A 57306-nucleotide genomic window follows, 5' to 3' on the forward strand; every position below is an offset into this window, starting at 1 on the left:
ATATATTTTTTTAGTTTTAATCAAAATCAAAATTTCATAAAAAAAACACCGTTCATAATTTTCAAACGTTATCGCAATAAAAAAGCGGAAAGACGGGCACGTGAGTGCCCGTCTTTTCGCTAGTATAAATAATAAATACTAGGAAATAATATTTATATTATAAAAATAGTATATCATAAAAATATGATTAAACTTTAATTACATTTTATTACCTTTTACTATTTTATAATATTATTCAAAAAGCTTGACCCGAAAAAAATTCTAAAAATATTAAAATCACATTCAATATAGTCAAATACTTTTGTTGACTAAAGTCAATTTTTTTTTTTTTGAAAGAGACTAAAGTCAAATACTTATTATCTACATTATATGTTTCAATATGTAATTAAAATATTACTATGTATTAAAACTAATTAAAGAATCCTTCAAAAAAAACTAATTAAAGAAATTACCTATTGTTTATTTTTTGTCAAGAAAGTATCTTTTTTTGAAAGGTAAAGAAAATACCTATATATACCCATTCATGCATCTGTACAATTTTTTTTGAGGAATTGCATTAAACTAGTCAAAGATGAATATATAGTCAAAATTAAATTAACTTTGAATTGAAAGTTTTTGTAAAATCATACTCCCTCCGTTTCAAAATACATGTCCAATTTTTGCAATGTGCACTATTCACTTGACTTACTTTGACCATACTTTTTAACTAATGTATAAATACAAATATTAGCATGTAAGATGTTGTTTGATTTGTCTCAACAAATATTTTTAAAATATTAAATTTTTATAATTTTTTACTTTAGATAATTAAAGATATTAACGGTCAAAATTGTGCATTGGCATGTGTGAAGTGGTTGACTTGGACATGTATTTTGAAACGGAGGGAGTATTTTTTTATTCATTCATGCACCTGTACATAAGTTTATCGGTATTTCCTTTACAATTTAAAGATTTTTTCCTGATATAAAAACATATTTAAGAAAGAAAATTTTAAAAATAAAATAAAATTAAAGAGCTTATCATATAATATAAATAAGAGCTATTAGAACAAATAAATGTTTAATAAAAATTAAATACGGTATAATAATATGATAAATAAGTTTAAGAAAATTTTATTTCCTTTTAATAATTTTAAGAGACTTCTTAAAAAACATAAATGAATACTGAAAATAAATAAAGAAAACCTAAAAAAATTATTTTTTTTAAAACTTTTTAGTAAAGTCTAATATATAAGCAAACAATAAAAGAATAAAAAAGGAAAAGAAAATTAGAAATATTTTATTCTTGCATCTTCAAAAAAATAATATTTTATTCTATTATTTGAATATTTTCCTCAAGCTCAGATGTTTCTAAAAAATAATAAATTTTATTTTTGAGCATGGGAAAAAAAATAGATAAACAATACAAATTGTATTGTATAAAATAGAAATATTTAATGAAACCACCCTTGATTATTTTATAATTTTTGTGTCAACAAATATTTCTCAACATATTTTCTATTTTTAAACCGTAAAAGTTTTTATATATTTTTTCAAACATTTGTCTTTTTTTTTTCAAAAAAAAGTCTTTTTTTTAGAGGTCCAAATAATTAGTCTGTACAAGTACTATAATTCTAAAGTATATAAATTTTTTGAGTAACACGAGTAGAAATCCTTTCCTTTTATTAAGAAATGGAGGTAAATTACTAAAAAGTTTTAGAGTATAAATGTTTGATATATATATATATATATATATATATATATATATATATATATATATCATTATTTATGCATGTCATTTGTAAATATCATTTATATACTAAAATTTTTTAATAATGGAAATTTTCATTTTTAAAAAAATAAAGGAAGATTGTCTCTACTCATTTAACACTCAAATACCATACTAGTTTTTGTTTTGTTAACGATATCCATTTTTCTTTGTTGCCCATGTGGTTTTGGCTCTTGACAAGTTTGACTTTGTAATATAAGTTGTTGGAATTCAAATTTCATATATAACTGATAATATAATATAGAGTCTACCATAACTGATAATATAATATAGAGACTACCATACATTTATTAAACAAAATTTGTATCTTGATATTTTAATTTGTATATGATTTTTATAAGAAATATGTTTGTATGGTTGGCCTCTATAATGTGAAAAACATAGACATGTATTATTACCAATTTCCTTGGTTGAGAAAATAGTAATGAAGTGATTTGGTGGTTTAAAAAGAGAAATATAAGGGTTGAAGAAATAATGGATTATACTACAATTTTCCTAGTAACTTTTCTAACAATTAATTGCTAATATTTGCCATTAGAAAAAAATACCTGAGCTGCATTTTTTACCCTAGCCATGGAAGTATCAGCTCTAGCATTAATAAATCTCCATTGCAAAAGTCTGTTATGCAAAATCTTGAACTTATGATACACTTCTTCTTGCATGGATGACACTTTCCTTTGTTTGAAGTAATTCAACACTTTATTGACACTATTACCAACTCTACCGCCACCATTGCCACCATTGCTTCCGACTGCTTTAGGCGGCGACTCTGACCAAATAGGAGAGCCGAGAGATTGCCTTCCCGGTGAAAGCGCCCACGCCGAAGGCAATGTGGTCCTCTTTGAAGATCCATTACGATCAGGGCTAACCCCGTATTGTAATAACTTGCTACTTTTCTTATTATCAAGAAACTTTGCATTCCCTTCGTTGTTTTCAGTTCTTATTTTCGATGTTGACTTTGAACGGTGACTATTGGTTAATTTTTCACCAGAGCTGAACCTCCGTGAGGTTCTTTCTGGGGTGGTTATACTTGCAAGGCTCCCGCTGCTTTGAGTACGGACAAGCCGTGGTGATGGCAGCACCACCCTGAGTTGGCTGCGGCCGGAAAGAGCGCGAGCATTTTTCTCGCTGGAGAGAGTGCGAGCATTTTTCTCCATGAAATGATAAGTGTGTATGGTTTAGATAGGATATGGTATACATATACATGAAGAGAGGAGGTAGGGTTAGTTTTTTTTTTTTTTTTCCTTTCTAATTTTGACAATAAGAGGTAGGGGTTTAGAAGTTGAAAGCACGTAGCATATACTAAGGAAATGGAATAATTGACCCCACGCCATATATACATGCAAGAAGTGTAAGCACGTATTTGTTGAAAGTTCAACGGGACATGTCTTTTCTTATTTGCTGAAAATATTTATATGTATGTGGCCTGTTGTCATGACAATTAACGGTTGACCAATTTCTAACTAACTCCCTCTACCTATTAAAGTCAAGTTTGAATACATACAATATTAACAACTTTAGTCATAACTAGACTCTAACCCGTGCGATGCACGGGTTTTGTAGAATTTCGTATATAAATATCATATTGATTATACATTCAATACTATGTTATGAAACGACTGCAAAAAGCAACAAAAAATTGCAAAAATTACATCAATTTAAACTATTAATAGGAGAAACAAAGAGACCGACAAAATTACAGAAAAAAGTGAAGTTTCTAATTATAAAATTATCATCTAGATCAGTCAAATTATCTACAATTTTAAAGATGCAACTTTAATAACGTATAACGTAGTAAGCGTACACCAAAAAAAATGAAAAAGAACTACTATCAATAAAGGTACCGCTAATAATAAAAAATAACTACTATGAGAGAGGAAACCGCTAAGGCGGTTGGGGATTTAAAAAAAATGATTTAGTCATGTATTTCAATTTTGGAAGCAACAATATTTCAACAAAAATAGAAGTGGCATAGTGGTTATAGTTGTAAAGTGTACACATAAGGTACCTGGTTCGATTCCTTGCAAACTTTTTTTTCTTCATAAAAGTTACTCAGATCCACCAAAAAAGGCGGAATTAATTAGGGCAAACTTATCAGAACTGTTTAACATTTATATATATTAAGATTAAGATGTGTATAATTTAATATTAGAGACCCCGTCCGTAAGGGCTACTTGCAATGCCGATATTTTTAGATTGGACATCTTTAATTGAGTTTGAATTTGAGATCTTATGTTGTCTACAATTAAGTTTTGAGTAATGATATTTTGACAACCATTTGATGACAACTTTTGTGACAACCTTACTTTCCTTTCTTCTCATTGGTCAAAAACAATAGAGAGAGAAAAAGGAAGAGAGAGGATAAGTACATCATGTGAGTATGAGAGATAAAGTTGTACAAAAGTTGTCATAAAATGGTTGTACAAATATCATTTCTCCTAAGTTTTAGGTGATATTTTTCACTTGGTTATAGACTGACCTACAAGTATATATAATGTGTAGCGAAAAGGACTACAATATGACAAGGTTTGAATGCCGACTGAGAGAGTCTATGGGAAATTAAAAAATAAAAACTTGTTATTGCAATATTTATAGTAATAATGTGGTTATTAGCAACAATTTAGAAAGGGTGATTTGGTTTTTGAACACCCGTACACCATTTCAACATCTTGAAATGGAGTCAATGAATGTTGGTTCAATTGATAAGTGGTTGACTCGTACTCTGTAATGGAGACCAGTTCAGCTTCTCTTTGGTTGATGATTTGTAAGTATCTTTGTAAGTGTTCTCTTAGCCTTGAGGATCTTTTTGGTCGATGATTTGTAAGTACATTTGTAAATGTTCTCTTAGCCTCGAGGCTAGACTTGATTAGTTCTCGAAATCCAACTCACTTAAACTTTTCATACATTATATAATTAACAACTTAGGTAAAAAATAGACAAACTCGTGTGGTAGATATGATAGATTGGCGATGGGATATGAATGCAGAGATGTGTACACAATAGTTGTCCTGGGGAGTAGTGGGGTAGTACTTAGTAGTACTGCTGGGCTATAAATTTTTTTGAGGCCCAAACCTTGGGTAAGTCCACCTGCATTGAACGGTTTGCACACCCCAAGGCCTGACCCTGAGTCCTAGCCTAGCTATTAGACTTCAGTCCTACATGAAAAGTCCTAGCAAATTGATTGGAAAAAAAGAAGTTGATTGATACACCATCGGTTTGGATAAGACTTATTTTGAGCTTATCTAAAACCGTTTATGCAAATAAATGACCACTACTAGAAAAAGCTGGCGGAATTTAGAGATGGAATTATTTTCGTCTCTAACAGAGACGGAATTAGAGACGGAAAAAAGCAATGGGAGATAGAGTTATAATTTACGTATTTGTGACGGTTTTAGAAACGGAAAATCCCGTCTCAATTATTTTCCGTCTCTACATAACTAGCTTTATAATTATTGCTACAAAAGGACATTTAGAGACAGAATTTGAAGAAGATTTTTTCCGTGCCCAGTGTATTTTGTCGCTATTTCCTTCTCTAAGTGGTCAAGCAGTTATTGAAATAGTCAAACTTTTGGTAGAGACGGAAATAATTCGTCTATGACTATGTCCGTCTCTATATTCTGTCTCTAATGAAGTTTTTTTTTTTATTTTTCTACCATTCTCTTTCATTACCCGTCCAGAATTGTTTTAAAGAGTCCGCCCACTTCAAGCCTTTTGGTTTACACTTTTTTTTCCTTTAATAATAATTGATCGTACCTAATCAGAAGGTGATTACCGTGCATTTTCTGTACGGTGGTTATACGGTGGTGGAATGCTTCAGTGATAACTGGAACAGCGGAGGGTGTGTACTTGCAGACACTCCAATGCTCAAGTCAGTATTATATCAAAATGGGGGGGTTTAGAGAGAGAGAGAGATTAGATCCTACCTTGGGGACTGCAAGAGTCCCCTTTATATAGAGGTGAGTGTTTGCAGAGTTGTTGTAAGACACACGTGTGCTCGGCGGTTACGAATTTGTAGAAAGTGTAACCGTCGAGGAGAGATTCGCGAGAGCCATGATGGTGACCGTTACAGTTCGTTTGAACTGGTCATTGTTGATCTGGGAACCCCCTCGATTTACTGGAAACACTTTTCACCATTTTCGTATCCCTGCAACTCAGAAGTTTCAGAATTCCTTACCAATTTTCAATGCATTTTGGTCGTTCAACCCTTCACTTCCGGAATCAGTTTATCCTCAACACATAATGTAACGACCCAAAATTTATATAAGTCATTTTTAATATATTTCAATATTCATCTTTTATTTATTTCAAGATGTTATTAGTGAGAAAATTAATTTTTTTAAATGGTTAATTATGTATGGTTGACGTGTCACTACCTTAGTTTTTATTTTAGGGAAATGCTAACCGGTGCCCGGGGCACTGGTTAAGCATACTAAAAAGGAAATTATATAGTAATTAATTCATTGAAATTGTGTAATTAATTCATAAAACGTCAAAAATAGTTTTCTTTTATGATAACAATTTCCTTTTTTTGGTATGCTTAACCAGTGTCTCGGAGACACGGGTTAGCATGACCCTTTATTTTATTTATGATGATTATCGTAATGGCCTATAGGGTATGAATTTTAGTTAGCCTTATCAAAATGAAAATCCTTTTTTCATTTGTTTACATGATCAGTACGACAGTACCCATGCCTTCTCTCCTTCAATACTTGGCTTTTATTTATTTTTGTATATAGTCAATACTTGGCATTTAAATGCTAATCAATTGTTCTAATTTTAGAAGCATTTCAATTCATTTCTATTTTATTTTCTACCTTTGTGTTCTGGGTGTATTTACTAGAAGAGGCAATTATAATTATTCTCCTTTATTTTTGCACGTTGGAGTACCTCTCCATAGCCTCTTTTCAAACAGTTGCCTTACCTGCCTTTCCTTATTTGGTTCCTCTACGACGGTACGACCCATAATTTCAGATAAATAGGTTGACTAAATTAATAACTCTTTAAAACTGCATTTCATTTTTGTCCTCCACAATAATCACCACTTTAATTTCCTAGTAATTCCACTTTATTTCCTTTAGTGTGTGTAATACGGTTTTACTTCTCCTAGTGTTGTTCTCATCTCCTTTAAAACCCTTCTTCTTGTTCAAAAAGTTATAAGTCTTGTTCCAAACTTGTGTAGCTTTAAAGGTTGAACCCAACATTTAGTGCGGCTTTGTAGGGTACTATTAGAAAGGAAAGCGTCCAAGGTAAGGGATTTTTCCCATACGCCCATAATATATTTGAAAAGAAAAATAATTAAAATATGATTAAATTGCATTATTTTTAGTCCCTTAACTATTTAGGTAGTATCGCTTTGCTCCCTTAATTAAAATTTGATTTATTTTGGTCTCTTAACTTCTCTCCTCTCTGTTACATATTTTGGTCCTTTCCGTTAGTTTTAATTCAAAAACGTTAGGTTTTCTTCATCTTATTCTCCTCTTTTTCATCTTCATATCATCTCCATCAACCTTCAACAACAAGAATCCCAGAAAAATTCCATAAGCAAATGAAGAAAATCTAACGTTTTTTAATTAAAACTAACGGAAAGGACCAAAATGTGTAACAGAGAGAAGTTAAGGGACCAAAATAAATCAAATTTTAATTAAGGGACCAAAGTGATACTACCTTAATAGTTAAGGGACCAAAAATGAAATTTAGCCTTAAAATATTTAATTAAGACTTTTATCATGACTCATGATATTTTTGTATAAGATTGTGATATTTGATATTTATTATGTTTTATATGCTTTGTGATGTTTAAGAATAAAAAGATGTAATTGGTTTTATGAGTTAATTGTGTGGTTGCCTTAGTGGCTGAGTTTTATTTTGCATTTGCCTAAGTGGCTAGAATATATATTTTGAAATTCATTATATTGGCATGGAATATGCATAGCATGTGTGGCTGGTTTCATTATCATGACATTTGCATAGCATGTGTGGCTTGTTTAGCCTTTGTGGCTCGTTTTAGACTGTGTGGCTTGTTTAACCTCTGTGACTCGTTTTAGCCTTTGTGGCTCATTTAGCCTGTTTGGCTTGTTTATATCCAGATCATGTAGTACTTAAGAGCATACATCTTATGCATAATTTTATTTAAGTTCTTTTCTTATAATATGGCTTGTTTATATCCAGATCATGTAGTATTTAAGAGCATACATCTTATGCATTAATGTATTTTTATTTCTTTTTAATCGAGAGGTTTTTTTATTATCTATTTTATGGCATTGTTTCTTGTGCTTTGAGTATAAACTAATTTGGATAAGGAAATTGACCCCTACATTAATATGATGTAGGTACCAAAGATGAAATATGAAGCTTGATGTGTGATGAAACATCGAGTTTTTCAATGAAAAAGAATACTAGTTTTATTTAGTTGTAATTGTAATTTAAATATTTTAAAAATTTACTATAGAGTTTATATTTATTCCATTAAGAATTTGAGTAAACAAATATTTTTTTAAAAAGCCTCATTTTTCAAAAGAGTACATATTTTTAAGTAATGTCTTTGATAAAATTTGGGGCGTTAAACATAGCAGGTTTGCTTTTCTCATCATTCTTGTTTATTTCCAGCGTTTTGATCGTTTTTGTTTTGTTGAAAACTGTAAACTGCATGCTATGGTTATGGTCACCCCGGTTGCGGTGGTTTCCGCCTTTAGTGGTGACGGTTTCCGCCGTACATGAGTAGTTTTAGGACTTAGAGTCTATGTTTTGTTGTTTTTGGGAAACCACCGGTGATGGATTGTGACTTGTCAATAAGTTCACCCTATTGCCACCGTAAAGATGTTGCGCCGCCGTAGAAGGGGTGGTTTTTACCATTTTTTTTCTTTTTCTCTAGAAAGCTGCCAACTTTTATTATTTTTCTCCGATCTGTTTCATTAGTGACGATGCTCGATCCCTTCCTTGTCACGATCAATTTGACAGGTAAACGAAGGGTGGATCTAAATGTTAGATTCATTTTATTCTCTTCCTTCAATTTCAGGTTCGATATGGCTAACAATCCCAATGGAGATGAGGTCGTGGAGTTCGACCATTCCTAGATAGGAGATTAGCCCCTGGAGTCAGTATTGTCGTTTGCGTCGGACGGAATGGCATAGATTCCTTTTAGCTCTGTGGGGCAGAGTGAGGACGGGGAATTTGTTCTCCCGAGCACTTCGAATCAAGTGTGTTCGCCTTATCCATAAAATATGTTTCCCATGTACGAAGTGGTTTTCAAAGATATGGAGTTCAGACTCCCTTTTCCGACTTTCATCGGAGTGTGCTCCGATGGACGAAATTGTCCCCTTCCCAACTACATCAGAACTTTTATGCCTTTATGAAGGCTTTGAGCTAGTCTGCCAACTCCTCCAAATCGCCCCCTCTAAAAACGTATTTTTCACCCTCTTTACTGTACATCGAGGAATGGAGAAGGGTGGAGGGCAAGGTTTGGTATCCCTTCGCCAGAACAAGAAGATATTGAAGTCTTTTAGAAAGCATAGCCATCTCCCCAGCTTCTGGATCTTCTTCAAAACCTCCAGAAGAAGACTCGTCTTCAGATTCATCAGATTTGAGAGCTTTTGACGACTTTCCCTTTGACTTCAATGCTATAGATTTGGATTTCTTCATAGGTTCTTCTTCATTGAGCCCTATCTCATGACATTTAAGAGAGCTTATAAGATCTTTAAGACTGGGTGTATTTAGATCTCTAGCTTCCTCAATACCTGTCACTTTAGGTTTCCACTTAGCAGGTAAGCTCCTTAGAATTTTCTTCACATGATCAGCAGCTACATAACTTTTCTTCAGAATCTTAAGTCCAGATACTAGAGTCTGAAACCTTGAGTACATAGCCTCAATGCTTTCATTTTGAACATTTCATATTGCTGAACAAGCATAATATCTTTAGCTTCTTGAACCTTCTTGTTGCCTTCATAGTTAGAACATAAGGACTTGAACATAACTTTAGCAGTAGATTTGTCACTCATCTTTAAGTATTCTTTGTGAGGTAAGGCAGCAACAAGAATTCCTCTGATCTTGTGATGTTTCTTGTAAAGCTTCTTCTGAGCAGCAGTGTGTTTCTTTCTATCAACAGCTATACCTTCTTCATCCAAAGTAAGATCAACATGATCTTCAAGAATATCCCATAACTCTTCATCTATGCCAATAATGTGACTGTACATTTTGCTTTTTCACCAAGAGAATGTATTAGGATCACCATTGAACATAGGTGGTTTGTGGGAACTATATGACTTATCATCAGTACCATAATCATATGATACAGCAACTCCAGGAATTTCAGAATTACCACTAGCACACATGTTTTTCTCATATCTTTTCTGTTTCACTGCTAAGTACTAGAATAACAGAACCAAGCGCTCTGGTACCAACTGAAGGTGAGAAAAATACAAGAAGGGGGGTTCAATTGTGTTAGCTTTTTCTTCAATATTAATTAAGTCCAAAGTTCAGAATCCGATAGATTTCATAGTCTGAAACAATGTTCAGAGTCAAATGCAGCGGATGTAAGAGAGAGAGAGAGAGAGAGAGAGAGAGAGAGAGAGAGAGAGAGAGAGAGAGAGAGACAAAGAGAGAGAGAGAGAGAGAGAGAAGAAAAAAGCACAAGCAATTATAATGGTTCCTTCCACAATCAGGAAGTAGTCTAGTCCCCCTTGCACTTCCAAGGAGATTTTTCACTATGATCACATAAGATTACAATTTCTCAAGCACACAAGCAAGAAACTTCAAATACTCAAGCACACAAGCAAGAGATTTCCTATGCTCAAGCACAAAAGCAAAAGACTTTCTAAACAAACAAATTACAAAGAATAAGTTTGGTTGAACACTTGATATACAATCAGTGATATTCACAATACAAAACAGTTCAGACTCTAAGACTTAAGAATTTCTAAGATATGAGAGTTGATAAGAAATTCTAAGTGATTTGAAGAACAATGATTTTGACAGCATTTTGGCACTTGTAAAATATTTCAGAGTCTCACTATGTCTTCAATCTTTTATATAGAGGTATGAAAGAGACGTTGTAGAGGTGCCAACACATCAAAGAGTTGTTGTAGAAGCTTGATCAATCAACATTGATTTGGTTAATGTCCTAGAAGGGAATAATTTGAAAACCATTCCTTGATAGGGAATTAACCGTTCCAATCTAGCAGAGACACTGATGTAGCTTGTACCATGTGCAGGAAATGTTGGAATAATGGAGGTAGTGGTTGTACAATTGTATTATGTCCTTCATTGTCCTTTCTATGTGAATAAGCATCCAAAGCATTCCTAATCTTCAAAATATATGTTGCTTCAGTCTTATATTCCTTCTAAGTATTTGTGTCTTCAAATATCCTTAATAACTAACTTCAGATTCTTCATTCCAGCTTCTGATGAATTTTCAGACTTTGACAGTCAGCTTCGGGATAAACTTCAGACTCCGACTTCTTCAGTTTCCGACTAGGAACTAAGCTTCTCTTTTATTTTCCTTTACTCTAATTTGTTCTTCCAAAACCAATGATTTGCTTTACGACATATAAATTTTAGTCTATGGTCCTGCACACTTGAACAAATATTAGCATATCCAATTGAACTTTTAATACCTTGTTATCATCAAAACTTAAGAGGCATTGTTAAACTCATTTTGTTCCAACAATATCTTGTTGTGTAGTGTTGAGATAATAAATTGAATGAAGGGGTCTTTTGTCAGTAGGAATATTACCAATGGGTGTATTATCATCATTATGTAACTTGATGGAAGTATTAGAAGGTCTTGGTGTAGGTTTAGATCCAAGTAATCTTCAGTTACCAAGTAAACCTAAGTAGTATTGTCCCATAAATTTATGTTCATGTTAGGTCTAATTCTATCCCGTCTAGTCTTACAACACTCTCAACACAACTTCCTTATCGCTACTATGCTTAATTTATGTTTGTGTTGGTTGTTTACCACGTTGGTTTTACTAATGTTCGATAAAAAAATCTTTCAATGTGAGCGGTACTTTTGCATCACATAAAACACACGAGACATTCCTCCATTTCAACCACCCAACTAGGGTTTGATGATTTACATTTCCTTCTATTCATTTGTTGTTTTTCACTATAAACCAAAAATATTTAAACCATACAACTTTTGGTATGATATGATCTCCAACTTGTACCTCTAAGCTAGAAATGATTCACCTCTTACTAAAATTTTATTTCATATACTCTGTCTTTCTTCTACTCATGCAAAACCTAAACGTTTTTAAGGATTTTCAAAAAGTATCTAACCTCACTAGTAATTCTTCTCCATACTCTCCAAGTAGGACTATATCTTCTGGGAAAAGCATGCAACTTTGTGCTCGCTCTTGGATGTGTTCCGTAAGTAATTCCAAAACTCAAATGAAAACATGAGGTCTTAATGTTGAAACTTAATGCCATCCTATTATTATGAAAAAATCTTCGGGGTCTCCACTTTTTACGATATCACTTGATATGCATATTGAAAATTAAAATTTATAAAGATATAGTAAAGAAATGAAGAAAATTAACAAAAACATAAAATACATTGTATTATGTCAAGTTAAAAAAAAACTATATACATGTATAATCTAATGCCTTAAAAAATAAATAAAACTATTTACCATATAAAAATATCGTCAATTGGTAAATGTAAAATAATATTTTAGAGAAGGAAAGTTTCAAATATGCTAAAGTAATAACGCGATACCATTTTTTTAATTTTTTGTCCAAGCTTTTCTTCTTTTTAGTCAAAGAAGACACATGACCTAATCCAACGGATTGTATTCAATTATATTAAAAAGTTAGATGCAAAGGATCCATGTTGTCTTTATAAAGGTCCAAGATGTTACAACTTCACCACACAAACAAAAAACACAGAGAGAGAGAGCAAAGGGGGTGGAAGTGTAGGATTTTCTCCAACTATGGAGAACAATGGTAGAGTGTGTCTCATTTGTAACAGGTCATTTTCCAATGGAAAAGCTTTGGGAGGACATATGAAATCCAACTATGCCAAACTACCAATCCATCCAAAACCCCCAATCAACAACCAAGTACCTGAATACTCAGCTGAGTTGGCCAAACATCCAACTCACTCTATCTCTACATCTTCACCATCAATTGTTAATCCAAGAAGTAACCCACCAAACAATCCTCAATCTTTGAAAGTGAAATTCAAATGTACCCCGTCAAACTTTGGTAGGAATAGTGTGTTTCAGTCTTATCCAACAAACCCAACTGGAAAAAGATCAAAACGCAAACCAAGACAGTTTCATATGGCTGAAGAAAGAGAAGAGAATATAGAATTTAACATGGCTGAAGAAAAAGAAGATAATACACAATTACAATCAGCGTATAGCGATTTGGATATAGAAGCTGCTGAAACACTAGGTGTTATTCTTAAGAATGAATGGAAACAAATTGAGGACAAATACTACACTGAGAAGAAAAAAGCAAGTGAAAATGGAAACACCGTGTTTGAGTGTGATATTTGTCATGAAGTGTTTCAATCTAGCAAAGATCTTTTCGGACATGAAGATATCCATAGGAAAACTAACAATCTAGCAGGAGAGATTGGTAGAAGTGGAAACATATATGATGTCGTAAATGAAAAAGTGCATAAGTGCGAATATTGCTTTGACATCTTTGAATCTGGTCACGTATTGGAGGAACACATGAAGGTGCACCTATACAATTATTATGATTCTAACCCATAGAAACATGATTTCAAATTGGGGTTGCAGTCGTTGGTTTAGTTTCAAATTTTGTTGCATTTCTTAGTTTTGAATAATGTTAAACATTTGGGTTTACTTCATTTGATTATCATGTAAGAACTTTGGTTGGTAATTTTTATATTTATGAGTATTACTTATCGTTGTTTTCTACAAGAATTTCATATTGAGCTTGACATCTTAATTTTCAACCTTAATTTCTTATTATAAAATTATCACGCATTTACAAGCAGTAATCAATCTCACTCATTGATTTGATATGGGATGGTGTCGGTTACACCACTCGTAAATAGGTGTTATACAATCTCGAATATTGATTTTAGATCAAACGACCGGGATCTATTTCTTTTTGACACAGTTACAGCTCAAAATCCAAATTTCTTAATTTTTAACAAACCTTTTATTATTCAACACAAAAAAAATTGTAGTTATTGATTAGTATAGCTTAAATTAATTTTGAATTTGTGTTTAGGTGTATCAATGTTCATGTATATTCAAGTATACATGTCAATTAAGTGACCAAGTGAAGATAAACAATATATATTTTTGGGTTAATAGGTCTTTACCCACTTGTAACATAGGTCATTTCCGGTTTTCCTCCTGTAATTTTTTTTTTATCTACCCCCTGTAAAAAAAATTGTTTTGATTTACCCCCTAATAGGCCAAACAAAAGCCAATTTTATTTTTTTTTTCAAGAAATTTTCGTTTTTGTTTGGCCTATTAGGGGAGTAAATCAAAACAATTTTTTTACAGGGGGTAAATAAAAAAAAATTTACAGGGGGAAAACCGGAAATGACCTTTATTACAGGGGGGTAAAGACCTATTAACCCTATATTTTTTTCATAATAAAAATTTAGGGTCAGGAATGTCTCGTTGCAAGGTAAAAAAGATATTAAAACTTCGAGAGTACTCATAAAATATTACTGTTTCTTTCCTGTGATGAGAATATTAGGCCTGAAACGAGTTGGAAAATGTCATTTTCATACACATGTGATGACTTAAACTGTTAATATAAAAATTTGTTGGTGCAATCTCAAGTCAAAATTAAACATTAGCATAACAAAAAAACATTGAAATTTATGGATCATAGTCCAACTTAAGTTGGTCATATGTTCAAGTATTTTGATAAAATATTGTTTTCTATTCTCTAAATAGATCATTCATATTTTTTTAAAATGAGAATTATGTGAGGAGGATGAATGTTGTCAAAATCACGTGTTAAAACGTAAAATTACCCGATATTATTTTTTTTAGATGTGAATTTCACGCTAAATCGGTAGTAAAACCATTTTTAAGTATAATCAAAACTCGACCTGATTTCAAGAGATTTAAATTGTGGTGAAATTGAGTTAATTTATTTCAATTTTTACTATTTAGAAATATTCTAATCTTTTTCTTTAGTTTATTTTAAATTTTAATAACTTCGGAAACTTATTAAACTCTTGTTTTTTCGATAGTTTTTTTGCAATTTTTTTATGATTTGGTGGGATAATTTATGATGTTTGATACAAGTTTATGATCATGAAATTTTTTTGATCAAATAATCTATTGACTGAGGCTCACACATTTTAAATGCGGAGAAATAGGGAGTCTAGGGCCCTGCATATCATTGTCCTTGCGGCTACCAAACTAAGTTATACTTATATGACAAAAACATGACACTTTATTATGGCTATTTGTTATGTTTTTTTTTATATATAATTAAGTTATAATTTTGGATTATTGATGCATTTGTAGTATTATATAAGTATATATGTCATGTTTGTACCCAAAAAAAAAGTATATATGTCATGTGTATAATAATTTTAAATTTATTTTAACATGAGTTAATCTCGTACAAGTTTATGAGTCGATTCCACTTAGGCAAGACGAGTTTATGTAAAAAATAAAGTTTAAAAACCTTTGTATAAACATTTTGCTGGATTTAGAATCACAATTGAGTAGAAATTTATCACATGGTAACACACATCTAATACATGTGTGATGTTATATGTTTGGATGTTACCAATTACAAGTTTTTTTCTTTTATAATTGATTCTAATTTGAAGTAAGGATCTACATATTTTATGCATTGTCCATACCAACTGAGCTAAGCTCGAGGACATATAATAATTTTTGATAACAAAATCATGAGAGCTCATAAAAATAGTTATAAAAAAAAAAAAAAAACTACATCATACAAGACTTAAAAGATATGAATAAGGAAACTAAAATATTATGGTTGATGCCCAACCATGTGGTTAGAATCTAATATTGATATTGTTTCAAATTGTAGGGTATAACCAACATAGTAATGGGAGTATTGGTAATACGACTTTTCTTCGGGATAAGAACTTGAGTTCGATTTTGAGACTCGTCCATGTGGGAGGCAACCCAACTTTGTATAAAAAAACAATTTTTTAGTTGTCAACTAGGATATTAGTTTAATGACAAAACCAAAGTGTCTACGTCGTGAATGTACTTTCATAAGAAATTCATTATTATTTACACCTATAACAAGGTCAAGTATCAGGCCAAGTGTTTAGTCTTATAATGAGATGCATTGTTAGCTCCATGTAGAAGTAAGAAAGAGAAGCAACTCTCGATGTTGATCGAAAACCATCTCCAGATCTATGGAGTATTTCAAGTATGTCACATCAATACATGTGTCACTCTTGTCATTGAAGAGCATAATATCCACAAAGTAGAGTAGATAGATGCAGACAACTTGATCCCACTCCAGCCACATCTTAGCAACATCACCATCTTCCTCAACTTCTGCTGCCTCCTGAAGACGCTTTTTAAAATTCTCTCTCAATCAGCCAAAACATGCATAAGTACTGATGGACTAAATTGGCAATGCACCAAATCACAACAAGTAATAAAGTAGTAAGTTATATTGTAACACCCTATTTCCCGTGAGAATATTATAAATATTAATAGTAAGAATGGTTACATTTTTATTAGCAAGGATGTTACACAACTCGAACACATTAACACTAAGTTAGCATACCAAATCCTTCCTTAATAAAAATTGCACCTTCATAGAATAAGTTGTTAAAATGATTCATAATAATAATAATAATAATAATAATAATAATAATAATAATAATAATAATAATAATAATAATAATAATAATAATATCTCATACTAGTTCTTCGATATTCATAAATAAAATAATCAAGGTTCTCATAAGTAATTCAAATTTGCAATCCAAGCCATATAGTCGTTTTCCCCAACCTTAGTGTTACAGGAATCAGAGCACGCAACGTCTACATTTTTATTTTCAACTACTAAAAGAAAAGAAATTGATGTGCATCTCTCTTCGCCACCTTCTAAACTTCCCAAAGCTACTCTTCGTCGACCTGAGTGTCTGTGCTCACTGTACAATCACCATAAAGAAAACAAATACAACAAAAATAAGGGGTGAGAAATCCTGCCATAACATAATAATAAGGAAAAGCACACATTTTAATTAAATAACATAAGAATACAATCTCTATTATCTCCTCAATTTTCAACAGTTATTAAGTATAATCTCTCCTCTTCACAAATCACGGCAACACACCATTTCCACATTTTCAAACACAAGCACAAACATCGTCATATACAATGCATATGGATACTCCTAATGACCTATATGAATGTGGTACCACACCTACTCTCCATTTTGCCAGAATTATGTTACTGGACTTTTCTCTACATAATTTGCCAGAGGTATGTTACTGGACTTTCACTGCATAAAAATGCAAGACATCATGCCCTAGACTCTATATGAATACAAGGAAATAAATTCGACAAGTATTACACGTATACACTTAATCACATAAGCCACATAATTATGCATGTATCCCTTTAAATACACGACTCTGATGCAAGCACGCAAAAGATTATCATCACTCTCACCATCATTATAATTTAGGGTTATATATGTTTTTAGTCCTTACATTTAGCGCCCCTTTGAAGAATAGTCCCTACATTTCATTAAATGTTTTTAAAATCCTCACATTTTATCTCCGTTATCAAAATTTGTCTCTGCTGTTAATTCTCTAACGGAATGTTGATGTGGCAGTTAGTGGGTCCCAATCATTTTAAGGTTAAATATGTTTTTGGTCCTTACATTTTGCGTGACTTTGAAAAATAGTCCTTGCATTTCAATAAATGTTTTTAAAATCCATAACCATCGTCATATACAATGAAGTACGGAAGCAAGGGTTAGCAAGCGCTAAACCTAAAAGATAAATTGACAGGTTGCAAGTGACAAACCTATCAAAATAAGGGTTCCCGGAATCCACCGGAATTGAGAGAAATCTCGAATAATTTTATTGAATCAAAAAGTGCATCTTAAGCTACATAATGTTCTGTTTAAATAGGAAAAGAAATAACAAACCCGTGGGCCGAAATAAAACGAAACGAAATAATAAAATAAAGTTCTAAACCGAAATAAAACGAAGCGAAGTAATAAAAGAAAGTTCTAGACCGAAATAAAATGAAACGAAATAATAAAATACTACTAAATTACTAATAAAACCCACCTGCATCAAAAATTAAAGTGATTTTGACACTTAATTATAGAGGTCTCTGGCGTCCTGGACCACAGAAATTGTCGGTGCAATGTGGACCACAAAAAAAAAATCATGTTTCGGATTATATAATCTGACATGTCCCTCACCCCACAGAGGTGCGCAACTTCCTTCAATTTTGCCCAATATCGTATAAATTCGGATTACATAATTCGGAATCCATGAGAGGAATCCGGATTATATAATCCGAACTGAGTCAGTTGTTTTTAGACGGTGTCCTGCACCACAAGAAACACGTTTTCAATGGTTTTCACCAGCATTAATGACTGGTAAAACCCCTTTGAACACGTTTTTTGACCAACATAATGGGGGGGGGGGGGGGGGGTTATAATCTAGGAATTTTTTTTTCCTATAAATAGCCTCTAAACCTTCACATTTCTCACACCATCATCTCACACTCTCTCATCCCTCTCATCTTTTTCCTTCTATGCATAATGTGTTTCCATCGTTGGCCTTTCATAAAAAATGGCTCCTTTGGAAACTCAGGGATTGTATGAACGGTCAACGGGGATGACACCGTGCTGCAAAGAAGCACGGTTTGTCTGGGTGTCAAGTTGATCTGTCTGGGTGCAAGGTTGACCATCAAGGTCTCTTTTGCCCCGGAAACAAACCTTACCCCAGTACTCTCCCCCCTCCTTCCCCCTCCCCCTTTCCTCCTCATCAGCTTGCGCCACTAGTTTAGCTTCCCCCCATTCAAGTTCTTGTGCTGTAGATTTAGTTTTAAGCTTTATGTGTTTTAATAATTCTATGTAATAAGCTTTAAGCTTCAGCTTTATTGTAAATGTATCAATTATATTAATCAAATGAGATTTTGTGTATTATTTTTGTTCCTTTATTTTTGTTTATATTTTCATTTATTTTATGATTATGATTTGGGCATCAAAATAATATAAAACAAAACAAAATGTATTCAAAATCTGGAAAAAGGTATTTTTGAATTACATAATTCGAAGGGTAGTTTTGGAAATTTGCAGGACGCGTGAGAATTCAATAGGGTGGAAAAAGTAATATTTTTTTTTCACCTGATTTGCTGAAGACCAAATTTTATTCTTGACAGTTTCAAAATCAATCAATGAATGACATATGATGATATCACTTGGTTTCACGGCTACAACATGGTAAATAGCATATTTCCAAACCCTTGTATATTATATCATAGATGCAACCTTTGCCAAACAATGAAACAAGGGCAAAGGCTACGGTGGGAGACCTCTTTAGGTCTCCTACCGTAGGAGACTTGAATTTTTTTTTTTTTTTTGTTTTTGCAAAATTGATGTCAACCATTGGATGTAATTGTAATTTTTTTTAATGGTTGAGATTTACATGTTATATGACCCACTAAGATTGTACTATTTAAACATCTATATTCATTTAAAAATGGTGTTTTTGGCATCGTAAAATTGGAAGCCGCAAGCTCATACAAGACTGTTTGTTATCACTGTTGGAAAACATTGTTGTATGCATAGTGGAATTTCCAGTACCATTTTAAAAAGGGTTATTTTGTAATTGAACTGAAAAATATTTGAGCAGCCCAGGAAAAGGTTAATCCAATGGAAAAACAAAGAACATATCTGTATCCCACCACCGCCACCATGTCGGAGTTTCGACTTCGTTTGTTCTTGACTTCACACAACAAGTTCCTGTCATTTGTCACAAAATCTAATCCCCTCATAATTTTAATTTCGGAAGTCTCTTTCTTCCTCACACCAACACGTGATGTTTTTTTCTACTTTTCTTCTTCTTCCTCCTCTTTCTTCTTATTCATGTTCATATCATCTTCGAGGAGATTCATAGAAATCCAAAAAAAAAGTAAAGCTCCTCTAAAAACCTCAATCACAATAGATTGTAACATAATTGGTCTAAAAAACAAAATAAATATCTGAATGGAGTAGAAATCTTTAAACTTTAATCTTTATGTCGTTTGTAATTGTGGTTTTTTTTTTTCCACCAACACTAAATTCATTATGTGGTGCAAATACTGCTGAAGTGAAATCGCTTTTGAATCATGTATTTCTTCTCTCAATATTGCGGAAGTAAATTCACAAGGGATTTAGTCATGCTTTTGAATCTCCCGTTCCTTTGTGTTGGTTTTAAATCTAATTGTATTCATCACTTATGAGCAACATGACTTTATCTTGAGATATTAATTACTTATTTTGGAGGTTTGGAAAATACATTGGTGATTGAATTTGGATAAAAATGGTGATTAAACCAATTTTTTAAATTCGTTGAAAAATAGTTAATTGATTGATTTTAGATCTGGATGTCTAGAAAAACATGTTGGTGAAGATGAATTTTTTTTTGGGAAGAACATCGATTATTATTCTCTTTCTGGGTTTAAAAACTCAAGTGGTTAATAAGGAAACCCTTGTAAGAGAGAAAAGCTTCACCCAAAGATTATGTTGGTGGACTCAAATAGTTGTGTAAAAAAATGTTTTTTTTTTTATGTTAGAAACCCATAAAACCCAGATTTTTTTAGAGGTTGAAGATGAAGATGCAAAGAGAAAAGTGTGAAGATATTAATGCCACGGAAAAATAATATTAAAATCATAGTTTTTTTTTATAAAAAAATAAAAAGTGAAGGGAAATACTAATTTTTAACTAAAATACTAGTTGACTATCAGACTCATAGTTATAAATCGGTCCAATATATTATCTCTTCAATAACTTAGTCAAGTTGGAAGGACATTCTTTCGACGACCAAAATAAATCCAACTGATAACGATATCAAATATAATCAATCTGATTGTTGAATATGATCTAATTGGACCAAGAACATAGTAGGAACTAGAATTTCGGCAATACAATTTTTTGGTATAAGTCAATCTGACAAACTATCCATTCATAAACCTAGTCAACATGGAGTGAAATTCCTCCGACATTCAAAGCAAATTCAATCGTCAAATGGTATCAAATATAATTAATATGACCGTTGAATGAAATCTAATTGAACTAACAACAAAGTAGGAACTGAAATTTTGATATATAATCGGAATTTTTGGTATAAGTCAGTCCGACAAATCATCCCCTCAAAAACCTAATCAACATGGAAGGACATTCCTTCGACGATCAAAACGAGGCCAACCGACTAACGATATCAAATATAATTAATCCAACTGTTGAATATGACCTAATTGGACTAAGAACGAAGTATCATTTAAAATTTCGGCGATCAAAATCTTCGGTGTAATTCAACTCGACAATCTTTTAAAATACTAACTTCTTATCTATAAGAATATTTCAAAAGACTAACACACTATTTATGAGAATCTTCCAAAGACTAACTTCTTATCTATGACAATTGATGACATCTCGTCATTACGTAATTTTTATGTATTTTTTATCACAATTTGGAGTTCACAAGGCAACTTATGCAGCAAGAAAAGAAGAAAACTGAAGAAATATGCAAAGAAGCAAAACATGTCACTATTGGAAGAAAATGTGACACGATCTGATAAGACCAAAACATGCTTTCGACATTATGAAAAACGTGTCACGATGGCTAAAACGTGACACGATTTGGTGAATCCCTAATTCAGTTTCTTGCTACACAAGGTGAAAACGTGTCACAATTTACTTAAAACGTGAGACGATTTTAGGCGAATTTCTGTGCCTATTTAAGATGAAGTCTATTCCAAAGAAAAGGGTTACGATTTAAAGAGATCAAAATGCGATTTTGAGACTACGTGACGGCTAGGAGGGCGATTTATTCATCCTTTTACCAGTTCATGTATGTATTGATTCCTCTAATGATTATGTTATTTGTAATCACCATTATGAGTAGCTAAATCCGTTAGGGGTTAGGTCTGAGATGATTCTTTGTAACCCTAATTGAAACATGTTGCTGTGAAACTCTATTTATTGTGAATGACAATCTTCCAAAGACTAACTTCCTATCTTTAATAATCTTTCAAAAGACTAACACCCGTTCTATGAGAATCTCCCAAAGATTAACTTCTTATCTATAAGGGGTCGTTTGGTGCACAGGATAGGAAGACAGGATAAGATAAAACTATCATATCCTGGTTCAATTTGTTGTTTGGTGCGCCAATAAGAAAGGATAACTTAAACCCACTTCTAATCATATCTTACTCAGTCTTTGTTATTTTTATCCTTAGTTTTTGTTGGGTTAGAATTATCTCATCATGATTAGCACTAAAATCCTTATTTTGCCCTCTCTTTCAATTCATCGCTTGTGTTCTCTATGCTCTCCATCCATCTACATGTACCTCTTCCTCCATATTTCTTCAACGCCATATCTTCTATTGTTACAGATCTGATGTAACACCCCGTTTTACCAACATAAAAATTTCATAATAAATCAGAGTATTTAAATCTTAAACGGAATGTCACATACTACTTGAAAGTCATAAAATAGATAATAATAATAATTATCCTTCCAGGTTCAACATCATAAAAGTCTGAAAATACGCAGCGGAAATAGTTCAACATGAATAAAGTCTTGGCACGCAGGCCTTATCAGAAAATCTCATAATTTGGTTCAATACTTATTCATAAAAAGTTCATAAAAGACACGTAAGGAATAGAAGTAAAGCAAGTCTCATCCCGTTATGTATCAGAGCACCTAGACACAATGTGAGGAGTCCACTCACGAACGCCTCTAGTCTTTATTACCTGCAAGTTACCCATACGAAGGGCAACATTTTCAAGCAGAAGGGGTGAGATTTCACAGTCAATAAATTAAACCTATAATTCATCAAAATGCATTTAACAACATAAAACATCAGTAACATATCAAACATTTATTACTTAGCATCATATCAATCATAATCAAATATCATCATCAAATATCATCATTAAATATCATCATTAAATCATAATCAAACATCATCTTTTAAATCATCATCAGACATCATATTCAACTTAACACTTGACTTGACAATGCGACTTAACTTGACAATGCAACTCTTAACAACTTAAATCATCGTGAAACTTCTTGATATGCAAATGAGCATAAAGCTGTCGGGCCTCAACCCCCCAACGTCGTTTGAGCATTAAGCTGCCGGGCCTCAAGCCCCCATCTTTAATGAGTATGCAATGGACTCAATCTTCCTACAACTTAGACAACATCGTGAACATCTTTTACAATTCCATAAACATGGACAACTTCTTTAATCTTTACAACTTAGACTGACTCATGCAACTTCAACACATTACTGCCAACATCATCGAATAACAGCAAGATTACAACATATAACAGTGCTTGAATGTATTAACATCATTGGAGGAATGAATTACATCAACATATACATCAAAAAACATCATAATATTGCTCATGCTTCATCATTAATAATTTCAGTCACCTAAACAGACTTCTGGAACTTCTGAAACATCCTAAACAACCCTCATTCTCACTTCTAAGATCAACTCATGACTATACGCGCGAAAGGATCGCATGGGGAACAAATTGGGCAACTAACAGCTTAACTCGCAACGGCGAGTGATTTTACTCGCAATGGCGAGTGTTTGGGTTGAGCTCGCAATGGCGAGTGATCCTGCTCGCAGTTGCGAGCGTCTGGGGTAGCTCGCAGTTGCGAGTGTTACTGCTCGCAGTTGCGAGCGATAAATGTCAGTACGGCCAGAAACCTAAAAATCACAACTTTTCATCTATCCTCATGGTTCTTTCATCCAAATAGCATCTAATTATCACCCTAGGTAATATCTAAGGTCTGTACACAAGTTTTGCATCATTCTAACATCTTTTCATGGTTCAATCATCAAAATCGATCATAAACCTAAATTCCCAATTCTCACAAAATCTCAACCTAATCATGTTAAATTCATTCTACAGAATTATACCCTTAATAATATTAAAAGTTAGTCTCACCCTTACCTGGTTATTGCAGAAATCGCAGCTCTCTCTCTCTCTCTCTTGTTCTCCTCTTTCTGACTTTTCTCCCTTTTTCTCCAAAAACGTACGTTCTGTCTAAAACTATTTCTCAACCTAACTTCTTATTTATAACACTCCTCTATTCTTTTCTCACTACTAAAATTACTCATCTCACATCACGGCCCCACTTCTTAATATTTTTATTTTATTTTCATATCTTATTTTATTTAATAATAAAATAAGTCACACCAACATAATAACTTCACAAAATCGTATACTTCACATCAATCTTGAAAATCACATAATTTATCTATAAATCATGTAAACTACTTAAATTCTTAAATCATATAAATCACACATATAAATCACATAATATATATATATATATATATATATATATATGTTAAACTCATCAAATAATTAAATAATTACGACAGGCGTTACATCTGACCCCAATTCCACCCTATAATCAGTTTTTCCTCAATTTGTTTAATTTTTTTATCTTTCTTTCTTGATTGTCTATTTTGTATTCAAGTCAAATTTAAAAAGAGATAAAAAGAGAGTTTAGGAATTTAGTATTATCTTCGACAGAGACAACAATTAGTTGCGTTAAGAGATTGGACTGTAATTGTAATTTTTTTATAGGTTTCTGCTCGTGTATGAATTATTTTACAAGTTGGAGTTATACAAAGAGGTTTTGATAGAACTTTGTAATTGAAGAAGGAAGAAGACAATATACAATTTTTTTTAATTGAAGAAGCCATGAATTGTTTTTAATTGAACATTAAGAATGAAGATTCGGCACCCCTAAAAATAGGAAGAAGATGATTGACAATTTTGTTTTACAACTTTGTATAATTAATAATATCTTAATTATATTTAATTATAATTAATTGCAAGGATAATAATGTCATTTAATTGAGATATATATGATATTTTGTTTGTTTCCATGTGTGCACCAAACATGTGATAGGATAAATGTTTATCATGTTTATATCATTTCCTATCCTTATCCAGTTTCATATCATATCATATCTCTATCATATCATGTGCATCAAACGGGCCCTAAGAGTCTTTCAAAAGACTAACATTCGTTCTATGAGAATCATCAGACGACTAACTTCCTGTCTATGAGAATCTTTCCAAATTTTTATTACTTTAATCTTAAAACTTTGTTGTTTAGAAATATTCTAATTTAATTCATTGTATGTTAAAAAAAAAATTTATAAAAGAGTTCCTTTTGATGTTCCCAACATTTATGTAAAAAAAGTGTTCAAAAATTAAAATGTTTAAGCATAATTAAACAAATTTTAATTTAATAGAGACTAAAATTGGGTGTTGAATTTTTTTTGACTTAGACATTAACATGTCAAATTGTTTTTAATTCAGTATATTTATCGAGACTAAAAATTTATTTAACTCTTTTTGTCTAATGACCATTCAACTAATAATATTCAATTATTAAAAAAAAACTCATAATATTCAATCTAAATAAAAACGTAAATATATTTTCAACTACCTCATTATATGAAGTCATTATATTTCTCAAAAGAAAAATTGCATCAATTATATTAATGGGTGTTCAAGGAATAGCAACGATTCTGCAATCATTGCAGATCTTGGTGGAAAAAACAATTTTTTTTATTCAGGAGGAAATTCCATGATTGCCCAACAGTTAAATAAATAATTTAAATAGAATTTACCTGTAATAACAGGTTACCAATGTACCACAACCTACAAACACATGTCACTTTGGTAATAAAAAAAAAAAGAAGTCTTTTATATAGTCTCCTACCGTAGGGGGGAATAGATTGTCTCCTGTGAGAATGTCTCCAGTTTTCTCCAGTGTCAAATCTAAGTCATTAAACATCTTCTCTCTCTTGATTTTAACATTTATTAACATTCAATTTAAGAAATGCATTTAATTTTCAATGGGTAGGATTTCACTGGACCCTCCAGTCACTGGAGAGGATCCATTCCCCCGTAGGGGACCTATTCACGTCTCCTACCTTAAATGGCACCATAAACAAGACACAACTTCCGTATTCAAACGTTAGAAGGTAATAGTGAAAATCAATTTCCAAATAAGCTAACTTAAAAGAGAAAGAATTCTCTACACTCATATAAACTCATTCTTCTATATAATTTTTTTTAAGAGCTTTTCCAATTAATCTCATGCCAACAACTCTTCCAAGACTCAAATGCATTTCACTCTTAAATTCTTTTCCCAAACAAACCCTAACAAACAACAACATAAAGCAAATTCATGCTCAACTAATCACCAACAACCTCAATTCCCCCAAACTCTTCTCCAAACTAACAGACTATTACTCTTCCACTTCATCAAACCCTAACATTCTCAATTCCATCATTTACTACTTTCACCCCCCACATTTACTCCTCTTCAACACTATCATAAAATGCACCCCCCTTAACCACTCTATTCACATTTTCAAAACCCACTTCTCAAAACAACTCATTCCTTTTGATCATAACACTTTCAATTTTATCCTTGGAGCTTGTGCTCGTTCGCCTTCATTTCCAACGTTAAAATTAGGAACACAGTTACATTCCTTAATTATAAAACAAGGGTTTGGTTCCAATGTTTTAGTTCCAACTACATTAATTCATTTTTACTAGACTCTTGACCCGTGCATCGCACGGGTCCTATCGACCGTAATAGAAATTGATAAATGATCTTTGACACGTAAGATACGCATACATCTATCAATAAACACAAATTAAATTATTAGAGATCAAATATCGCAATCAAATTCGTCTCAACATGTCCTTAATGTCATTTGATAGAGAAAACATTAATATATTAAAGACTATTTATTTATTTAATCACAATATAAGTATTGGGACAATTATTCTCTTTTTTTCTTCATAATTAAAAAAGAACACTCTCATTTTCTTAATTATAAAGAAAAAAGAATATAGTATTACGTTGTTGCACAGGTCAATTTAATTTACTGCGTTAACGGTGGAATATCACAATTTAACTTGTAATAATTGTTTTAAATTTCTACTACCATGAAAAAGAAAAACAAAGTACAAAGTCACTTCAATTAATAGAGTTTCTAAAGAACACATACGACATCAAAAGAATATATACTTTAATATTTACAAATGTTTCCAACCAAAATACTTGCTTATCAAGCCTGCATATATCATAGAATATAATAAAAGAAGAGATATTGTACAATGTATTATTTTGGTAAATATTAGGTTATCTACGAATATGGTACAAAAGGGTCAACATCTAAAGATCAAAAACTAAAAACACCAAATCATGCATGCATCCCAACAACAAAACAAATAAATATTCAATAATGGAAGATATTCCAAACATAAAGCTGCTCAAATAAAAACTGCACATAAGGACCACCAAATGTTTCAAATTACATAGAATTGATGTTTCTATGTGACTTAGCTTTCCGGGTTGGTTATTTAGGTGTTTTTTTCTTCTGGTATAACCCTCTGTGTAACCTTGGCTAGTTTCTTGGTTTTTTGTTCCTCAGTTGGCTGTTCAGCACTTTTGCCTACATGCTAGTGCTTTTGTTTGCTTTGCTGCTGATCCTTCTCGCCTTGAGTAGGTTAGGCAGTGTGTTAATAAAGTTTGGCTGTTAAAAAAAAAAGAAAGATGTAAGAAATGGAAGTTCTCTATGAATATGAAAAAGTATATTATTCATGATGTAAGTTATTTCTTAATGACATTTGAAACACAACATTCTGAGGGGGAAATATATGGATTCCATCATCTCCGTGTCACCGGATCTCCTTAATTATCAAAGTGTTTAAAGCAATTGAATAAAAATAGTCCAAAAGATTCAGCAAAATTTTGAATTGCAAGGCTATTTTCCCATTTACATTTTATATCTACATATTTGATGGTTCATATTATTTTGTTTCACGAAACAGTCAATAAAATATTTTACATAAGAAGAAGCATGTACATTACTAATACCTTATACATGATGCGTATATAAACCCAATTTGTATCAACAAAATATAGAATGAAGTTTTAACAGCTCCTGTCTCTGTAATCAATAAACGGAAGGACTAATAAAATTTTGAAACAATTGGTGCAAAATAAATAAAATTAAGAACGAACAAAAGTTCAGTGTATACACAGCCCAAAAACAGGTTGCTAACTCACCAATAACATGAACCTTAAAAGAAACATGGACACCAAGGAACTTAAACAAACAACATAGCAGCAAATCAAAACTTTCTTCTGCATCCAAAACACACTAAAAGCATAAAATTAGCAGCATAACAGAAGTTTGCTTCAACAAAACCAGAAAATAACTCTACAAAATAATCTAAAGGCCTGCTCATAGCCAAGGGAAGAAAAACCAACATATATATACAGGCTACAAAAAACTGAAAACGCACAAACCTACTCCTGCCAGCATTCCTGGTTATCCGAAATAGACGACATGAAGCAACAACCTGAAAACCTCCTGCAAACGTGCAAACGGGTTTAGGGAAAATCATGGATGAACCGTGGGAGAAGAACAAATTATCAGGAAAGAGAATTGAGATAGAAATATGAGAAATATGAGAGAGGCAAAAAATGGGGAGAAAAAGAAATCAGAGTAATTTATAGCAGAACACACAGTATATATAACACATGGTGTACATGGGCATGGGAAAGAGAGTAGAATAATAAGTGCATTGAGAACAATAACAATCACGTTGGAAACATAGAAATGAGGTCAAGGTATATTAAATGTCATCCTTCAGCCTCTTGAGATACATGCATCGGTTGTGGGTGGGAAATTACTAAAAATTGAACTTAGATTGCCGAGGTGGAAAGCAGTAACAAATGGCAAGGCAAAATTTGAAATTCAAATTTTTAGGGTTAAAGTGATTAGCAATTAGCAATTAATGACATGTATTTAGAGGGAAAAAATTAGGTTAAGTGATTAGCTAGACCTAATAAGCTTTAAGAGTAAGTGATGCTAACAATAGAGATGTTAAATCTGCACGTAAGGTGTTTGATGAAATGCCTGAGAGAAATGTTGTCACGTGGAATGCGATGATAACCGGTTATTGTTCGTTGAAAGATGGAAATGAAAAGAATGCAGTGAATGGGTTGTGTTTGTTTAAGGAAATGCTGATGGTTGGTGGGAGTGAAGTTAGACCGAATGATACTACCGTGGTTTGTTTGCTTTCTGCGGCTTCTCAATTGGGAACGATGGAAATTGGTGTTTGCTTACACGGGTTTGCGGTGAAGGTGTTGTGTAAGGTTGAAGATGATGTGTTTATAGGGACAGGACTTGTTGATATGTACTCGAAATGCGGGTGCCTTGAGAGTGCTTTGTCTGTTTTCCAGCGGATGAGATGGAGGAATGTTTTAACTTGGACTGCGATGACTACCGGACTTGCTATTCATGGGAGAGGGGAAGAAGCGTTGGAGATTTTGTATGATATGAGAGGTGATGGTGTGAGGCCGAACGAAACGACTTTTACGAGCTTGTTGTCAGCTTGTTGTCATGCAGGGCTTGTTGAAGAAGGGCTTCAATTGTTTCGTGATATGGAAGGGATATTTGGTGTGGTGCCTCGGATACAACATTATGGTTGTGTTGTTGATCTTCTTGGAAGAAATGGAAACTTGAACGAAGCTTATGATTTTATCATGGCAATGCCGATTACTCCTGACACTGTAATTTGGAGGAGCTTGCTCAGTGCTTGTAGGATTCATGGGGATGTTGTGATGGGAGAGAAGGTGGGTAGGTTTCTTCTAAAGTTTAAAGAGAAGAGTTCTGAAGAGTTGGCTCATAAGAGTGAAGATTATGTTGCTTTGTCAAATGTCTATGCTTCTGCAGGAAGATGGGATGATGTTGAAGATGTAAGGAAGAAGATGAAGGTTAAGGGTATTTTTAATCAATCTGGTCTTAGCTCAGTTCAAGCTTTGAGCAATGATACATTGTAAATAACAAAGAAAAGTATGTTAGCAAGACACTAATTTTGAACAAATTGTTATTTTCCGCAATTCGCGATTTATTGCTGAACTATGGCACACTCTTCATAAAGGACTTATTTATAGTACTATGTTAGTATGATTCATTACAGTAATGTTTAAGCAAGAAATCACTTGCTTTTGTTACCGTTCCATAATTACAGGTTTGACAGGACTGTTTTGTCCTTGTGTTTTATTTTGACGCAACATAGAAAGCTTGAATAAAGACACTCCTCGGATTACACCATGCATTTGTCATGCCATTTTTATTGAGGGTGGTATTGCTCTGGCAACAGTGACTGCACTCTTTAATGGTAGCATTGATAGGACATCATTCTCATTTTTAGGGTTTATTTTTTACTTGGTGGATGTGTGACATATACTCTGGCCAGGTTTGGCAATCCTTACAGAAGAATTATCATTTAAAGGTATGTGTCTGTTGAATTTCTTGTTCACTTGTACTAGTAAATATTGCATCTGATTATTGCTGATGTGTAATGTAGAATTCCTTAGATGTTAAAAGCAATGTCCCTTCTGAAGGAGTTTTTTCTACTATCAAACCTTGTCCGTATATTGTAATACATGCATATTTTAAACTTCTTGATTTGGAAGTTAACAAAAGTGTACTCACTGGTCTAAAAACATGTTAAAAAGAGCTATTTAATGAATAATGAGGTTTTCCAGAATAAAATTGTTTTGGTGCTTCTATTGGAAGTTTAAGAAAAGAAGCTTAGGAAAGATCTAAAAAGGGAAATATATAATAAAAGCACCTGTTTTCAAAGCTTATAAATGATTATGATGTCCGATTTATAAAATCTTAAGCTGCTTGCTCACTGCTAGGAGCACAGTTCAGAAACTTTAAAATAGTAGCTGTATTTACCCACTTCTTGGACACCTCAGATACTCCTAGTTGCATTTTATAATTCTTTCATTTTTTGAACTTTTATAACAAAAAAAAGATGGGATTATCACAATAAATGAAGAGCATTCCCGCTCCTACAATATCTCGACATTATTCATGACATGAAGCTATGGCATCGTGATGTGATATCTATGTTACACCCCCATGTGAGAAAAGACTTCGGTTGTTGTTATATGGCTAAAATGCTAGACATGTTTGCCTCACCTGAGTAAAAGCAAGAGGTGCCGTTCTAAGAGGATGGCCCCATCTGGCGCCTTGCCTTGTTGCCTTAGGCACACCTTTTGGTACCTTTGTCTACACCGTTTTGTTTTGCATATCATCTTCACTCTTACATAGTCTCCCCTAAAGTTTCCCAATAGTAGGAGTGATTTGGGTTCAAACAATTAAAATTAGGAGAAGAGCCAAACCAAAATTGATAATCAATTATTCTGTATGATAACTTGCTACTAATGCTTCTTCCGTTTATGGTAAATCAAAATGCGATTTTCATGTTCAAGGTGGTGGCCAAATAACTAACTTAAGTAGCATTTACATAAGTTAGTTAACGAGAATTCACCAACTATCTCGTTAACTAATCCATGAGTTAGTTAACGAGATAGTTGGTGAATTCTAGATATAAATAATTGATCCCTTGTAATTCCAAACTGAGTTGGATGAATTTTCGTTTGTGTTAATTTCTTTTGGTGAATTCATCTGCTCTGTTCTATATTCTCTCTGAAACATTTTCTTGTGTGATGGTGTTAGGATATAGGATAAGTGTATTGTCAGGATATAGGTTAGGATATGAGATAAGAAGTTAGTAAGGAAAGTTATTGGTTGATGAGGTTGTTATAGAGCTGTCTTATAAATAGAAGGATATATGGTTAGAGGAGGTAGCATTCTGAATCAGATATGTAAGCATTGCAAACATGTAGTGGCTCTGTTGCAAAAGGAGAATCACTTGGGGGAGAGTTTTCTCTATATTCTTGCTTACTTTCTCAATAAAAGGTTCTTTCTCTTCAATACAATTTTTGAGTTCTTAACGGATGGTTCCAGAGCTCAGTCATTGAGATGAGTTGTGCCATCTTCTGCAATGCCAAGAAACAATAGTGAAACTGGACTCTTTCCGCGTTGGGAGTCGTTCCGTACACCAATCTCCAAACCTTTGATTAGTGTTTGTTAGGATTAACTTTGATCCACTTGTGTGGTTTAAAATGTTTGTCATGTACATTTGGGTTGACTTGCACTCTTGTGTGGATTTACTAGATTAAGTTTTGTGTCTCCCCAATTTTTTTATTTTTTAAATAATATATATGAGCATTTGACAAGTATTAGAGTTATTCTATTCTCTTTGATGTCATTGTGTTTTTAATTTAGCAAACAAAGAAACTCAAATATAAATAAATAATAATAAAGTTTTTTAAATATTAATCAAAATATATTGTAAAATTATACTATAAGTAAGAAATAGCAGAGCAAATAAATATTAAAAAATAGAAAAATACTATATCATACTCCCTCTAGTCACTATTATAAGCAAAAATCAACTTTTTAGGTTCATTCATTAAATGATGTATTTGGTCAATAATATAGACCAAATATATCATTTAATAGATGAACCTAAAAAGTTGATTTTTGCTTATAATAATGACCGGAGGGAGTACATGTTAAAAAAATTTATGTTTACTCAAAATCAAAATAATGAAAATTTTATTACCTTTACAATCTTAGAATTGTTTTAAAAAGGCTTAAATGCACTTTTCACCCCCTATGTTTCGAAAAATTGCGATTTTGGCCCCCTTATAAAAAAAATGGATATTTTGACCCCCTAACTTTTGGCCCTCTTTTGATTAGTTGATTTTGATAGAGATTATGTCAATTTCTCAGTCTCTAATGGTGTAAACTGACATGGGGATAGAATGATGCTGATAAGTGGAGTACAAACTGGCATGGTGTAACTTTTGGCCACCCTAAAGAAGGATCCACTTATCAGTTTGGACTCCACTAATCATGTCAGTTTGGACACCATGCCAGTTTGGACTCCACTTATCAGCATTCTTCTATCCCCATGTCAGTTTACACCATCAGAGACTGAGAAATTGACATAAATCAGCTAATCAAAAGAGGGCCAAAAGTTAAGGGGTCAAAATATCCATTTTTTTTATAAGGGGGCCAAAATCGCAACTTTTTGAAACATAAGGGGTGAAAAGTGCATTTAAGCCTTTTAAAAAAAATTAAATTGTCAAACATTTATCATCATAGGGGGTGTAGCTCATATGGTAGAGCGCTCGCTTCGCATGCGAGAGGCACGGGGTTCGATTCCCCGCACCTCCAATGAATACTATGAAATTAAATTTAATTTAAATATTTAAATTTAAATTTAATTTAATTTAAATTAATAATGCTTTTAAATTAATAATGCTTTTAAATTAAATTTAATTGAATTTAAATTTAATTTAATTTTAATTTAATTTAAATTAAAGATTTTATTTTATTTTTTTGAAAGATTTTAAGATGTTGCAATTTACACATTGTTTATCTATCCATTTTGATTTTAACCAATAGGGTCCCGAACAATTTTAAAATATATATAAGTTTTTTATTAACTAAATATTATATATTAAATTTAATTAACGACAACAAACTCAAATCAAAATAAATGCTTTTAATTTAATTTAAATTAAAGATTAATTAAAGATTTATTAATTTAAATTAAAGATTTTATTTTATTTTTTTGAAAGATTTTAAGATGTTGCAATTTACACATTGTTTATCTATCCATTTTGATTTTAACCAATAGGGTCCCGAACAATTTTAAAATATATATAAGTTTTTTATTAACTAAATATTATATATTAAATTTAATTAACGACAACAAACTCAAATCAAAATAAATGCTTTTAATTTAATTTAAATTAAAGATTAATTAAAGATTTATTAATTTAAATTAAAGATTTTATTTTATTTTTTTGAAAGATTTTAAGATGTTGCAATTTACACATTGTTTATCTATCCATTTTGATTTTAACCAATAGGGTCCCGAACAATTTTAAAATATATATAAGTTTTTTATTAACTAAATATTATATATTAAATTTAATTAACGACAACAAACTCAAATCAAAATAAATGCTTTTAATTTAATTTAAATTAAAGATTAATTAAAGATTTATTAATTTAAATTAAAGATTTTATTTTATTTTTTTGAAAGATTTTAAGATGTTGCAATTTACACATTGTTTATCTATCCATTTTGATTTTAACCAATAGGGTCCCGAACAATTTTAAAATATATATAAGTTTTTTATTAACTAAATATTATATATTAAATTTAATTAACGACAACAAACTCAAATCAAAATAAATGCTTTTAATTTAATTTAAATTAAAGATTAATTAAAGATTTATTAATTTAAATTAAAGATTTTATTTTATTTTTTTGAAAGATTTTAAGATGTTGCAATTTACACATTGTTTATCTATCCATTTTGATTTTAACCAATAGGGTCCCGAACAATTTTAAAATATATATAAGTTTTTTATTAACTAAATATTACATATTAAATTTAATTAACGACAATAAACTCAAATCAAAATAAAATGTCCTCCTGGTCCTATTTTGCACCTAATGGTACAAGATGATATAGAGAAAATAAAGATGGCCTCAACCTGATAGAGGTTGATGGATCAGCTAAAGTGACTTTAGAGTGTGAAGGTTCTATGGAGAACCATGTGAAATTGGCTAGAATTGTTAGGACATATATAATACCCGTTCTACAAGTCTCCTCCCTTCATGTTAGAACATGCACATATAAGGGGAGTGGCTTTGGTTGAAAGTGACTCCCAAATCGCCATTCAAGTGTTCAAATCTCGTGAAATTGTTCTTTGGGATGTTCTTAAGTTGTTTATTAGATTTTTGGGTTCTTCTCATACACAAACCACATAAATTAGTTGAACAAATGCCCTAGATGGTAACCGAAAAAATTGTGATTGATCAGTATTTACAAACATTAAAAGGCTACACATTAAATATATAAATATATGTTTGGATTTAATATTGTAAATTTATTTTTGGTTTTCCATAGGTTTCATTCACCGAATGTGATCTTAGTTAATATGTTTCAGACACTAAATATAGATATCTTTCAATTTGAGATTCAAACCTTAAAAAGTTTTAAAAATAATTTGACCACATTGTAGCATATTATTTTTTTATTATCAAAGTTACACTAATAACTATTTTGTTGTAACCAAAAAAAAAAAACTATTTTGCAACCGTCCCTGAAGGAATTCAAACTTTGTACTTTGAGGTTACAATACTAACCTCTTAGCACAGCTAACACCTCGAGTGTAATGATTTTAGCACATGATGTTAAATATATTTCACCATTATATCATTTTTCTATATTATATTCTAAAATATTTTAATAAACATCTATATGGTGAGATATGATTGAGTAATAATGTAAAAATGTTTACACTATCAATAGATATGCATATTAAAAATTAAAATTAAACATATAATGAAGAAATTAGCAAATGGGTAAATAAATTAATATTAGTAACTAAAACATAAAATACATTGTACCATGTTAAAAAAAATTATGTAAATGTGTAATCTAATGCCTTAAAAGTTGAATAAAAAGATTCCTCGTATAAATATCATCAATTGGTAAATGTTAAATTATTGTCTTAGTGAAGGAAAACTTCATATGCTAAAACAATAAAACAATACCATTTTTTATATTTTGCAAGTTTGATATTTTTCCTTTTTGTTAAGGAATCAACATTGTTTAATCAAACGGTCTACATTGAGTTGCACCTAAAAGCTGGTTTCTGCTGATACATTTTGTCTTTTTAAAGGTCAAAATCTTCCGAACTTTTCACAAAAGAAAGAGATAGCAACAACGTAGGCAGTGTGTAGGATTTTCTCCAACTACGGAGAACAATAGAAGAGAATGTCACATTTGTAACAAGTCCTTTTCTAATGGGAAAGCATTGGGAGGCCACATGAAAACTCACTTAGCTAAACTACCAATCCCTCTAAAATCTCCAATCAACAACCAAACACCTGAACACTCAGTTGAGTCAACCAAACATCAAACTCTCTCTATTTCTACATCTTCCTCATCAATTTCCAATCCAAAACCTATGCATAATCTTCGATCTTTGAAGAGGAACTTTTATCATACCCTTGTAAACTTTAGTAAGAATAGTGTGTTTGATTCTTTTCTAAAAAACCCAACTGGAAAAAGATCGAAACGCGGTCGTAGACAATTTAATTTGGCTGAAGAGAATACAATATTTAATGTAGCTGAAGAAAATGAAGAGGATACACAATTTAATGCAATTGAAGAAATAAATGAGAATACACAAGTTAAATTGGTGTATAGTGATTTGGATACAGAAGCTGCTGAAACAATGGCTATTATTTGTGTGAATGAATGGAAACAAGTTGAGGAGAAATACTATAGTGAGAAGAAAAAGGTTAGTGAAAATGGCAACATCATGTTTGAATGCGATATTTGTCATGAAGTGTTTCAATATTGCAAAGATCTTGTTAGACATGAAGCAATCCATAAGAAAAATAACAATATATCTGAAGAAATTGGTATAAGTGGAAAGGAATATGATGTTGTAAATGAAGAAGTTCACAAGTGCACATATTGCTTGGAATTTTTTGAATCTGATCATGTACTTGAGGAACACAAAACGGTACACTTATCCAATTTTTCTGATTCTAACCCATAGAAAAATGATTTTAAATTGAGATTGTAGTCATTGGTTTAGGTTTTAATGTAATTGCATTTTATTTGTTTTGAATAATGTTAAATAGTTGAATTTACTTCATTTGATTATCATGTAAGAATTCTTGTTGGTAAGTTTTATCTTTAGAGTGTTACTTATTGTTGTTGGCTACAAGAGTTTTCTATTGGTCTTGACGTTTCGATTTTAGACCCTAACTCCTTGCAATAAAACTATCATGCAGTTACAAACAGTGATCAATCTCAATCATTGATTTAATGTTATATGGTGTAGATTACACCGTTAGTAAACTAATGTTAAACAATCTCAACTATTGACTTTAGATTAGACGATCAAGATCTATAACATTGTGACATAGTTGCAGGTCGGAATCCAAATTTTTATATACAAAACTTTGAAATTGTTGGTTAACATAGCTAAAATTAATATTGAACCTTTGTCGAGTTCGATCAATGTTCATGTATATTCAAGTATTATTAATGTCAACTAAGTGACCAAGTGAGAAGAAGTTTTTTTTTTTAATGATAAAAATTTATGATCATGGATACCACAGTTAAAGGTTAGAAAGACATTAGACCTCAAAGAGCACTTGCAATAAACTACACTTACTTCCCTTTGATGTGAGGCATGTAAACTTTTTGTTGGATTTGGAATCACAATAGATTAGCAATGTACCATGTGGTAGCACACGACTAATACATGTTTGACATTTATGTTTGAATATTCTCGATTATAATTAATTTGGCTTTTTGAATCGGTCTAATTGTAAGTAAGAATTCAAAGCTTTGTCTCTAAATTTTATTTTGATTTTATTGTCCAACTTACTTTTACATGATCGAGTTCAAACATAAATTATTTTCAATTCACCTAAAACCTAGTAGAAATCAATTATTATCATCACAGAACCAAACACAAAGTAATAGTATCATTTCATTTCACGATTCTGCTGCTAAAGAAAATATATTTGAACACATATATACTTACAACAAGTTTCAATTGCAATAACATAAAATTTAAAATCAGTAGATTGAATAGAACCAACACTACTATTTTATTCACATAACGCCATTTCACCTGATATATACTTAAGGCAAGTTTGTTATAAATTAAAAATAAAAATTAGAATTCAATAATTTATATATTATTTTTTAGAGATTTTAAGAAAAATATATGGTGTTTTGTATTTGTTGTTTATCACAATGGAAATTCCGAATAAAATAGTATTTACTGAAAATATTTTTTAAGAGAAACTAATGAAAGCAATTTATTTTAAGCAATTTTTAGTATTTTTTATAATAAATGGATAAAAACTCATAAAAATAGTTTTTTTTTAAATAAACTGCATCATACCGGACATAAAAGTTTTGAATAAAGAAGTTAAACATGTTGGTTGATTTCCAACCATGTGGTTAACATTTATTACTTCAATTGTTTCAAATATTATGATATAAGCAACATAGTGGTCGGAGTGTTGTTAATGTGGGAGGTAGTCCGCCTCCCTATAAAAAAAGTATCTTGTTGTGATTCAAGTTTAGTTCCGTGACAAACCCAACATGCTTTGAAGATCTGTTACGGGATTAAAGACCATAGGTCGTTGATATATGATAGAATGTATTTTATTCCATTTCATGTAATTGACATTCAATTTGCAAGAAATTTTCAATATAAAATATAAATATCCAAATATTAAAATTGTAGTGTTTTTCTATCTGATGTTATATAAGAAACACAAGACATGTAAGATCAACAATATGATTACTTACATCCTAAATATTATTTAAAGAAAGGAAGAAAAAAAAAATACAAAAAGGAATAAAAATCAAACTTTTAGGAAGAGATAAAAAATGAAAGAAAAAAAAAGTCAGACTAAATTTATATCAGAAAAAGTTTGTTCTACTAAAAAGTTTATTAGCATAATGATTTTCTTCTATGAAGATAGGATAAACCTTGAATTCAGAGTCGTTGAACATGCAAAGGCCAGTAAGACTTATGCTAATAAGGTGTCTATCCACACTTGCACCAGATAATAAGTTGATAGCACACTTGAGCCCCCTGTCGAATCAAACAGTCACATAGACATCGGGCCATAAAGGTAAAAATAACTTATCCTTTCACGGGTCTATAAATAAATTGGTTCACGCTAAAATCAGGTACAAACTCTCATTTTGAGATATCAACTTAAAGCACCTTAAGACCTCATTGACTTAAGCGTTGAAGTTTCTTTGTAGGTACACCTACTTAATGGTAAAGGAGAACCGTGAACCATATATAATAGTATATTCATAATGCATTGTGTGTGGCTGAAATTAAAAAGTCAATACTTGCAAATGATGCTAATATTATAAGATTATAAGGATAAAATGGTAAACTAATTTTAAACCCCCCTCTTTTAGACCAGACGTGTATGTAATTTAAAAAATCACAACCCCCCCCAAATTGAATGAAAAAGACCCTAAAGACGTGTTATATATATTTTTTTTAACCTATTCTATTTATAATAACTTCGATGTCGAGTATTGTAGGAGATGGCTGATATGGCTTGCAAAGGTGACCATATACAAGGTTAGTTCTCAATTTTATTTTGACATACAAGATTGTATTGATTCTTTAATTTTAAATAAAATGAATTAAGTTTTATCATTTAAACTATACATAAAGTAATGTTATTTGAAAACTAAAAATTAATAAATTTTTAACACCAAATAAAAATATATCATTTATAACTACTAATGTAACTTGAAAATAATTTGTAAACGAACTGTATACATAAATGGTATTGAACAAACTAAAAACTTACCAATATTTTTTGATGTATAAAAAAAAAAATTATCAAAATAACATTTCGCAATCATCCTCTGTCTACTCATAACAAAATAATACAAGCATTAAAAAAATAAAATAAAAACAAATAAAAAGTGAAAGGATAGATTTTGTCTCCAAGTGGATCTCAATAGGCCATCTAGCACTATCTAGTCCAAACCTTCTCCTCTACTAAACTAAATAGGAAAATCAATGTCAGTGGAAATTACACTTTTGCCCTTAATAAGGGCATTTTCGTAAATTAGTAAATGGACTCCTTTGCCTATATATATGTGAAAAGAAAAAAAAAAAAAAAGAAGGGGGACGAGAGATTGGAACGGGAGAGGAAGAAGAGGGATGAGAGAAAGAGGAAACGGGAACAGAGAAAGAAGGGTCGGCGTATTCTTCTTCTTCATCAAAGAGGTGATTTTCTTATTCCTTCTTGAATCTAAGGCCATGCATGTCTCAGATTGAATGAGTTTTGTGCTTTTAATTCAAAAATTTAGGTTTTTGGTTTGTTTCTTTGCAATTTTGGGTTTAATTCATCTATGTGAAATTAACTTTCTCAATTTGTATAGTTTTGAACTATTGCCATCAGATTGTTTAGAAAGTAGCAATTAAGTTGTTGTGGGGTATGTTTGAATTGATGTTTTAGTGTTTGGGTTAAAATTGAAGTCTTTATAAGCAATAAGCTGTCAATTAAGTTGTTTTGCAGAAGCTTAAGTTGGAATACAAGTTGTTGCAGGTATGGTTATGTGTTCTTTATATTACCAATGCTATATTTAAGTTACCATATGAGTAGTTGGTGGACTGATAAACTGTTTTGGGAGTTGACAGAATTGCTTAAATCATAATTGAGCTGTTTTAGAAGCTGACAGAAAGTGATTATGGAGGATTAGGGCAAGGGCAAAAGTGGATAAATTGTAATTAGGCCGCTGATTTGGATACAAGCTAGGAATAAGCTGGTTTTGGAAGAAGTTTGGTGAAACCCGTATTTGTGACAGGGCTCCACTAAAAGGGTAAGAACTCACTCCCTGTAACGTCGAATCAAGTGATTTTTGTTCTTGATTTTTGATGATTAAACTGATTTGGGCTGTTTTTGGTTTAATTTGTGCTGAGAAGAAATATCAATGATTAGTTTCTGATGCAAATATGTCTCTGCAGAAGCTTTTTTTGTGTTTTAAAGATGTTATAACTTTGTATAGCATATTTCTATTTTTTTTTTCTAACTTCCGTGTGATGATTCTTTGCAAAACAGAGAGACATTTCATGGTGCACTGAGTTTTGCGGCCTCACTTTCCCACTTTGGCTGAATCTATAGCTTTGAGGTGGTGACTTCAATTGCCTTTAGGTACTGACTTCAATTCAATGTCTTTAGGATTAAATTTGTCATCAATCATGGTAGGAATTGGAAGTTTGTTCCATTTTTAAGGCATTTTGCTAACTTAAGAATTAAGACTTAGCGTAAAAAGTGCATCAAGTTTAAAGATTCCAATGCAGCAGAAAGCTCTTAAAATCAGGTTTTGCATCTCTCTCCCAGACACACAAACGAAAGCACACACACTGACACACTATGTATATCTTAAATTTGTCGATATAATCCTGAGTTGTTAGTGAGTGTGATTTTCATTTGAAATTTTAATGTTCATTTGAACTTTTGTGTTGATAACTAATTTTATAAGCTTTTCTTTTCTGAATTATTGACATGCAGCCCCCGGTAGCTCCGCTTATGGTGCATAAGACGTCCTGGTTGAGTTGGTGTGGCCTGTTTGATGTTCTCGGTCATCTTGCACAAATTATTTGAAGATGAAATAGTTGAAAATGCAAGAAGTCTATTGGATAAATATCACTTGATGAGGGATGGATTCAAGCCTGTAAAAATAAAATCAGAGTGATTCTGGTGGAAGCCTTCATCCTATGAAAAATTAGAGAAAATTGGTGGTTCTGATTTCAGTGCTTGGACAAGTGAGTATGTACCTGCATATCGATTAGAGATTGACCCCAAGATAATGGGAGATTGAAAGTTTCAGGGCTGGAAGAAGTCTTCAGAGAATAGGTGGGAAGTTCTTTTGACTCACTCTCAAATGGTACTTTATCTCTTCCTTTTGTATCGACCTTTATATTTTTAGTGATGATTTTTTTGTTATTTTATTATTAGTAGTTGTGGCTCAACTATTTAAGTAAGCCAAGTAGTGGACTTCATCTTTTGTCCGTAGTTTTATTAAAAAATAGAAGGAAAAGAATATAATTAGAAGAGATAAATAATGCTTATTACAAAACTCATTCAAAATCTGTGTTGAATAATTTCAGTACTTGGTATTTGACATTCAGACAATCTTTTCATTGTTAAGAAGTCTTGTGCGAAACTTGTGGCTGATGCGAAGGTTAGTTTCAAGATCAAATGTGTGTGCCAAGTAAAGTAGTGTAATCAAGTAAATTTATGTGTATGTTTAACACTTATATGTCATGTTTAACGATTTCAAATGTGCAGGGTGAAAATGCTGGTTTTTATCCATCTGAGCTGAAAAATCTCATTGGTCACAAGATGCTTTTTGTTGTTGATCATTCATCCAATGCAGTTTCCAGGTCTGATGGATCTTATCGTGTTGGGAGGGTCTGTATGGATGCTAAAATTATTGAAGTGTTTGAGGATGGGGATGCAAATTCTTCAAATGTCAAGGTTGGACAGTGATTGCTGTGTGAAGATATTATTTTAGATTTATATAGAAAAATAATGTATTTCTCATTTTTGTTTTCCAGGGAAATGTGGAAGGTTCTTCTGCATTGAATAAGGATGATAATGCTGCTGCTGGAGCGCAGTAAGGTGAAATGTTGTCCGGGGTAACTGCTGACCCTCATGATTTTGTCAAGGGTTCTGTTTTGTTGCCTAAGATGGTGCCTGCAGATTTGCTTGGCAAAAGGAAATTGACTAAGATTGGTTCATGACATAATTGTGTTTTTTGGTTTAAAACTGTCATATATAGGTGTGAGAAAAAGACTTTGGGGAAAATATGCAGCAGAGATCAGAGACACAACAAGAAAAGGAAGAAGTGTTTGGCTTGGAACATTTGACAGTGCTGAGGATGCTGCTTTAGCTTACGATCTAGCTGCATTTTCAATGAGGTAATAATCTTGTGCTCAATTTTTCTGTTCAAAGGGTCAAAGGATATTTGCAAGAGATTCAATGTGATTGCAAAAAGGGTTTTCACCTGCACTTGCATTCAAAATTCAAATTAAAGTATTGAATTTTAAAGCAAATATACGACATTAGTTAGTAGGATTATGTTACACTAACATTCTTGAAATGTATTGTTGTCTGAATTGAATAATTTTTGTCAGGGTTCTCTACGTGACAAGGCAAGCAGATGAATATGTAATTTGTCGCGATGATTGGTTTTAAATCGTTTCCTCTCCACACTATCTCTCTGAAATTGTACTTCCTTTCGTTCTGTCTCTATAATTTATACTTTTCTATTGCTTATACTGCAATGATTCATCTAACTAAGCATATATTTGATACTGTTGAAGGTTATATACGCCAGTTTTGTGGTTTGCTACTGCTGGATCAAATCTAACAATCTGGCTACTTATATTTCTGTTCTCCGCCTGTTTTTCTTTTAAATTTAAAATATATCTTGATTGTGTTATAACAGTCCTTAACTGCTCATAGTGGTTTCAGTTAAGGTGATATCATTGATTTAGATGGTTTCATTTTCATGTCTTCATTCCTTTTCCTCCTCTTATTTGGATTGCTGAACCGCCTGTTTTAGCAATATGCAGATGATTCGAACATTACTTGTGTTCAGCATCATCGTAAATTCTTAAAGGACCATGTTGTTTTTAAGGAGGTATTTTTCACTTTATATTCCATTTTTAGAGAGCTGCAAGGTTGTGTGTAGATCTAAAGATGTGGAAGAATTTTTTGCTTATAATTCGGCTGCAAATGTTGCATGTTCGGATAGTTGGAAGCTGTTGTTTGCACTTGCATTTTATTCATGTTTTTTAATTTTTTTTTTATCATGAGAGGAATTCATGAGGTGAGCCATAATCAGTGATGGCTTTCTAATCAGTTGGAGTCACGGGACATTGCTGGTTGAATCAAAGTTATCCTCATATCTAAGAACCTGACCTTTGTATTCCACCTCTTTGCTAGGGTTGCATTTTGAGGGGACTGACAGTTTGAATCCCTGTCCATTGTATGGTAGGAGGTCTGTATTTGTCTTTGGTTTTCCAAACACATTGGCTGCAATGGAATCACTAAATTATTTTGATAAATTAGCATTGCTAAGTTCTTTATGCAATGATGATAGCATTTGCTGTAGTGATATACATTGGTGATCACAAAAATCCAATCAATCCTTAGGTAGTTGCTCTGTTACGTTGCAATGCTCCATTCTTCAAATAACTATTTAAACTATGATATTACATTGTTTGTGGTTGAGAAAAGTGTGCCTCACCCCTTTGTAGTGACCAGCATTTTCACATACCTATTCATAAAGTTTGCAACTATACTTTTCAGTGACGCTAGAAACTTAAACTTAGATTGCTGTCAAAATGAAAACCTTGAACTTAGATTGATGATGAATTAATTTGGACTTCCAATGGGCAAAGAGTATATTCTAGGTTGGATAAAAATGAGATATATTTCAAATTAAAAAGTTTCTTTGTGCAGCAATATGATCCTCAAATGATTGCAAGGACTGATAAATGGCATGGTTCTCTTGGAAATGAGGGATCATATTGTGATTCCTAAGTATCTGTTTTAGAACTTTCATGCATGTGATTAGATTATATATTCTTCAGAGGTGACAACCAAAAATTGAATGCCTATAAAAAGAAGTTAAAGAGTTTTGATGGGCACTGTCACTGTGATCATGGTTTCAACTTTTATTAATCAAGGTAAAGTTAATACCTTTCTAAAGAAAATCATATGTTCTTATGAGCAATTAAGTTATAAAGATCACAAATTCTAAGGAAACAAAAATGAAGTCAGTTTTACGTAACCTTTGTTTTGATTATTTGTTCAAGCCTGAGGAGATAAATGCTATCAAAAAAGACTTTGATGAGCCTGGAACGCTTGCTCCAACTGGATACGCTTGCTCCAACTGGATTACATATTGGTGGTACTAAATATATGGTGATTCAAGGTGAAGCTGGAGTTGTCATTCGAGGGAAGAAGGTATAGAATGTTGCTTCTGTTTTCATTTGATTTAATTTGCATAAATTCATAATGTAGTGTAATGAATCATCTATGCTATGCTATGCTTTAGTAAAGATAATCGTATATCGTTCCATTGAATGAATCATCTATGCTATGCTATGCTTTAGTAAAGATAATCGTATATCGTTCCATTGAATCTCAAAATTTGTCAATTTAATTGTAGGGTGTTGGCATGTTACTCTTTGAAATTAAGGAATTGACAAAAACATAATTGTAATTGTAAATTTCATTTCATCATCATTTACATGTTATATTTGGTTAACAGATATTTCAAGCTATTCTATAAAGTTGAATATTTCTAATCAAGTTGCTACTGATAAGCTAAAACTCGAAGTGTTTACCATATAATGTGTGACTAAAATGAACGTCATTTTACTATTTTAGGGATGCTGTTGTCAATTTAGGAATTTCAGGAACTATTCTTAGAGAAACTTACAATTTCAGAAATCACAATGGGTTTTAACTCTTTACCATTTTCTCTATCAAATTAAAATTGAAAATCTATTTGCAAAGTGTTTGACACCCCAATCCTGCCAGAGGCTGAAGCAATATCCTTTATCAGACTTTTCCATGCGGTGACTTTATTGGCTGATGCAAATTTTTCATATAATGTTTATTTATAAACCAGGATCAGACTGAAGGAGGCTGCTTAAACGGCAACGATGACACTTCTCAGACATCTGAAACTCAGACCAGCAAGAACTTGGGAAAGAGGCCAGTCCAGGGTTTGAAAGGGTTGTGGAGGCATCAACCACTAACAAGCGAACATTGCGCTGCCTGAAGATTGAAGACTGAAGATGAATGCATGGTTGTTCTTTGGATTTAGTTGTCATGTATTATGTCCCATTGATTGTCGTATTTAGCGTCTTCGCCACTTATGTTTTCATGTTCTCTGTCTTATGTATGCCTTTGTTTCCTATCCTTTTGCTTTTCTGTGCACTCCCTTATGGTTTGCAATGACTGTTAATGAAATTTGGATGGGGTTTTTGTTTGTTAGTCTACATTGATTACTCATACTTCCATTTCATCATGCCTATATTTTTTGCATTACTGTTGTGCCACTCTTTCCTCCATTATATGTTGTGAATGAGATGTAACTTATAACTTATATGATTATATATTCTCGGGCTGCTGTAAGATACGTCATTATAAATGATGCATCGAAAAAAAACTAGAGATTTTAGTTTAAATGTGTCTAAAATATACCACATGGATTAGCCTGGCCACTTCTCTGTGTAGATGAAGTATAGAAGTTCAGATCATAAGACTGGATATGAAATAATTAGGTTGCCATCGTTACATTATCAGGTATAGTTTTTTATGTCAAGAAACCATCATGAAGTGATTACTTGGGCAAGTAGTTTACTTTGTTCTAATTTACATCCAAATCACCTTACTGATATGCTCTTGTGTAACATTTTCCGAAAACCCACATATGCTCAAATATGAATAAGAGTATTCCTATAATTTTATTTACACAAAGATGTTCATATCTTAGCTTTTTCTCATATGCTTTTAACCGTATTTTTAGACCTTTCCTTTGAAAGCCCGTAATAGGACATGGTTATTAATATGCATATAAGGTTTTTTTTTTAAGTCAAAACTATGATTCGATTAAGATGTTTCTTTTTTTTTTTTTTAAGTTAAGAATTGATGGCTATTGAATTATGATTGTGCGTAGCATATATTACAATCTTTTTAAGTCAAAACTAATTCGGCATAAGTTCTTTTTGTATTAGGATGTTTGTTTTTTAACTGAAATGGGACTCATCATCAAATCTAAAAGTAAAGTAGACAATGTTGCATTAGAATCTCTATCTTGTGCGTGTTAATATTATTAGTTTTCCCTTTCACATGTGTACAATGTACTTATCCCTTTATTTTATGCCGTTTTTTATAGTACTTGAACAAATAGAGTTGCATCATTATTCGTATATAACAAAGTCTTTAGAAATCTTGTGCGATATCCATTAATTTGATTGTAGCATTTTTCTAATCAAATATCCAAAAGAGTCTTGAAGAGGAAGTATCTAAGGATGACTTTAGAGAATGTGGAGACACACAAGACATATAATTGCAGGGTAACAACAGCTGACAAGAGGAATGCTGAGAAATCTTTAGGTGGTGAATGATTTGACTTCGTCATAGACCGCGACCTACAAGAGAGTGACAATTTGATCTTTGATTTGGAAGATCCACCAACCAAAATGTATGTCAGACACATCTGCGGCCAGTAAACAACGAAAGGTAGTGGTTACTTTTGGAATTGAAGATGATGGGGTTATTTTGGAAATTTAACTTTGTAATCCATCAAACACAACTACTTTAGAATCTATGTTATATAACTTCTGTTTTGGTTTTGCTTATGGTAGACCTATCTAGGATTTGATATGTTATAGATCATGATTTTTTATATTTATATGCATGTAATATCTAAATTTCGAATCAGTTTACTTTTAAACGTATTAAAAAATATCTGTTTGCCAACAAAATTATCCCAAAAAAAAGCAATCCACCCCGTGCGAAGCACGGGTTTGTAGCTAGTTTTACCAAGAAAAACAAAAAGCAAATTTTTTAAAATGATTGCATAATAATTTTTCATAAAAAAAGACCCACACAAATCTATCTATATTTATCAAACATTATCAAACTCAAAATATTTACCTCAAAAATAAAAATAAAAATTCATACAAATCAATTTTGAACGCTTTATTGAGAAAATGCAGAAGAAAGCATAACACAAACACAACAAGAGACTCATCTTCACTGAACTTTCTTACAAATATACAAAAAACTGGGAATGCTACCAAACGATGTCGTTTCAACCCTTCCACAATAACAAAAACAAAAACCCTAATTTCACTTCTCCGCCATTGAAGAAGGCCTTGCTGAACTCAAAAACCACTGAATCCTTCAACCATATGGTCCTCGCCATGCAACTTCACTCTCTCACTGACCCCAATTCCAAAACCCTAATCCCCAATTTCGACCTAACTATTCTTCTTTCCGACGAAATTCTCCTTAAAATTCTCTCCAAGCTTCCTAATTCACAATTTATAGATTCCCAAATCTTACACATGTTGATTTAGTCCCTTCAACTTTCGTTGTTCATCCTCAAAACGCATTTCACTCAGGTAGGTTAATTAATCTCATGCCAACAACTCTTCCAAGACTCAAATGCATTTCACTCTTAAATTCTTTTCCCAAACAAACCCTAACAAACAACAACATAAAACAAATTCATGCTCAACTAATCACCAACAACCTCAATTCCCCCAAACTCTTCTCCAAACTAACAGACTATTACTCTTCCACTTCATCAAACCCTAACATTCTCAATTCCATCTTTTACTACTTTCACCCCCCACATTTACTCCTCTTCAACACTATCATAAAATGCACCCCCCTTAACCACTCTATTCACATTTTCAAAACCCACTTCTCAAAACAACTCATTCCTTTTGATCATAACACTTTCAATTTCATCCTTGGAGCTTGTGCTCGTTCACCTTCATATCCAACGTTAAAATTAGGAACACAGTTACATTCCTTAATTATAAAACAAGGGTTTGGTTCCAATGTTTTAGTTCCAACTACGTTAATTCATTTTTATGCGAACAATAGAGATATTAAGTTTGCACGTAAGGTGTTTGATGAAATGCCTGAGAGAAATGTTGTCACGTGGAATGCGATGATAACCGGTTATTGTTCGTTAAAAGATGGGAATGAAAAGAATGCGGTGAATGGGTTGTGTTTGTTTAAGGAAATGTTGATGGTTGGTGTGAGTGAAGTTAGGCCGAATGATACTACCATGGTTTGTTTGCTTTCTGCGGCTTCTCAATTGGGAATGATGGAAATTGGTGTTTGCTTACACGGGTTTGTGGTGAAGACGTTGTGCAAGGTTGAAGATGATGTGTTTATAGGGACAGGACTTGTTGATATGTACTCGAAATGTGGGTGTCTTGAGAGTGCTCTGTCTGTTTTCCGGCGAATGAAATGGAGGAATGTTTTAACTTGGACTGCAATGACTACCGGACTTGCTATTCATGGGAGAGGGAAAGAAGCGTTGGAGGTTTTGTATGAGATGAGAGGTGATGGTGTGAGGCCGAACGAAACGACTTTTACGAGCTTGTTGTCGGCTTGTTGTCACGCAGGGCTTGTTGAAGAAGGGCTTCAATTGTTTCGTGATATGGAGGGGAAATTTGGTGTGGTGCCTCGGATACAACATTATGGTTGTGTTGTTGATCTTCTTGGAAGAAATGGAAACTTGAACGAAGCTTATGATTTTATCATGGCAATGCCGATTAGTCCTGACACTGTAATTTGGAGGAGCTTGCTCAGTGCTTGTAGGATTCATGGGGATGTTGTGATGGGAGAGAAGGTGGGTAGGTTTCTTCTAAAGTTAAAAGAGAAGAGTTCTGAAGAGTTGGCTCATAAGAGTGAAGATTATGTTGCTTTGTCAAATGTCTATGCTTCAGCAGGAAGATGGAATGATGTTGAAGTTGTAAGGAAGAAGATGAAGATTAAGGATATTTTTAATCAATCTGGTCTTAGTTCAGTTCAAACTTCGAGTAATGATGCAGTGTAATCAACAAAGAAAAGTATGATAGCAAGACAATAATTTTGAACAAATTGTTATTTTCCGCAATTCACGATTTAATGTTGAACCCTGCCACACACTTAAAGGACTTATTTGTATGACTATGTTAGTATGATTCATTACAGTAATGATTAAGCAAGAAATCACTTGCTTTTGCTACCGTTCCACCTTAATTACAGGTTTGACAGGATTGTTTTGTCATTGTGTTTTATTTTGACTCAACATAGAAAGCTCTAATAAAGACACTCCTTGGATTAAACCATGCATTTGTCATGCCATTTTTATTGAGGGTGGTATTGCTCTGGCAACAGTGACTGCAATCTTTAATGGTAGCATTGACCATAGGACGTCATTCTCATTTTTTAGGGTTTATTTTTTACTTGGTGGATGTGTGACATATACTCTGGTCAGGTTTGGCAATCCTTACAGAAGAATTATCATATAAAGGTATGTGTTGAATTTCTTCTTCACTTGTACTAGTAAATATTGCATCTGATCATTGCTGATGTGTAATGTAGAATTCATTAGATGTTAAAAGCAATGTCCCTTCTTTAGGAGTTTTTTCTACTATCAAACCTTGTATGTATATTGTAATACATTCACATTTTAAACTTCTTGATTTGAAAGGTAACAAAAATGTACTCACCGCACCGGTTTAAAAACATGTTAAAAGAACTATTTTAATGAATAATGAGGTTTTCCGGAATAAAATTGTTTTGGTGCTTCTATTGGAAGTATAAGAAAAGAAGCTCAGAAAAGATCTTAAAAGGGAAGTATATAATAAAAGGACCTGTTTTCAAAGCTTATAAATGATTATGATGTCCAATTTATAAAATCTTAAGCTGCTTGCTTGCTGCTAGGAGCACAGTTCAGAAACTTTAAAATAGTAGCTGTATTTACCCACTTCTTGGACACCTCAGATACTCCTAGTTGCATTTTATAATTCTTTCATTTTTTGAACTTTTATAACAAAAAAAAGATGGGATTATCACAATAAATGAAGAGCATTCCCGCTCCTACAATATCTCGACATTATTCATGACATGAAGCTATGGCATCGTGATGTGATATCTATGTTACACCCCCATGTGAGAAAAGACTTCGGTTGTTGTTATATGGCTAAAATGCTAGACATGTTTGCCTCACCTGAGTAAAAGCAAGAGGTGCCGTTCTAAGAGGATGGCCCCATCTGGCGCCTTGCCTTGTTGCCTTAGGCACACCTTTTGGTACCTTTGTCTACACCGTTTTGTTTTGCATATCATCTTCACTCTTACATAGTCTCCCCTAAAGTTTCCCAATAGTAGGAGTGATTTGGGTTCAAACAATTAAAATTAGGAGAAGAGCCAAACCAAAATTGATAATCAATTATTCTGTATGATAACTTGCTACTAATGCTTCTTCCGTTTATGGTAAATCAAAATGCGATTTTCATGTTCAAGGTGGTGGCCAAAGGTTTAATGGCTGCTTTAAAATTTCATAGTGTCACACACATTCTATGTATATTCAAAGCATTTTACTTGTGTTTCCTAGTAACTTGTACTTGCATAATATTTTGAAAATTATTTCCTCTAGCTTTTATGGTTTACACATAACATAAAACCATGTCTTTCTTTACAATTGTCTTAATCTTTTGATGATTCCAGAATTCGCCCGGTGATCCTTGTTGTGTACTCTGCTGCTTGCACTGGCGTGCCTTGTCAAGAGCACATGGAGATGAAGGGACGGCTCTCGGAAAGTATTGCCTCAGAAATGACCCATGTAAATGCTACTCCAATTCAAGAAATTCAAGAAATGAAGTCTACTAATGAAAAGAAAAGTCCTGAATCCTCTTCTGCTAACAACACTGAGCATACTAATTTAGAAATGCAGGCTCTATAAAGTACCATTGTTAACATCCAAAAGAGTAACATGTAGTTTGGAGTTTTCGAGTTCCGTGTTACCTTGGACATGTAGATTACATATGTAGACAACACCTTTCTGCCTCCAAGTGCCAAATTATACTGAATCAATAATGTTAAAATTTTATTGATTTTATTGTTTTGTCTCATCAAATTTTTTTTTTTTTTATTATGTCTATTGAAGTGAATGTCAGATATGCTGAATTTGAGAGTTTGTTACAAAGTTATTTGGCTACTTAAGTTAGTTAGGTTTAGAATCGGTTAATCCATGAGTTAGTTAACGAGATAGTTGGTGAATTCTATATATAAATAATTGATCCCTTGTAATTCCAAGCTGAGTTGGATGAATTTCGTTTGTGTTAATTTCTTTTGGTGAATTCATCTGTTCTGTTCTATATTCTCTCTGACACATTTTCTTGTGTGATGGTGTTAGGATATAGGATAGTGTATTGTCAGGATATAGGTTAGGATATGAGATATGAAGTTAGTAAGGAAAGTTATTGGTTGATGAGGTTGTTATAGAGCTGTCTTATAAATAGAAGGATATATGGTTAGAGGAGGTAGCATTCTGAATCAGATATGTAAGCATTGCAAACATGTAGTGGCTCTGTTGCAAAAGGAGAATCACTTGGGGGAGAGTTTTCTCTATATTCTTGCTTACTTTCTCAATAAAAGGTTCTTTCTCTTCAATACAATTTTTGAGTTCTCTTCAATACAATTTTTGGCATGGTGTAACTTTTGGCCACCCTAAAGAAGGATCCACTTATCAGTTTGGACTCCACTAATCATGTCAGTTTGGACACCATGCCAGTTTGGACTCCACTTATCAGCATTCTTCTATCCCCATGTCAGTTTACACCATCAGAGACTGAGAAATTGACATAAATCAGCTAATCAAAAGAGGGCCAAAAGTTAAGGGGTCAAAATATCCATTTTTTTTATAAGGGAGCCAAAATCGCAACTTTTTGAAACATAAGGGGTGAAAAGTGCATTTAAGCCTTTTAAAAAAAATTAAATTGTCAAACATTTATCATCATAGGGGGTGTAGCTCATATGGTAGAGCGCTCGCTTCGCATGCGAGAGGCACGGGGTTCGATTCCCCGCACCTCCAATGAATACTATGAAATTAAATTTAAATTAAATTAAATTTAAATTTAATTTAAATTTTAAATTAAATTAAATTTAAATTTAATTTAAATTAAAGATTTTATTTTATTTTTTTGAAAGATTTTAAGATGTTGCAATTTACACATTGTTTATCTATCCATTTTGATTTTAACCAATAGGGTCCCGAACAATTTTAAAATATATATAAGTTTTTTATTAACTAAATATTATATATTAAATTTAATTAACGACAACAAACTCAAATCAAAATAAATGCTTTTAATTTAATTTAAATTAAAGATTAATTAAAGATTTATTAATTTAAATTAAAGATTTTATTTTATTTTTTTGAAAGATTTTAAGATGTTGCAATTTACACATTGTTTATCTATCCATTTTGATTTTAACCAATAGGGTCCCAAACAATTTTAAAATATATATAAGTTTTTTATTAACTAAATATTATATATTAAATTTAATTAACGACAATAAACTCAAATCAAAATAAAATGTCCTCCTGGTCCTATTTTGCAACTAATGGTACAAGATGATATAGAGAAAATAAAGATGGCCTCAACCTGATAGAGGTTGATGGATCAGCTAAAGTGACTTTAGAGTGTGAAGGTTCTATGGAGAACCATGTGAAATTGGCTAGAATTGTTAGGACATATATAATACCCGTTCTACAAGTCTCCTCCCTTCATGTTAGAACATGCACATATAAGGGGAGTGGCTTTGGTTGAAAGTGACTCCCAAATCGCCATTCAAGTGTTCAAATCTCGTGAAATTGTTCTTTGGGATGTTCTTAAGTTGTTTATTAGATTTTTGGGTTCTTCTCATACACAAACCACATAAATTAGTTGAACAAATGCCCTAGATGGTAACCGAAAAAATTGTGATTGATCAGTATTTACAAACATTAAAAGGCTACACATTAAATATATAAATATATGTTTGGATTTAATATTGTAAATTTATTTTTGGTTTTCCATAGGTTTCATTCACCGAATGTGATCTTAGTTAATATGTTTCAGACACTAAATATAGATATCTTTCAATTTGAGATTCAAACCTTAAAAAGTTTTAAAAATAATTTGACCACATTGTAGCATATTATTTTTTTATTATCAAAGTTACACTAATAACTATTTTGCAACCGTCCCTGAAGGAATTCAAACTTTGTACTTTGAGGTTACAATACTAACCTCTTAGCACAGCTAACACCTCGAGTGTAATGATTTTAGCACATGATGTTAAATATATTTCACCATTATATCATTTTTCTATATTATATTCTAAAATATTTTAATAAACATCTATATGGTGAGATATGATTGAGTAATAATGTAAAAATGTTTACACTATCAATAGATATGCATATTAAAAATTAAAATTAAACATATAATGAAGAAATTAGCAAATGGGTAAATAAATTAATATTAGTAACTAAAACATAAAATACATTGTACCATGTTAAAAAAAATTATGTAAATGTGTAATCTAATGCCTTAAAAGTTGAATAAAAAGATTCCTCGTATAAATATCATCAATTGGTAAATGTTAAATTATTGTCTTAGTGAAGGAAAACTTCATATGCTAAAACAATAAAACAATACCATTTTTTATATTTTGCAAGTTTGATATTTTTCCTTTTTGTTAAGGAATCAACATTGTTTAATCAAACGGTCTACATTGAGTTGCACCTAAAAGCTGGTTTCTGCTGATACATTTTGTCTTTTTAAAGGTCAAAATCTTCCGAACTTTTCACAAAAGAAAGAGATAGCAACAACGTAGGCAGTGTGTAGGATTTTCTCCAACTATGGAGAACAATAGAAGAGAATGTCACATTTGTAACAAGTCCTTTTCTAATGGGAAAGCATTGGGAGGCCACATGAAAACTCACTTAGCTAAACTACCAATCCCTCTAAAATCTCCAATCAACAACCAAACACCTGAACACTCAGTTGAGTCAACCAAACATCAAACTCTCTCTATTTCTACATCTTCCTCATCAATTTCCAATCCAAAACCTATGCATAATTTTCGATCTTTGAAGAGGAACTTTTATCATACCCTTGTAAACTTTAGTAAGAATAGTGTGTTTGATTCTTTTCTAAAAAACCCAACTGGAAAAAGATCGAAACGCGGTCGTAGACAATTTAATTTGGCTGAAGAGAATACAATATTTAATGTAGCTGAAGAAAATGAAGAGGATACACAATTTAATGCAATTGAAGAAATAAATGAGAATACACAAGTTAAATTGGTGTATAGTGATTTGGATACAGAAGCTGCTGAAACAATGGCTATTATTTGTGTGAATGAATGGAAACAAGTTGAGGAGAAATACTATAGTGAGAAGAAAAAGGTTAGTGAAAATGGCAACATCATGTTTGAATGCGATATTTGTCATGAAGTGTTTCAATATTGCAAAGATCTTGTTAGACATGAAGCAATCCATAAGAAAAATAACAATATATCTGAAGAAATTGGTATAAGTGGAAAGGAATATGATGTTGTAAATGAAGAAGTTCACAAGTGCACATATTGCTTGGAATTTTTTGAATCTGATCATGTACTTGAGGAACACAAAACGGTACACTTATCCAATTTTTCTGATTCTAACCCATAGAAAAATGATTTTAAATTGAGATTGTAGTCATTGGTTTAGGTTTTAATGTAATTGCATTTTATTTGTTTTGAATAATGTTAAATAGTTGAATTTACTTCATTTGATTATCATGTAAGAATTCTTGTTGGTAAGTTTTATCTTTAGAGTGTTACTTATTGTTGTTGGCTACAAGAGTTTTCTATTGGTCTTGACGTTTCGATTTTAGACCCTAACTCCTTGCAATAAAACTATCATGCAGTTACAAACAGTGATCAATCTCAATCATTGATTTAATGTTATATGGTGTAGATTACACCGTTAGTAAACTAATGTTAAACAATCTCAACTATTGACTTTAGATTAGACGATCAAGATCTATAACATTGTGACATAGTTGCAGGTCGGAATCCAAATTTTTATATACAAAACTTTGAAATTGTTGGTTAACATAGCTAAAATTAATATTGAACCTTTGTCGAGTTCGATCAATGTTCATGTATATTCAAGTATTATTAATGTCAACTAAGTGACCAAGTGAGAAGAAGTTTTTTTTTTTATGATAAAAATTTACGATCATGGATACCACAGTTAAAGGTTAGAAAGACATTAGACCTCAAACAGCACTCGCAATAAACTACACTTACTTCCCTTTGATGTGAGGCATGTAAACTTTTTGTTGGATTTGGAATCACAATAGATTAGCAATGTACCATGTGGTAGCACACGACTAATACATGTTTGACATTTATGTTTGAATATTCTCGATTAGAATTAATTTGGCTTTTTGAATCGGTCTAATTGTAAGTAAGAATTCAAAGCTTTGTCTCTAAATTTTATTTTGATTTTATTGTCCAACTTACTTTTACATGATCGAGTTCAAACATAAATTATTTTCAATTCACCTAAAACCTAGTAGAAATCAATTATTATCATCACAGAACCAAACACAAAGTAATAGTATCATTTCAATTCACGATTCTGCTGCTAAAGAAAATATATTTGAACACATACTTACAACAAGTTTCAATTGCAATAACATAAAATTTAAAATCAGTAGATTGAATAGAACCAACGCTACTATTTTATTCACATAACGCCATTTCACCTAAGATATATACTTAAGGCAAGTTTGTTATAAATTAAAAATAAAAATTAGAATTCAATAATTTATATATTATTTTTTAGAGATTTTAAGAAAAATATATGGTGTTTTGTATTTGTTGCTTATCACAATGGAAACTCCGAATAAAATAGTATTTACTGAAAATATTTTTTAAGAGAAACTAATGAAAGCAATTTATTTTAAGCAATTTTTAGTATTTTTTTATAATAAATGGATAAAAACTCATAAAAATAGTTTTTTTTTTTAAATAAACTGCATCATACCGGACATAAAAGTTTTGAATAAAGAAGGTAAACATGTTGGTAGATTTCCAACCATGTGGTTAACATCTATTACTTCAATTGTTTAAAATATTATGATATAAACAACATAGTGGTGGGAGTGTTGATAATGTGGGAGGCAGCCCACCTCCGTATAAAGAAAAAAAGTATCTTGTTGTGATTCAAGTTTAATTCCGTTACAAACCCAATAGGCTTAAATATACTTTTGAAGGTTTGTTACGGGATTAAAGTCCATAGGTCATTGATATATGATGGAATGCATTTCATTCCATTTCATGTAATTGACATTCTTTTGCAAGAAATTTTCAATATAAAATATAAATATCCAAATATTAAAATTGTAGTGTTTTTCTATCTGATGTCATATAAGCAACACAAGACATGTAAGATCAATACTGTGATTTGTAACAGCCCGATTTTTCGCTAGATTTATTTTATTTATTATTTATGTGTGCTATATGTGCTCTTATGTGATTATTGCCTCTGTGTTTATTTTTGGTTGGGAATCGTAGAATTCGGTGTTAGAAGGGTATTTTAGTCATTTTGGACTTAGGGACATTTTGGTCATTTTGAGAGTAGGGGTAATTTTGTAATTTTGTAGAAAGTTATTTTTAGTGTTTAGTGAGAGTTATTATTTTACCAAGTTACTAGAGGGTGTAGTAATTATTTTATTTACCGTTAAGTGACCGTTAGTGTTATATTTTACCGGTAAGTGAGTAGTAACATTTTTGAGGTTGAAATAGAAATGGGTTAGGCCCATTAAGGTTTGTGAGATAAGCCCAATTAAGTGAGCCTTTATAAACTAATGTTAGTGAAGATATAGGGTTACAAACATTTTCATTTCATTTTTCATTTGAGAAGAGAAGAGATAGAGGCTAGAGGGAAGAACAAGAGCAAGGGTTAGAGGCAAGAGGGATTCATCATCTTGGAGCTAAAGTGAAGCTTGGGTTAGAGAATCTTGTGCTAGAGGTAAGAGGGTTAGGTTTCAACCATAATTCCTAACTTTTTCTTTTTACCCATTTTTATGAAATTGATGAATTGATTTTAATTGGTGTAAATTCGTGCATGATTGTTGTTGTTATGTTTGAGAACATGATTTGTATGATAATTGT

General features: G+C 32.0%; 4 protein-coding genes, 2 long non-coding RNA genes, 2 other non-coding genes and 2 pseudogenes across 15 annotated transcripts in view; 8 read left to right on the forward strand and 2 right to left on the reverse strand.

The window, feature by feature from the left end:
• QWRF7 (QWRF motif protein (DUF566)) overlaps positions 1-3247 on the reverse strand; it is an 8123-nt gene extending 4876 nt beyond the window's left edge. The window contains exon 1 of one of the 2 annotated variants that reach the window (XM_085750342.1): positions 2316-3247. In XM_085750342.1, coding sequence (XP_085606468.1) covers positions 2316-2924 — 609 coding nt within the window. In that variant the 5' untranslated portion in view covers positions 2925-3247. The remainder of the gene's footprint in view (positions 1-2315) is intronic. The other variant, XM_085750343.1, reaches the window with a different exon arrangement.
• Positions 3248-12695: 9448 nt separating this feature from the next.
• LOC146935185 (zinc finger protein ZAT9-like) lies at positions 12696-13487 on the forward strand. The gene has a single exon (XM_085749017.1). The coding sequence runs from the start codon at positions 12696-12698 to the stop codon at positions 13485-13487; it is 792 nt and encodes a 263-aa protein (XP_085605143.1).
• A 12501-nt stretch (positions 13488-25988) lies between these two features.
• LOC146935186 (pentatricopeptide repeat-containing protein At3g18970-like) lies at positions 25989-51208 on the forward strand (annotated as a pseudogene). The gene is made up of 3 exons (XR_015030148.1): positions 25989-26567; positions 28882-30315; positions 50818-51208. The product of XR_015030148.1 is annotated as a pentatricopeptide repeat-containing protein At3g18970-like (transcript).
• Positions 27245-28749, reverse strand: LOC146935187 (uncharacterized). Its single transcript, XR_015030149.1, has 3 exons — positions 28079-28749; positions 27887-27959; positions 27245-27542 (listed from the first exon to the last, which is right to left on the reverse strand). It is a non-coding gene; the product is annotated as an uncharacterized LOC146935187 (long non-coding RNA).
• Positions 33050-33122, forward strand: TRNAA-CGC (transfer RNA alanine (anticodon CGC)). Its single transcript has one exon. It is a non-coding gene; the product is annotated as a tRNA-Ala (tRNA).
• On the forward strand, positions 39546-45625 carry LOC146935189 (uncharacterized). Of its 4 annotated transcripts, none has more exons than XR_015030147.1 (11): positions 39546-39776; positions 40069-40098; positions 40191-40372; positions 40612-40704; positions 41065-41440; positions 41845-42033; positions 42114-42476; positions 42693-43201; positions 44157-44252; positions 44382-44532; positions 45203-45625. It is a non-coding gene; the product is annotated as an uncharacterized LOC146935189 (long non-coding RNA). The 4 variants fall into 4 exon arrangements; XR_015030145.1 differs by having other exon boundaries at positions 42114-42194; positions 42338-42476; positions 42693-44252; XR_015030146.1 differs by having other exon boundaries at positions 42114-42177; positions 42338-42476; positions 42693-44252.
• Positions 47311-51208, forward strand: LOC146935190 (pentatricopeptide repeat-containing protein At3g18970-like). Of its 2 annotated transcripts, XM_085750346.1 has the most exons (3): positions 47311-49175; positions 49541-49621; positions 50818-51208. In XM_085750346.1, exon 1 carries the CDS (start codon positions 47726-47728, stop codon positions 49160-49162), a length of 1437 nt encoding a protein of 478 aa, XP_085606472.1. In that variant the 5' UTR covers positions 47311-47725; the 3' UTR covers positions 49163-49175; positions 49541-49621; positions 50818-51208. The 2 variants fall into 2 exon arrangements, with proteins under 2 accessions (XP_085606472.1, XP_085606471.1); XM_085750345.1 differs by having other exon boundaries at positions 47311-49621.
• Positions 47311-51208, forward strand: LOC146935191 (cell number regulator 6-like; annotated as a pseudogene). The gene is made up of 2 exons (XR_015030143.1): positions 47311-49621; positions 50818-51208. The product of XR_015030143.1 is annotated as a cell number regulator 6-like (transcript).
• A 902-nt stretch (positions 51209-52110) lies between these two features.
• Positions 52111-52183, forward strand: TRNAA-CGC (transfer RNA alanine (anticodon CGC)). The gene has a single exon. It is a non-coding gene; the product is annotated as a tRNA-Ala (tRNA).
• A 1815-nt stretch (positions 52184-53998) lies between these two features.
• On the forward strand, positions 53999-54811 carry LOC146935193 (zinc finger protein ZAT9-like). The gene has a single exon (XM_085749018.1). It carries the CDS (start codon positions 53999-54001, stop codon positions 54809-54811), a length of 813 nt encoding a protein of 270 aa, XP_085605144.1.
• The last annotated feature ends 2495 nt before the right edge of the window (positions 54812-57306 follow it).

The sequence above is a fragment of the Medicago sativa genome, chromosome 3 (genome assembly GCF_051527215.1).
Source record: "Medicago sativa cultivar Bolivia chromosome 3, Bolivia_mono, whole genome shotgun sequence".
Lineage (NCBI taxonomy): Eukaryota > Viridiplantae > Streptophyta > Magnoliopsida > Fabales > Fabaceae > Medicago > Medicago sativa.

What these genes read in the sequence shown, in the direction of transcription:
- LOC146935193 (XM_085749018.1), top strand. Translation starts at nt 53,999, where the DNA reads ATGGAGAACAATAGAAGAGAATGTCACATTTGTAACAAGTCCTTTTCT.
- LOC146935190 (XM_085750345.1), top strand. Translation starts at nt 47,726, where the DNA reads ATGCCAACAACTCTTCCAAGACTCAAATGCATTTCACTCTTAAATTCT.
- LOC146935185 (XM_085749017.1), top strand. Translation starts at nt 12,696, where the DNA reads ATGGAGAACAATGGTAGAGTGTGTCTCATTTGTAACAGGTCATTTTCC.